Here is a 72,089-nt window from a genome sequence, read left to right on the forward strand (position 1 = left end):
ATGACCGTCAACTCTGGGTTGAGTGGGAAGGAACAAAAGATAGCCGTCAACTCTGTGTTGAGTGAGAAAGGACAAAAGATAACCGTCAACTCTAGGTTGAGTGGGAAAAGACAAAGAATCAACTCTGGGTTGAATAAAACATGACCGTCAACTCTGAGTTGAGTGGGGAAGAGAAATAATCAATTCTGGATTGAGAGAAGATAATTCAACTCTGGGTTGAAAGAGGAAAGATGACAATTAGGAATGATCGTCAACTCTGGGTTGAGTGGGAAAGGGAAGGATCAATTCTGGGTTGAATAAAGGAGAGTCGTCAACTCTGGGTTGAGTGGGAAAGGACAAAAGATAACCGTCGACTCTGGGTTGAGTGGGAAAAGAAATCAATAAGAAATATCCGTCGACACTGGGTGAGAGGGAAAAGATAATTAACTCAGGGTTAAAAGATGAAAGGAAAATCAACTCTGGGTTGAACACAAAAACATTAACTTTGGGTTGAAGAAAGATGAACATGATTGACTTTGGAAGATGACACCACAATGGTAACTCTGAGTGATCTAGTGGAATATCAATTGAATGCTTTGTAGGGACCTCATCTGATGAATAACTTGGCTTATGCTTCGCATGCAATGTTTGATTTATTTTATGCACTTCTGGAGATGCAATGCAATGGATTCTATATGCAATAGATGGAGTTCTGAAGCTCTGCTTGATTTATGATAGGGTGGATGCCCCTGCTTTATTGATGATTGGATTATTGGGAGAGATGCCAATGATAATGCAATGATATGCATGATGCATGTGCGATTATGAATGGATGATTGTTTCCAAGATACAAGGAGTTAATGGAGGATGCCCTTGCGGGAAGGTTGTTTCTTGAAGGATAGAACTTGTGAAGGTGTTGGGCTTGACTCCTCGACACCTATCTCAATATCTGACACTTGATTGAAGATGAAGAAATGAATTGTTGCTAGCTTGCCCCAGCCTTTAGGATATCTCGAGATGGAATTCTGATGTGCTTAAATCATGGTCTTCCCCAGTGTTGATCATGGGATGAATGCCCTAGATTGAAATGAACTATTCCACCAGATGGATGCTTCAGGTATTTGCTTTGTGGATGACCAACCTTTGCCTTTGTAATAATACTCGATGGAATTTCAGTTGAACTTTCCTTGGTATCAAGTACTTACTTTCTGATTAGAGACAATTCTATTTTGAAAAAGATAATGAGAATGCGATGCACATGTTAATCTCAAAAGAAAAGTTTTTATTTGTCAAAATGTTGTACTGATACTAACACAAGTGACAAGCAACATTAGGTGTAACACCCCAAATCTACCCCGCAATATATTATCGGAAATCAGAGTGCATTTAAAAATATTCATCAAAGATGGGATGTCACAATTCGACTTAAACAAACAAACATGCTCATGTTGTAATCATCAAAGATACATAGCATTCGGAAACAAAACTTTATCCAATAACATCCAATTTCAACTTATAGACATCTTTCAATTCAACTCAACACAAATATCATCATAGAATACAACAATCAAGTAATAACTGCTAATCCCCTCCCGAGTGCTACGTATCAGAGCAATGGACACCAACTCGACTTGCCATAAAGCAACATAATGACTTCACATCAATAACCTCGAACATCCACGACTAATCTTGAGTACCTGCCCATTTCCCATGGTAGGGGAAATATCAGCAAAGGGGTGAGATATCTTACAATATAAAGGAATGCATGATAACTAATATAGGAGATATAGATCGTACATAATTTCACCACTTCGCATCACATAACATCTTACAACAAGTTTCACCGCAAAACTACTTATCAGTATAATACAACTTTCAAAACGACAACGAGGTCATTAACCACATATTCAAATATACAAGTATGATATCAAATACGTCATAACAAACATATCATTATCACGTCACAACAAACACCTCGTCATCTCAACAATCCAAACACAATCCAAACACAATTCAAATGCAAATCAAATGCGACTCAAATGTGACTCAAACTGATGCATATGCATGTGGTACCATTGGAGTAAAACTCCCGTCTCAAACAGTTTGCCATTGGGCCGTCTCAAACAATGCAATGGATGCGACTCAAATGATGCACATCCACAAACACAACTCAAACCACTTAATCAACTTAAACGACATAATCAACTTGAACAACATAATCAACTTAAACAACATCAACTCAATGCCAAGGTTCTATGGCAATAACCGTATCATAGTAATTTACCACATCTCAATCATATCATCACATCATATTGACATCAAACCTCTATTCAACTTCATTCTTATCAACATAATACAACTTATCAATAGTGACCATAGGGTCTACAACAAACAACGACAAATTCATCATGTTATAGCAACAATAACAATTCAACATATTGCACAACAACGACAAACATCAACATGTTACAACAACAACAACAATTCATCATGTTAACGACAAACATCAACAATTCATCACATTACCAATAACATCAACACATTCATCATATTCCTTAATTCAAGTAATCATCATAATACGTTATATTCAACTTCATATATATTGTTAATTCATCACATGGCATCATCTTCCACTCATACATATCAATATGCACAATTAATCGCATATAGCATATAACATCTTTATCAATTATGCATATCATCACATACATCATTATATCATCATGAGGAAGGTACATATCATCATCTCAATAACATTGCATCATCATAAGAAAACATACATCAAGTTATACAACAACACAGTTATGTCAATTCATCACAAAGAGCATACTTAATATGTTAACACAACATAGTTCATCACTTAATCCCAATAAAAATAATAGGAAACTATATCATATGAATCATTTTATTGCATCATGGTATAGTTCATTGCGTTAGCTTTCCAACGCTTCAAACGGCGCCTAAAACGGAGTTACGGATCAAAAGTTACGGTCCTTACAAAATCTGTCAAAAATGGACATCAGCAGGTCGACGCAAAGGAATCTTCAGGTCGACGCATAAATGTTTCTGTCCCCCTCGGGTATGCGCATGCTGACCCAATAGGTCGACGCATTCGTCAAAAACCCAGATTTTTGCCTTTTTAGGCTGCACAGGTCGACGCAAACCTCTGTGTAGGTCGACCTATGCTGCGTAAAACTCAGAAAATCACCATTTTCTTCCCCATTCCCCTCATACAACACCCATCAACCCAAACCAAATCCAGACATCATTTGAAAGCAAATTTAGCACACTTATAAGGTTCCTAAACATGTTTCTAATCATGGGTTCATACACAAACATCAACAACATTATTAATGGCACAATTTCATGGATTCAATCATAAACCCTAACAATTTCAAACCCACACATCCATAGAGAATAACATACAATCTAACCCACCATAAACATCATCATGCCAACCCTTAGAGAGTAAGAACCCCACCCTTACCTTAGCAAAAGCTTCACCTTCTTCAATGGAGTCCTTCCTCTCTTCATGCCATAGCTTTCTTCTCTCCCTCTCTTCTTTCTCTTCTTTCTCCACAAAATGAGTTATGAGGTTTAATCTCTAAAACCCTAACTCTTACTATCTTTTCTCACTAATGGGCTTAACCCATAACCCATCCATTGTGTTATATTCTTTCCACTTAGGCCCATTTCATAACATCTCTTTAATTACTCAATTAAGCCAAATAACACACATAAATAATTAACCACACAACATACCCAAACATTATTTCCAATAATATTACGCATCTACCATCGATCCATAACTTAAATATACCGACTCGCAAATTCATAATCCTCCGACTAATCCGACTAATAATTCCGACCACAACTTAACTGCTCAAATTAACATATTAATCCAAATTACACCTTTAGAATAATACCGATAAATCCCAACTTCAACTAATTCCAACGAATAAATCCTCGATCAATTTAATTAAATAATTAATTAAATTCGGGGCGTTACATTAGGAGTCAGTTTTAACATGATTTTACAGTTTGTAGAACAAACTCTGCTTCAATTAGGACTTTTCGGGGTTGTAACGTAGCTGGGTTCACGGTTTGAGAAACGAAGGATAAAGGCTCAAGTTCTACTTAACCCACCCCTTCTTCGTGATGTTCTCCAGTCCTACATTCAGCTATTTTGACACGAGTGTTCACCTTTCAGGAAGGACTATGATGGATGAGAATCCTTTATGGCTTTGATGGAGGTGGCAGTCACCCTTTGGTGCTTTTGCCGATGGTCACAACAACTTGTCCCTTAGAGGATTTTTCTTTTGCTTTTCTTTCCCTAATTTTTGCCTGGACAAAAAGTTTCTTTTGACCTTGGTTTTCGTTGTCCAGCGGGATATGCCTTAACTTTTTCCTAAGTCATTTGCTTCAAAGCTTTTCTTCTTCTTTTTTTTTGACTTAGCGGGCTATTGTTTCTTTCTTCTTTTTTTATCATGATTCATAACTTTCTTTTCATTCTTTTTGTCTCGTTCGGGGACAAGTCGTATGACTTTTGTGATTGACTTGATGAAAAGGTTGTGACTGCCTTCTTCTTAGTGAATGAGAAACATCCATTGTGGATTGTGCTCTCCTTCTTTTGTTGCGAGAGATGGAATATGATTGATCCTCTGATGGAATACCTGAAAGTTGAGCGCTCGGTCGCACTAACTGAATTCTACCCTGCCCCTGGTTAAGATTAAGGGTTTTGTATTTTTTGAAAAGGAACTACTACTCCTTAGGCTCAAAGGGGTTGACGAAGGTTTCACTCCCTTATAACTCCAGTGTTTAGGAATTGAAACAATGCATGTACATCGTCAGCAGGATCTTTGTTCCAAAAGCATACAATTAGTGGTTCATGTGTTTTTGATTTTCATCATTCTCCTCTTTTAGTTGCTTAAGACAAATGAGTTGAATATCAATGAACATAATGACAAAGATGAAATGATTTGAGAAAAACATGTATATTGCATTATTTTTATTTATTCAAACAGAATGAGTTTCTTACAATGAGAAGTACTTGATAACAACAAAAGTAATACAATTGAAAATACTAAAGAAATCTATACAATGGCAAGCTTGGCCTTATTCTAATGCAAATGAAATGTTCTCTGACAAACATAAAGTCTTCATGGTCCACTGGTGGAAGTTCCATTGTGAGGTGGCATGGAATTGTTGATCACATTGGGAGCCACAGGTGCAAACACAATCTCTTTTGCGTCAAGCAGATCCCGAACTTTTTCTTTTAGAACTCTGCACTCTTCAGTAGTGTGACCAGATCCTCCTGAGTGGAATTCACATTTAGCATTAATCTTGTAATTTGGAGGGAGGGGATCAGGAGGAGGCCTAGCTTCCGCTAATTGAACCAGTTTGAGGTCGAGCAATGTAGCGAGAAGTTGGCTATAAGACATTGGTATAAGATCATGCACCCTCTTTGGCTTATTCTGTCTCTGTTGACCTTGTCTTTGTTGATAACCTTGTTGTTGTTGTTGAACATATTGTTGATAAGGGACCCAAGGTTGTTGACCAACAGGTGCCACATGAGCTTGAGGAGCGGTGGAGGTCACTTGATAGCAAGGACCTTGATCTTGAGCAGAAACAGCACTAGTCTCGCCTTCTTTCTTCTTGATGAAATTACCCTGAGGCTTCTTGTACCCATATTGATTAGCAGCAGCAGCATTGGCGGGATTCTGGATCTTACCAATTTTCAAGCCATTCTCAATTCTTTCACCAATCCTGACTAGATCGGAGATTCCAGAAGAAACACTACCCACCATCCTTTCATAATAGTGCCCCTGAAGAGTGTTCATGAACATGTCAACCAATTCGGATTCAGAAAGTGGTGGATTAACTTGAGCAGCCATTTCTCTCCACCTTTGGGCATATTCTTTGAATGTCTCATTGGTTCTTTGCACTTGATTCTGTAGTTGCAACCTAGTCGGTGCCATGTCAATGTTGTATTGATATTGCTTGAGAAAGGCATCAGACAAATCCTTCCAAGATCGGATCCTATTACGCTCCAGGTTCATATACCAGTTCAAAGATGCCCCAGACAAGCTATCTTGAAAGAAATGGATGAGCAATGAGTCATTGTGGATGTGAGAAGCCATCTTACGACAGTACATGATGATATGGCTTTTTGGACAACTTAAACCCTTGTACTTCTGAAAGTTGGGAGTCTTGAACTTGGGCGGAACAACCAGATTAGGAACTAGGCACATCTCTTCGGCATCCATTCCATAGGCACTAAAACCTTCAATAGCTCGAATCCTCTCCTCAAGAATTTGGTACCTCTCAACAGATCTCTCAATAGGTTGAGCTCTTTCAACAGTTGGAATTGGATGCATTTCTGGATTAGCAAACTAAGGACCACAGAAAGCAGGATAAGGAATCTCTGTATGAGGAGGTGGAGTAGGAAACGGGCAAGCAGGCCGAGTTATAGTTGGTACTCCAGAAATTACGGGCATAGGTCCTCCTTGGTTTGAAGCTCCAAGAGTATCAACAGTCATGAAGCTAAATGGCATCCCAAGAGTAGCATTAGTCCTTGGTTGGAACTCAGGTGGATTAGTAGAAGGTGGAATGACAACCTGTTGAATGCCTTCAGGTTGACTAGCAGCAAGTTGATTAGCAACAACAGGAATCTCTTGCACAACAGGAACCCTTTCATTTCTCAAAGCTTGGAGGGCTTCCAAAATAGCATCAACCTTGCCTTTCATTTGATCCATCTCTTCTCTAATGGCAGCTTGATCTTGCTCATAGTTCTCCATGATTCTTCTTCTGTGAAGTAAAATACTACCATTTTTTATATTGATTTTTATGGGAGAAATTGAATTACAAATCGAGCAAAAGAATTAAAATGAAAGCCTAAACTAATATTTTTTTATGTACATTTTTTATATGACAAAATATGTATTAAAGTCTAAAAATGATAGTAGAAAAGTCAGTATTTTTATTACTAAAAGAAATGACAAAAGGAACTAATAAAATCTAAAACAAAGATGTAAACAGGGGGTAAGAATTGAATACAGGATTGTGAATAGCAGGGCGCTGGGCCCAGAGGCATTTTTGTTTACAGATTTTCTCTAGCCAAAAATGGCAGTGACGGGCCACAGGGGGTGCAAAGCACGATAGGCCCACAGATGAATTTTTTTGTTCAGATTCTTGTATGCAAAAGTATAGTGACGGGCCAATGAGGGGTGTAGAGCGAAATCAGGCCCAAGATTTTGTTATAGATCCAATTGATTAACTATCATGGTTTTAATAAAAAGATTGAAAATAAAAAAGAAATAATAATAACAAAATAAAAAGAAGGATAAGAGATTAAATTAGGGTTCGTGTGACATTCAAATCCCCCTTCTCTTTCTACACACCAACGGCGGCGATGGAGAATTTCACCGTCTCCGATCGAAATATCTCAGCCTCTCAATCACAAGACCTCCATCGACCTCCCTCCGCAGTGAATTACAACGAAGCAAAACTATCATCTTCCGTCTCTCATCTCCGAATCGAACAAAATCACAAAAGCCAAACACAAAACGCGAGATTGAATGTGTCAAGAAGCTTACCTGGATTTGCAGAAAGCGATTGAAGATTAAGAAGCCAGAGAGGAGATTTCGAAAGCTCCTGCTGCAAAGTAAACGCAAAGAGTAGAGTAGTTCGATCGATTGGAGAAATAAACACAGGTACGAATCGGTATTAACTCTTTCCTTGCATGTTACTTTTGCTCTTCGCTTTTCCTTCTTCTGTTTTTATTTTCTGTGAAGTGTTGTTGTTTTGAGGGGATGCCGAGGTAGATGATGGAAATTAGGCTTAGCACGCCTTCATTCAGAGTTCAAAGATGGAACTCTGATGAAGGTTGGTGGTTGTGCTTTGGTGAGAGTGGAGAAGATGTGGTTGCAGAGAGTGAGCAGAGAGAAGGTGAAGATGATTGGAGATGAAAGTGAGCAAAAATGTGAAGGATAGAAAAACACTTAGAAAGGGGGGGGTTTGAATAAGTGTAGCTTTAAAAACTTGACCGATAAAAATAAATTGCACAGTTATTTTTATTCTGGTTCGTTGTTAACTAAACTACTCCAGTCCACCCCCGCAGAGATGATTTACCTTAACTGAGGATTTAATCCACTAATCGCACGGATTACAATGGTTCTCCACTTAGTCAGCAACTAAGTCTTCCAGAGTCTTCTGATTACACACTGATCACTCCAGGAACAACTGCTTAGATACCCTCTAAGACTTTCTAGAGTATTCTGATCCACACGACCACTCTAGTTACAACCTGCTTAGATAACCTCTAAGACTTCCTAGAGTATTCTGATCCACACGATCACTCTAGTTCCTTACAACTTAATGTAATCAATTCTAAGAGTATTACAATTGCTTCTTAAAAGCTATAATCACAAACTGTGATATTTCTCTTAACGTTTAAGCTTAATCTCACTAATATATTACAACAGCAATGTAGTGAGCTTTGATGAAGATGAAGATTCTGAGCTTTGAATAGAACAGTGTTTCAGCAAGTTAATATTCACAGAAATTGTGTTAGTCCGTTTGTTTTTTTTTGTTAACCTTGCTTCTCATCAGAACTTCATATTTATAGGCGTTGGAGAAGATGACCGTTGAGTGCATTTAATGCTTTGCGTGTTCCGTACAGCATCGCATTTACTGTTATACGCTTTTGTCAACTACCTCGAGCCTTGTTCACGCTGTGTCTACTGACGTTGCCTTTAATAGCTTCTAACGTTCCTTTTGTCAGTCAGCGTAGCCTGCCACTTGTACTTCCTTCTGATCTGATGTTTGTGAATACAACGTTTGAATATCATCAGAGTCAAACAGCTTGGTGCAAAGCATCTTCTGATCTTCTGACCTTGAAGTGCTTCTGAGCGTGATACCATCAGAACTTCAGTGCTTCTGATCTCATGTTCTTCTGATGCTTCCATAGACCCATGTTCTGATTCTGCTTCGACCATCTTCTGATGTCTTGCCAGACCATGTTCTGATGTTGCATGCTGAACCCTTTGAGACAAAGCTTTTGAGCGCTGAATTATGCATACTCTTTATATATTTCCTGACAAGGAAATTGCATTGGATTAGAGTACCATATTATCTTAAGCAAAATTCATATTATTGTTATCATCAAAACTAAGATAATTGATCAGAACAAATCTTGTTCTAACAATCTCCCCCTTTTTGATGATGACAAAAACATATATAAATGATATGAATTTGCGATCAGAAAGAGCAGACGGCAAAAGACAAATTACACAGCTATAGCATAAGCATGTGAATATGTCTCCCCCTGAGATTAACAATCTCCCCCTGAGATAAATACTCGAAGAACTTTAATAAAAGACTTCCCTGATTATTTCGGTAGAGACGATCACATAAGCTTCTGTCTTCAGAGAATTCATAGCTTCTGACTTCTGCTTCCATTGGACAGCTTCAGAACTTGAATTTCTTTAGATCCCTTGAACACTCATAGCTTCTGATTCCTGCTTCCATTTAGGACAGCTTCAGAACTTGAATTTCTTTGATCATCAGAACATTCACAACTTCTGATTCCTGCTTCCATCTAGGACAGCTTCAGAACTTGAATTTCTTTGATCTTCAGAACATTCACAGCTTCTGATTTCTGCTTCCATTTAGGACAGCTTCAGAACTTGAGTTTTCTGGATCTTTAGTGCATTCACAGCTTCTGATTTCTGCTTCCCTCGGATAGCTTCAGAGCTTTGAATTTCTACCAACATCACTTCATGCTAGATTTGTATCAGAACATTGTTGAATGTACCAGAGCATCATCAGAGCATCTCTACATCCTGAAATGTTACAGAACAAAACTAAACGACAAAAGTCAGCATGAACGAGTCAGAACATAAAATGTATATTAGAACACATGATATGTATCAGAGCCATATAGGCTAAAATAATGTATCAGAGCAAATAGAATTTTGTCAGAGCAAATAGACAAATATGGATCGAATTCTATTATCAGTGCTTCTGATTCTGAAGCTTGACAGCACTCAGCTTGCTTCAGTTTCCATGAGCTTATTCTTTTTACAGAATAACGCTTCTTATGGTTTTGCTTCTTGTGTTTGCTTTGAAGATTCTCTTCACTTCTTTATACCTGCAAAACACTTAAACCATATAGAACTTGCAGTTCTTGTTAGTGAAAGCAACTGATTAAATCAAATCATTTATCACATATTTCTCCCCCTTTTTGTCATATCATCAAAAAACAGAAAAGATTCAGAGACAACAAAAAGAAACACACGGAGGAAGAAGATGATTTCATTGAAGTTCAAACATCAGGTACAGAAGTACATGAAGATAAGTAAGATCAGATGCACAAAAACAGATGCAGCAAAAAGAAAGAAACAACACAGACTCAATCTAAGATGGCCCTAGCCATGACAGGATCTTGGCCAGCATCTCTTGAACCTCATTGTTGTGTCCAACTTGCCTCACCATGAAAGCTCTAAACTCAGCATTGAGTGAGCTTTGCTCATCCTGTCTCTTCTGAATTTCTTCCAGAGTCCTTGCAAGATGAGAAGATTCATCAGAAGAAGCTTCACCGCTTTCAACCACAGGAATAGCAACTTGATCTGTAGCTTCCATGGATAGATCATTTGCAGGGATTTCCTCAACAGGATCTGATTCAGCAACATGATCTTCAACATCTGCTTCTTGCATAGAAGCATCTCCATATTCTGCAGCAGAGATTTCCGAGTCTCCATTCTCAAGTGCCTGAAGAATGGCAGCTAGATTCCTGGGAGCAGAAGGACCTTCAACTTCTGGTGGGTCAACAACTTCTGGAATGACCAAGCTTGGGTCTTTCTCAGAAGGGTTTTCCCTCAGATAGTTAAAGAGAGTCTTGAAGTCTCCGAGCAGAACAGGATAATCAGGAATAAAGATAACAATATCCCTGCATGGATTTGCTTCCATTTCAGCAGCCAGTCTTAATTGTTCCATCTCATCCAAGAAGGGCTTCTCTTCCAACAGATGTCTTCCTTTGAGACTAGCAAACCAGAAGTCTTCATAATTCCTCAGAATTCCACGAGGCCGTGGGGCAGCAGCCACTAGTCTTTTCTGTACTCCCATTGCTTCTTCTTGAAACACCTTGCGAAATCTTTTCCAGATATTTCTTGTAGAAACATCATTCAGACCATTTAGGAAGGCTTCCTTCAGAAGGTCTAAGCCAATGATTACCTCATATCTGAAAAGTTCCAGGTAGGTAGAGAGTTCAGGTTCAGGCGGATTGAGGGTGAATTTGTAGTCCGGGTAGAGAGGACAAAAGGGTTTTGATTTTCTGGTAGGTAAGGGATGGGATACAGAAGGTGGAGGTGCGGTGGATGAGGAGGAGGGAATAACTGAGAGAATGATTGATGAGGATGGATTATTTGTAAAGGGAATTGGTGAGAAAGTCTTATCAGAAGGAGTTGGGGGAAGAATATTTAGAGGAGTGGGATTTAGAATGGGAGAGGAGGAGGTTGATGGAGAAGGATTTGGTAAGGTGAAGTTTATTTTTGGTTCAGATGGAGGTGATTGGAAGGATGGTTTAGGGACAGAGGGAGGTGGAGTAAAAACCTGCCTGGAGATTTGTACAGAAGAAGAAGATCTGGTTCTGCGAAAGGAATCTCTAATCCTTTTCTCCCTTCGTTCTTCAGAGTCCACCTTGTCAGGATCAAAGGTGACTCTCAACTTCTTGGCTTCCTTAGCCTCATCTTCTCGGGATTTTCTTTTAAACCTAGCCTTTTGTTCCTTCTGATCCTTCTTCAAAAGGTCAGCCTTGGACGGAAGTACTCTGCCACGGATCCAAGCAGGATCAATATCTGATTGCTTCCTAACACAATCTTCCAGGTAAGACTTGACAACCTGATGCAGTTCTTCTTGAAACAAGGAGGCAAAACCTTCAACAGCAACTCTTCTTGAGAGAATGTCAGGAAAGCTTGAGCACACAGAAGGTACATTTTGAATGAGTTCTAATCTGAACAAATCCACACCATTGAAAATGGGACCTTGAACTACTCCAAGCAAATGGGATGCATTGAGTTTTCTGATGGAGTCCAGCACTTTGCTTTCAATAAGAATGTCTGAAATCATTCTTCCAAACGGAATAGTCATTCTTGAAAGATGAGGGTACTTCGCCCTTTCCTCTTCTCTTGACTCAAAGATTGAAGTCTTCAGATTCTCAAACAGAATATGAGAAATGTTGATCTCAGTCTTTTTGCCAATGCAGAAAAGAGTGTGCTTGTGATCTGGACTGATGTAAGAAGAGGAGAGCATCCTTTTTCTGTGGTGAAGAGAACCCAGAATAATCTCAGCCCATACTCTATAAAATGGCCTCAAGGTGCCTGTGTTATTCGAGTCAATCCCAGAAGACTGAGAGATTTGTTTTTCAACTATCGACCAATCAACAGATGCATGTCGAAAACCAGACCAACCTTCTTCATCATTCAGATTGTATAGCTTCCTGATCAGTTTTTCAGAGATAACCACTTCATGCCCTAGCACGAATGAAATGATGGCCGTTGGGGTAACCGTTGCATGTACCCAGAAATCCTTCACAAGATCAGGATAAATTGGACCAACCAATCTATTAAGGTACTTGGACCATCCTTGCTCAAGGATTCTTGCATCACACTTAAAGCCATTCGCTTTAAGATTGTTTAAGTCCACAGCAGTTTCACATAAAACCTCCAAGTCCTTCGTGGGTATCAAGCAAGTTTTCAAAGGAGCATATTCATAATTTCGTAGAAGGATTTGTGAAGAAGTAAGTCTTTCTTTTGAGGAAGATGAACAAGAGGAAGAGTTCATGATGATTATGCCGTAAGATCAGAACAAAGACTAGGGTTTGAAAAAAAAACAGATGCAGCGAAAAGAAGATGTAGAACAAAATAGAGAGAAGGAGAAAAGAATGAAGTTGAAGCGGGCTATTTAAAAGATTTGAAAATAATTAAATCATTTTGCATTAAATGAGAAATGACATTAGGAGAGATAGCATGGTAAATGAAATGATTTAATACAGTTACCTAGGTCGGCGTCTTTTCAACTGCACGCTTCGTACTGACCGTAGAGACACGTGTTCATCATCAGATAATGGATGACAGGTGTGAAATATTCAATAGGCTTTACGCCTTCTGATTCCGATCACTGCTTCTGAATTGATCAAGTTTCTCTTCTGGAAACACTCCTTCTGAAGTGTGCTGATGTAAATCTGAATGATCTTCTGATCCATTATTTCTGATATACACAGCTTCTGGAGATTCACTTCTTTGTTCTGCAGCTTCTGATAAGACAAAACTGTATCTGCAGAAATTCTTAAGCTGCTTTGTTTCATCGGAACCAAGTTTATCATCAAACCAGATATTGATTGATTCTTCTACAATCAATGTTTCAATATTGTATATTCTGTAGCATTTAGAGCATTCAGAATAATCAAGAACGAAACACCATTGCTTTAGAAACAAACAAAACAGATGGTTCCAAGACTAATAAACTTTCTTTTCTGATCTCCTACGAACATAGTTTCTTCAACAGATTTAAGTACCAGAACTTGGAAGACAGTCCTTCTTCCCTTCAAGTGTTAAGACCAACTTGAGTCCAGGTGACATGACATGTTGACTTTTATCTTCTTTGTCGCCAAGAGAATCTGCAAAAGAAATAGTCTTTTTCTTTGGTACCCACATCTTCTTGGGTCCTTTCTTGTTAGTTCTCCTCAAGTTCTGATTGAACTTGGGTTTAACATTGTAAGCAGAAGGAGGAACAGCATGATAATTCTTAATATGAGTTTCATGATATTTCCTAGGTTGTGTCACATGCTTTTTGGTGTGTGTTATGTGAAAACTTTGAGCATGTGAAGTGTGCCTAATATCATGGGAGTGGCCATACTTGAACTGATCATACAATGGCTTGTATGTGATTTTCATTTCATCAACAGGTTCAAGTTTGTATGGGGTTTCACCCTCAAAACCAATGCCGACTCTTTTGTTTCCAGACACAGCATATATCATAGAAGCTAGCTGACTTCTGCCAATACTTCTAGATAAGAACTTCCTGAAACTTAAATCATATTCTTTCAGAATATGGTTTAGACTAGGAGTGGATTTTTCTGAATCAGAAGGAGATCCAACATTATTGGATAATTTTAAAAGTTTTTCTTTTAATTCAGAATTCTCCAACTCAAGCTTCTTTGTTTCAAATTCAAATAGCTTTTTCAGCTTTTTGTATTTGAGACTAATCTGAGACTTGAATTCCAGAAGTTCTGTTAGACTGGAAACTAACTCATCTCTAGTAAGTTCAGAAAATACCTCTTCAGAATCTGATTCTGATGTAGATTCTGATCCGTCATCTTCTGTCGCCATCAGCGCACAGTTTGCCTGCTCATCTTCAGAGTCTGAATCATCTTCTGACTCATCCCAGGTTGCCGTAAGACCTTTCTTCTTATGAAACTTCTTCTTGGGATTTTCTTTCAGAAGTTTTGGACATTCATTCTTGAAGTGTCCAGGCTCATTGCATTCATAGCACATGACCTTCTTCTTGTCAAATCTTCTGTCATCAGAAGATTCTCCACGTTCAAATTTCTTTGAACTTCTGACGCCTCTGAACTTTCTTTGCTTGTTCTTCCAGAGTTGATTTAGCCTTCTGGAGATCAAGGACAGTTCATCTTCTTCTTCGGATTCTGATTCTTCAGGATCTTCTTCTCTAGCCTGAAAAGCGTTAGTGCATTTCTTGATATTGGATTTTAATGCAATAGACTTACCTTTCTTTTGAGGCTCGTTTGCATCCAGTTCAATTTCATGACTCCTCAGGGCACTGATCAGCTCTTCCAAAGAGACTTCATTTAGATTCTTCGCAATCTTAAATGCAGTCACCATAGGACCCCATCTTCTGGGTAAGCTTCTGATGATCTTCTTTACGTGATCAGCCTTGGTGTATCCCTTTTCAAGAACTCTCAATCCAGCAGTAAGAGTTTGAAATCTTGAAAACATCTTTTCAATGTCTTCATCATCCTCCATCTTGAAGGCTTCATATTTCTGGATTAGAGCAAGAGCTTTAGTCTCCTTGACTTGAGCATTTCCTTCATGAGTCATTTTCAAGGACTCATATATGTCATAGGCCGTTTCCCTGTTAGATATCTTCTCATACTCAGCATGAGAGATAGCATTCAGCAAAACAGTTCTGCATTTATGATGATTCCTGAAAAGCTTCTTCTGATCATCACTCATTTCTTGCCTTGTCAGCTTTACGCCACTGGCATTTACCGGATGTTTGTAACCATCCATCAGAAGATCCCATAGATCACCATCTAGACCAAGAAAGTAACTTTCCAGTTTATCTTTCCAGTATTCAAAGTTTTCACCATCAAATACCGGCGGTCTAGTATAACCATTGTTACCGTTGTGTTGCTCAGCAGAGCCAGATGTAGATGTAGACTTTGCAGTTTCATCAGCCATCTTTTACTGAAGCGTTTTTCTCCTCCTGAATCTTTTCTAAACACGGTTAAGTGCTTGCACCTTAGAACCGGCGCTCTGATGCCAATTGAAGGATAGAAAAACACTTAGAAAGGGGGGGTTTGAATAAGTGTAGCTTTAAAAACTTGACCGATAAAAATAAATTGCACAGTTATTTTTATCCTGGTTCGTTGTTAACTAAACTACTCCAGTCCACCCCCGCAGAGATGATTTACCTCAACTGAGGATTTAATCCACTAATCGCACGGATTACAATGGTTCTCCACTTAGTCAGCAACTAAGTCTTCCAGAGTCTTCTGATCACACACTGATCACTCCAGGAACAACTGCTTAGATGCCCTCTAAGACTTTCTAGAGTATTCTGATCCACACGATCACTCTAGTTACAACCTGCTTAGATAACCTCTAAGACTTCCTAGAGTATTCTGATCCACACGATCACTCTAGTTCCTTACAACTTAATGTAATCAATTCTAAGAGTATTACAATTGCTTCTTAAAAGCTATAATCACAAACTGTGATATTTCTCTTAACGTTTAAGCTTAATCTCACTAATATATTACAACAGCAATGTAGTGAGCTTTGATGAAGATGAAGATTCTGAGCTTTGAATAGAACAGTGTTTCAGCAAGTTAATATTCACAGAAATTGTGTTAGTCCGTTTGTTTTTTTTTGTTAACCTTGCTTCTCATCAGAACTTCATATTTATAGGCGTTGGAGAAGATGACCGTTGAGTGCATTTAATGCTTTGCGTGTTCCGTACAGCATCGCATTTAATGTTATACGCTTTTGTCAACTACCTCGAGCCTTGTTCACGCTGTGTCTACTGACGTTGCCTTTAATAGCTTCTAACGTTCCTTTTGTCAGTCAGCGTAGCCTGCCACTTGTACTTCCTTCTGATCTGATGTTTGTGAATACAACGTTTGAATATCATCAGAGTCAAACAGCTTGGTGCAAAGCATCTTCTGATCTTCTGACCTTGAAGTGCTTCTGAGCGTGATACCATCAGAACTTCAGTGCTTCTGATCTCATGTTCTTCTGATGCTTCCATAGACCCATGTTCTGATTCTGCTTCGACCATCTTCTGATGTCTTGCCAGACCATGTTCTGATGTTGCATGCTGAACCCTTTGAGACAAAGCTTCTGAGCGCTGAATTATGCATACTCTTTATATATTTCCTGACAAGGAAATTGCATTGGATTAGAGTACCATATTATCTTAAGCAAAATTCATATTATTGTTATCATCAAAACTAAGATAATTGATCAGAACAAATCTTGTTCTAACAAAATGGTGGAGGAGGTGATGAAGTGAAGAAGATAAAGGTGAATTGTGGAGGTGATGGAAGTGAAAGGAGAGTGAAAGTGAAGAGAGGAAAAATGGTGGAGGAGGTGATGATGAATGGGCGTGGAGAGTGGTTCAGAGATGAAGATAATGAGAAATGAAGAGGGAATTGAGAGAGGTTGTGGAGATTGAGAGAAGGTGATTGAAGAATGGAGTGTGTAACCCTGAGATTGGAGGTGATGTTCTGTTTATATAGGTGAGCTGGTTGATAAATTCAGTTAGAGGGAAGAGATTCTGAGCCTTAGGATCTGAAGTCAGTTAGGAGAATTGGAGGGTGAGGATTGAGTTGGTTAGTTGTAACTGTCAAATTGGTTGAAATCTGTTTTTTCTGAGTTTTTTATTCTGTTAGAAGTTAGGAGGTAGTTAGAGATTGGTTTCAGTTTGTTATGACAGTTAGACACATGGTTAGAAATCAGTTAGGAAATGGTTCTGAAAATTAGTTGGAGGGTTGTTATTCTGTTTTGGAGGTTAGGATTCTGTTATTCTGGTTGTTACGAATGATTTGGGTTAGTTAGAGGTTGTACTAGGTTGTTAGAGGTGGTTAAATCAGTTAGAGAAATTAGGAAGAGGTTAGCAATTGGTTAGGACAGTTAGGTGTTTGTTATAATTCAGTTATGAGAAATTGAGGTTAAATGGCAGTTGGTAGACCTTGTGAACTTGTATGGCTTGTGGATTTTTATTTGGTTTTCTTCTTGAATGGAAGCAGGTCCAAGAATTACCAGCTAGATGTGGTTTTGCATTGGCTTTGAATTTGTTTTTATCTGATGCATTCTTGTCTATTTTTTTGTCTTGATGTAGGCTGGATGTGGAGAAGTTTGGCTTGACAGTAGCATATGGTACAAATGGAATTCACCTACTCTTGGCACACATATAGGATCATGGTGATGTTGAAGACTAAGTCCAAAGTAGTATTAGGAATTGATGCTGTAGAGAAATACGAAGTGGAGAGTGACTAGGCAATTGGAATGAAATTGAAAACTGAAGGGATAAGTCTAGGAAAAGATTCTTTGTGCAGCTTCTTTATATTTGAGAATGAATTAGAGATGGATTTGTAATAGGATCTGAATTTTGTTTTGATGGACACTTGTAAAGTGAGATACTTCCTTTGACTTAATGGAATCTTCTTTCCTTTTAATATGCATCTATTTAAATTCTCCAATATCTCTCCATATTGCAATATTGAGAACTCTAAACAACTTTGATTACTTGTTATCTCGGATCCACTTCGAACTTCAAATGAATAATTTCCGAATTATTTTGCCTCTTCAAAGAAACTCTTAGCTCAAATCAATTTACCGATTCACCCAAACTTGCCTTAATTACAAAGGATCCACAAATTATGATAGATAATCTTGATACATAAACAATTCCCCTTAAGAAATTTCCATAGTGATGAAACTTGAAGACATGAGACCTTAATTTCATCTTTAATCGATTAAACTCAATAAGCTTAAGCAATGAACAATTCGAACCCTAATATTTCAAGATCCTTGATCCCCAGCCAGATTTATTAATTAATGATGCATGTTATGTTAAATGCGTTACATGGTCTAGTGGATATATGCAAATGAATATGAAACTTAAGCAAATTATAAATAAAATTAGATAGGCAAATTTTGGGGTGCAACAAATGGGAGATGTTTTCAACTGGAAAGTAGGCTACTGAGAGCCTAAATGACAATCCAACCTTCAATACTGATGTTGAAGAGTCCTTCGAAGCAGAGATCACTGAAGATTTGAAGGAGAAAACTAGCGAGGCCACTGAAGACCTCAGGGTGAAACTTCAACAGATACAGATCTCTGAAGATTCCCCAGCTGGCGTCAACATGGTGAATATTAGACAACCTCTATGTGAGATTGAGGAATTGGAGAAGTGTCTGCTGAGGGAAAAGGGAAACTATGGAAGTACACAGACAGGTGGAAGTTTGAAAAGTGTCATGAGAAAAATGCGGGACGGATGCTAATGTGTCCTAGGTGCTCGATTATGCTGAATCGAAGGGTCCAAGCTAATAATGAAAGGGCCCAACGAAACAGGATGCAGCGACCTTGGAGAGATGGAAACCAATTGCTGAAGGTTTATCCAAGGCCAGAGGAAAGCTTAGTGAGTTTCTTGGTTAGATGTCACAAGGAAAATATAGAGATCGTTATGTGTCCCAGGTGTGGGGCAGTCTATGACAACCTCATGGCACAATCATTCGAAAGGATACTATATACCACTGGTTGGGAGACTCAAGGACTCCGTCCGAACATGTATGTGTTCGACAATCGAACACCATCAAAAAGGCCTGATAGTCCTCATCCTAAAGCTCGAAGAGTGACATTCAAACTTCCTGCAGACATACCCATGGATAGATGGACACAAGCTGGTGCAAGAAATAACAAATGGCGAAGTTGGGACGAAGATGGGCGAACTGCAATGGCTTATAGAAAGCAGTTCCAGGCATCAAATCAAGAGACATACAGGCAGGAGAATTATAAAGGAAGAAACCCAATGTCCAGATCTCAATGAAGAAGACACCAAAGAATGAAGAAAGCCCAGAAAGAATACAAGGCGAAGGAAGCTGGAGAGTCTAGTAGCACTAAAGTCCCAATGCAGGGGGCAAGGTCAAGCAAACCTCCGGTAGAATGCAAGCTATTCAATTCTAAAAACGAGAAAGAAGAAGAAAGGATGCAGTCTAGTCCTTGGAAAGAAGATGATAGGTTGACTAATGATTTCGACTCAGATGGAGTGTCATCCATGAACTTTAACTACAATGTGGTGTCTGTACTTCCTCGTGAATTTTACCAAGAAATGGAGGTTGAAGACTGTGAGGAAGATGATGCAGAAGAAATGGCGAAACACAGACCTGTGTGTTATTACGTGTTGCATAATGGGGCTGTCGAAGAGCAGAATGCATTTTTCAAAAGACCCGACCAAGGTATGAGGAATCATTTGAAACCCCTTTTTATAAGAGCTAAAATTGAAAACGTGGGCATTAATAAAGTCCTAGTTGATGGAGGGGCAGCAGTGAATCTAATGCCCCAATATATGCTGAAAAGGATTGGTATGTTCGATACCGACATAAGGCCTCATAATATGGTTTTGTCCAATTACGAAGGGAAGGTAGGACATACCTTGGGAGTAATTCAAGATAACTTAACGGTGGGTTCAGTCACAAGACCTACGATGTTCATGGTTATACCAGCAAAAGCAAACTATAATCTTTTGTTGGGAAGGGAATGGATCCATGGGGTTGTTGCAGTGCCCTCGACAATGCATCAAGGGCTTACTATCTGGAGAGAAGATGGTATAGTGGAAAATATTGAAGGTGATCAGAGTTACTATATGGCTGAAGTTAACCAAGTTAACAAGTCTAGCTTCGACAGAAACTTAGCCAACATAGGGCCATGCAATGCAGCAGGAGATATATACGCTCCAAATAAAAATGCTATGTATTATCTATCCTTACACCCAAACGGATTCCAGTGGAACAGAGAAATAATGGACGGTCCAGATGACACAGACCATTTACAACATGGTTGACAAAACCATTTACAAAGAGTCAGAAGTACCAGGCTCGGGGATACACTTTATCCCACAACCACCTGACGATGAAATACATGACGAACATGTTTCAGGCAAATAGGAAAATCAAAGATTAGACGCAATCTATGATGAAGAACCTTTGGGGTTTGAAAAAGATCCAATGGCGCCAAATATAAAAATGTTAGCTCAAGACCCACTCGAAGAAGTAAATCTTGGAGATGAATGTCGGAAAAGAGTGACATACATCAGTGCAAAGTTAGAACCAGCCCTAAAGTCAAAAGTTATTGCGTTGCTAAAGGAAAATAAAGATTGTTTCGCCTGGGACTATGATGAGATTCCTGGTTTAGGGAGAAATTTGGTCGAACTAAAGCTACCTATAAAAGAAGGGAAGAAGCCCATCAAGCAGACTCCTAGAAGGTTCGCACCAGAAATCCTCTCGACGATTAAAGCGGTAGTCGAAAGACTTCTTCGGTGCAAATTCATTAGGAATACGAGGTACGTCGAATGGATTGCTAATATTGTACCTGTAATTAAAAAGAATGGTTCTTTAAGAGTATGTATAGATTTTCGTGATCTAAATGCAGCCACCCCTAAAGATGAATATCCTATGCCTGTGGCAGAAATGTTAGTAGACTCAGCCGCAAGCTTCGAATATCTAAGTATGCTAGATGGATATTCAGGATATAATCAAATTTTCATTGCAGAAGAAGATGTGTCCAAAACAGCATTTCGTTGCCCTGGGGCAATAGGTACCTATGAATGGGTCGTTATGCCTTTTGGTTTGAAAAATGCTGGGGCAACCTATCAAAGAGCAATGAATTCTATATTTCATGATTTTATAGAAACATTCATGCAGGTGTACATAGATGATATTGTCGTAAAGTCCATTTCAGATGATAGTCATCTTGATCATCTCAGTCAATCATTCGAAAGAATGAGAAAACATGGCTTAAAGATGAATCCCCTTAAGTGTGCTTTCTTTGTGCAGGCCAGAGATTTCCTGGGCTTCGTAGTCCACAAAAAAGGGAATAGAAATTAATCAGAATAAAACGAGGGCTATTATGGAAACAAAGCCTCCATCCACGAAGAAAGAATTGCAATCTCTATTGGGAAAGATAAATTTCTTAAGAGGATTTATCTCTAATCTGAGTGGGCGTATGCAAGCTTTTCCCCCCTTACTTCGACTTAAGCAAGGAAGGTTCGAATGGCATGCTGAACATCAAGAAGCTTTTGAGAAAATAAAGCAATATTTGATGCATCCACCAATGTTGTCCCCCACAAATGGGACGAAGCACATGCGCCTGTATATCTCAGCTTCAGATAATACAATAGGCAGCATGTTAGCACAAGAAGATGAAAATGGTATTGAACGAGCCATTTATTACTTAAGTAGAGTACTCAATGATGCAGAGACTAGGTAAAGCCCCATAGAAAAACTCTACCTTTGTTTATATTTGTCTTGTATCAAACTCAAGTATTATATAAAGCCAGTTGATGTTTATGTTTCATCTCATTTTGATGTTATTAAACACATGCTATCCAAACCAATATTGCATAGTCGAATTGGCAAATGGGCTTTGGCCCTTACTGAGTACTCTCTAATCTTTCAACCTCTTAAGGAAATGAAAGGACAAATCGTGTCAGATTTCATTGTGGATCATGCAGTGGTTGAAAATCCTCAACAATATGTAGATTTGAAACCTTGGAAATTGTACTTTGATGGTTCAACACATAAACAGGGAAGTGGCGTTGGTATCCTCATAATTTCTCCTGATGGAATTCCAACAAAGCTCAAGTATAAAATTGAAGGCCCTCTATGTTCCAATAATGAAGCTGAGTACGAAGCACTAATTGCTGGACTTGAAGCCTTGTTGGATTTGGGGGCAACCAGAGTCGAAATTAAAGGAGACTCAGAGTTAGTGATAAAGCAACTGACGAAAGAATACAAATGTATCAAAGAGAATTTGATCATGTATTTTGCCATAGCAAATAGGTTGCTTAAAAAATTTGAATATGTGGATTTAAAACACATCTCAAGGGTAAACAATCAAGAAGCAAATGATTTGGCACAGTTAGCCTCAGGATACAAAGTATCAAAAGAAAAATTAGAAGAATTGGTCCAGGTAAGAGGCAAAGCAATGGCCACAAAATTATCCCCACGTGATCTGGAGAACTCACAGTTAGGCTTCGCCAACGAAGAGGAATTTGAAATCTTAAATATAGATTCCTTAGCAGATACAGATTGGAGGAGTCCAATTGTAAACTACTTGAGAGATCCTTCGACAGATACAGACAGAAAGGTTAAATATAGAGCCTTATCATACTTCTTGATGGGAAACGAATTGTTTAAGAAAACCCCTGAGGGAGTCTTACTAAAGTGTCTGGGCGAAGCTGAAGCATACTTGGCACTCTCGAATGTGCACAGTGGGGCATGTGGTGCTCATCAAGCGGGGCACAAAATGAAATGGCTTTTGTTTCGTTATGGGATGTATTGGCCCACAATATTAAAAGATTGCATAGAGTTTGCCAAAGGTTGTCAGGAGTGTCAAGAACACACAAGTATTCCGCATGCGCCTGCAATTGAATTGAGTTCAATTATCAAACCATGGCCTTTCAGAGGTTGGGCATTAGACTTAATTGGAGAAATCCGTCCCACATCATCCAAAGGCAAAAGATATATATTAGTGGGAATAGACTATTTCACAAAGTGGGTTGAAGCAATACCACTAGCCAATGTAGACCAAGAGGCTGTGATTGAGTTTATCCAAAAACACATATTATATAGATTTGGAATCCCAGAAAGCATAACCACAGACCAGGGATCAGTGTTTACTGGTCAAAAGATGCAAGAATTTGCGAAAGAAATGGGGTTCAAGTTATTTACTTCTACACCTTATTATGCTCAAGCAAACAGACAAGTCGAAGCAGCCAATAAAGTGATAGTTGGTCTGATAAAGAAACATGTAGGGAAGAAACCTAAGAATTGGCACAAAACCTTGGACCAGGCACTTTGGGCTTGTCGAACATCACCAAAAGAAGCCACCAATACTACACCTTTCTAGTTGACATTCGGACACGATGTAGTACTCCCAGTCGAAATATACTTGCAATCAGTCAGGATTTAGAGACAAGTGGAAATTCCTCCAAATATATATTGGGAAATGATGATGAATGAGTTAGTTGATCTGGACGAAGACAGGCTTCGAGCATTAGAAATGATAAAAAGACAGAAAGAAAGGGTGTCAAGAGCATACAACAAAAAGGTGAAAGGTAAAACATTTATTAACAATGACTTAGTTTGGAAAGTTATTTTGCCTATAGATCGAAAGAATCAAGCTTTAGGCAAATGGTCTCCTCACTGGGAAGGCCCTTTTCGAATCTTAAAAGTATTTTCAAATAATGCTTATGAGATAGAGGAGTTGGCAGAAAATCGTAGGATCTTAAGAGTGAACGGGAAATATCTGAAAAGATACAAGCCAGTCATGCATGAAGTGAAGATTGCAAAAACGTAAATATTAGACATAGATGTCGTAAGCCAAAATGGTAAAACATTCGCCAAAATGGCTTTATCTTTATGCAAGACAAATTAAGAAGACAAATGAGGTCAAAATACGTTCCATTACTTTAAGGTTTTAAAGGTACATCTAATTAAAATGATTGCATGATAGGCAAACCCAAGTTACAAAAACTACTACTAAAGTAAGTGTCCAAAATTATGGAGAGAAAGGATAAAAACAAAGATCCACAACGCCTCCAACAACGCCTCCAACAATGCCTCCAACAATGCACCCTTCAGTTAATCCTGTTTTGCAAACCCTCTAAGTTCAGAAGGGGCAAGCTTTCTGCTTCAAAAGGATCAAGGGATCCTCCCTTACGCAACTGTTTTACTATCCCTAGTTTTACAAACATGTGGATAGTAACCTTCCGTAGGGAAGACAAGAAGGTTTGCCTTGACGAGAGGCAGCAATAGCGACGGCTTCAGCAAGATGCTTGAAAATCATCAATGGTATGTTGATTTTCTTTCCCCGCAGAGCACAGAGCATGAACTCCAGGTCTTCCACCATGATGCTTTCCTGGTCTTCATTTCGCGGGCGAAAGTTGCCCACTAGAAGTTGATGCCAAATCCTACCGATGAGGGTGCTGAAGGGATTGTTATTCATGATGGCCCTCAAAAGGGAAGAAGTGCTCAGGGTGAAGGAGTTGTCAACGAAAACTTCTCCAGAGTTCTCACATCTCAGCACTTCAGAGATGAATGATGGAGAGATGGTAATGCGGGATCCACAAACTTGGGAAACAATTGTAGTTTTCCCTTCTGAATCTATTCGGAGAGATGAAAACATCCAGAAATCCGCCAGCATATTCGGATAAACGGATCCTTCTAGGATTCCTTGATAAACTTGTAACTGTTGGGTGGCAAACAATGCGTCAACGTTAATGCCGTTTTGATCGAACTCTTCAGTAGAGAGTTTGAATTCTTTCTTGATAGCAGATTTGATAGTGTTATAAGATAGAGATGTCATTTTTGCAAGGAAGTGTAAGAAAAAGAAAACCTTGATGAAAATATGGAAAGAGGATGAATAAATGATCAAAGTGCCAGGGTTTATATAGAGGACGTTGGTCTTGAGAAGTGGTTACGCTTTAAATTTTGATTGGACCGCGTGTGGTTTCCCCGAGGGAAGATATGGAGTCCGCCGTTTCTAGCCTTAGAAGTTGGAATGTAATCATTTTAGAAACTGATACACGCACGTCTTAATTAGACGTTTTGAAAAAGTTGTGTCATTATTTAATGACTATTACGGATAGTGGAGTAGAAACGTCAAATCAAAACTAAGTGGTTGCGAAGGGTAATCATGTCACGTATATACGCTATCGAGGTCATTATGATAGTTGAAAAATAGATGTTTTTGACAATTTAAGAATTGTTAAAATTTTTATGTGTAACATTGCATATTTGCATGATAAAATATATGGATAATTGAAAGACAAATCATACATATATTCATTAACTAGTCTGATTACAAAAGGTAGGACAAATGCAAAGCGAAAAGGCGTTACAAAGGTGATTACAATTAATTGAAGTCTTCAGGAAGATTATTCTTCATTTTGGAATATTGGGATGCCCATAGTGACAGACGGCGTTCGATTAGTGCTTGCTGTTTTTTCAGCTCTTCGATTTCTGGTACTAATTTCTATGCCGTTTCAAGATGTTGAATCCCAGTTTGCACCACTTCATCCAGCTCGTTCTGCTTGGATTGTTTGATTTTCTCTTGACGAGACTTGGAAATTTTAATCTTCGCTTCGAGACGTTCAATTTCCTGTTCCCAGGATTTGATGTCCGCTCCACAAGTTTCATACTCCTTATGGCGCTTTGCATGCTCAAGCTCGAAGGCACCAGTTCTGGTTGTTGCTTCATTAGCAGCATTCCACAAAGAACTATGAGAAGTTACTTTCGTGTTGAGTTTTTGTCAACATCTCGCTTTCGAAGGTTATCATCAGCTTGAAGTTGATCAAGCAGAGAAGTTAGTGAAACAATCACTTGGGAGACTTCTTCAGAAACCTGGAGTAGATCCACCTTCATTCAAAGATTGTTTAGTCCAAAACAACTGGTGGAATCTTTGCTCAGAACTTCGATAAGGTTGGTTTCAAAGAATTTATTCTTTATCTGATGAAGGAGGTTTGGAGTATCATTTCCCTTACCACTTTCCGCCAAAATGTTCGAAGAAGGTTCAACTATGATAGGCGAAACATTTTTGGTTTTCATCATAGCCTTGAGGAAGCTCACAGGGTCAGTATTCTTAAGTCGCTCCAATTCAGCAAGAGTGAGCGCAGCAGGAATTTAATTTGAAGTAGTCGCAGGGGCAACTATAGTCCCAAAGGCCGAAGTTTCATTGTTGCCTGGTGGAGGCAAACTAGAAGCTTCATCCATATTCTCATGTTCAGAGATAGTATCCTCACTCCCAGTTGGCTGCTCAACTACATTGCCGCTATTAGAATGTTGAGGGTTTTCTTCCATGTCTTCGTCTTGATGGGTAGGTGGAGAAGCGTCATTTGAATGACTTTCCTCAGCATGTATAGGTGAAACGATAGTCGCAATAGGTTGAATATCTTCGAGAACTAGAGAATGGACAGGAGACTTGCGTTGAGGAATACCTGTTGCATAAATTAAAATTTGTTAAGACAGGAAGTTGCAAAAAAACTTGTTTGTCGATTGAAGGACAAATGTATACCATGAAGGTTGTCAAGATCAATGTTGAGATTTGAAGTTTTGAGGTCAGAAGTAGCTGTGCCTACATCATCCTACATATACAAGGTAAAACGTAAACTTAGCAATTAAAGTTAAGTGTGAAGAATTGTTATATTTCAAAATCCAATACCTTGGTTGGGACATTATCTGAGCTCAAGTTATGACTTTCGACAACTGGGACATTACCAGCAATCTTTAAAGGTGATGCATCAGAAGATACCTTATCACTCGATGAAGTGAGATTTGAAGTCCCAGATCGCTTTTATTTGGTTAAAGAAATAGTAGCCTTTTGTCTTTTCTTCGTAGCTTGTCTGGTACGAGGAGGAGATTTATCCTCATCATCTGAAGCACTGGTGTTGGAAATTTTCCATTTCGGAGGTGTCGGAGGCTTCGAAATCTGAGAATATGCACGTTGAACAAAGTGAATAATATTCAGAATAAATGCACAAGTTAAAGTACAAAATATATACGTACCGTTGGTTTCTTGCCAGTAGTGGCAGAATCACTCCCACTTGCTTTGTTGCTTTTCGAAGCTTCAGCGCCCTTTTATGCAGCTGCCTCCTTAATAACTTTCTTTCGACTTACAGCTGTGAACAAAATAGAAGTCAGTATATAAGTAAGGAAAGAAAGTTAATCGAAGGATAGTCCAAACCCCAACCTTCAGGTATAGGAGTCAAAACACAAACGTGCTCAAGACTTATATGAAGATGTCCCTTGAAATTATCCAAGGTATGCTTAGTCGGAACCACTCGTTCAGCGCGTTTTTTAGATTGTTCGCAAAGGATTTTGGGGACATTCCCACACACAAACCAGTCTGGAAAAGGAGGACTTAGAGCCACACCAAAATCAACACTAGGTAGTGGAGGGAATTTTGGAGGATTGAGTTTGAAAGCCACTTCATAACGTTGTTCAGGTCGAACATACATGGGCAATTTCAACTTATCCAGTTTAGTAGAAAAATTTTCACGCAAAGTGACTGCAGCTTCACGAACGGTCCGACTAAGGTCATCAGGCCTGTAGATAGTTTCAAAGAATTTTTGAAAGGCTTGGATTTCTTTAATATGAGTCGAAGTACCTTTTTTGAAGTTCGCCTGCACATCAACAAAAGCTTCAGTTAGTTCTTGAGAAAGGCTTTCAGCATCGAAGATTTGCGTAGTATAATACTCTGTCCACCATTGATGGAAATCTATGGTAGAATAGAAGGCAGGCTCAAAGGAGATGGGAGAGAGGGTCGTGATGCCAACATACTTGGAGGTTTTGGACTCATATTCCTCTTCGGATGCATAGTGTGCAAACACATGTGATTCCTCTTGTCATACATGCATTTTGGTTTAAGCTGAACCAATCCAAATTGCCTTGATACAAGATTTGGTTGGTAGCAAAGGAGACAGCAATGACTCTTGGGGGATCGTAATCGATGGTACAACAGCTTAGGTGTTAGAAAAGCCTCCCAGATAACCATGGACTCAGCTTGCTGATCTGGAGAAGTTGCTGGAAATTCTCGAGTGAACCATTCAGGACCTACTTCTATTATTACAAATGGAGCCATAGAAGGACTAAACTGATAACGTTTAGCGAACATCATCATGTACGCTCGAAAAGTCTCACGAAGCTTTCCTGGTTCTTCTTTGGGAGTTAAGTGAGCTAGTCAAGTTCCTTCGACTGTTCGATTTTTGATTGCCATATCTTCTTCATCCATGATACCTCTGCGTGGGAGATAAGCTTCGAAAGTAGCATTGAGCCATAGCTGCAATAACCAGAAAGGGCCAGCGAAGAGGAGAGATCCTGTTTTATAATCTTTGACGAGATCTGTTGCTTCGCCAAGATTTTCGTAAAGGAACCTTAAAATTAACTGGCTTAAGTTTAACCTTTTTCCAGCATTTATTTGGTTAGCCATGCAAAGATACCTCTTTTCTACTTGGAGGGACCTAGAACAAAAAACGCATCTCAAAAGCCGGAGTGCTAGAAATGCGATATGCTCTTCATCTGTGACTTCAGTAGTCGTTTGGACATGGTATCTCTTGATGATAGCAGTGTAGGTGGCTTTAACTTCGTAAACTGAATGGTATCAATATCCATGAAGTTGGGATCGAAGACTTCTCCAGTTGGTCGAAGCCCTGTGATAGCGGCCATGTCAAAGAGAGTGGGGGTAATCATTCCACAAGGAAGGTGAAAGGTATTGTGAGAAGCATCCCAAAATTATACTGATGCTACTAACATAGTTCGATTATATTCTAAACCTGTTTTGGATAATTGAATTAGATCATAAATCCCTGGTTCTTTCCAAAACGAAGCCTTTTGGTTTTCTACCTTCGTCAACCAAGCATAATACAGGTCAGAATCTTTTGCTAAGGGGATTGATCTAAATACTTTTAGGAAATTGGTCGCATAATTCAACCTAATTTTCTCTAAGGCTACGGTGGCCTCAGTCGAAGCGTCATCTACATTGGCAGTTTCAGCTAAGATTAAGTTACCGTCTTCGTCTATTTTGTTATTGCTAACTAAGGGCCTAGTCTTATAATAAGCAGGAAAGAATTTAACCAGGGGAGAACTACTTACTCCAGGTAAAGGACCCATAAAAGCATGAATTTTTCCAGAAAGATCAAAGGGAATGATTACCTGAGAAGTGTAGATAGCACGATTTTCTGCTACGTTTGGGTCTGGAATGTATTGTTGGTTACCTATCTGTGTGGGGCGTTGAAACCGTTGAACGGGTTGGAGAGCATTTGAAGCTTCCAATGTGGAAGTTTGAATGGTAGAAGACGCCATAGATAGGTTTACTTCAAGAATTAGGTTAAAAAACTAAAAAGGGTTTTCTATGTTTAGTTGCAGAAGAATGAAAGATGAAGTTGTGTGAAGGCTAAATGTTTAAGTATTTAAAGGTTTAGTAAGAACCCTTTCAAATCTTTTGAATAAAGGTCAAAAGGACACGCGGCAAGAGATAATTTAATCTAACGGCGGTCGAACAGTTGTTAGCCTTACTCCTAGTATCTAGGAGCAATGATCACAAGTGATGACAAAACACGGGAATGCACGTTTTGAAGATACGTTTTTTGAAAATGACAAGACGTTTTGAAAGATGAGTCATAAATGATTATGACGTTAGTCAGGTGTCTTGGAACTCTAAAAAATGAGTAAAACGAAATCTCATCAAGACAAGAAATGCCTATTTCTCTTGTTTTTCGAAACAGACATTTATTGGGGGCAATTTGTTAGCTAGAGATTTCGATTGAAGAAAATGTTCTTTGAAGAAATTAGAGTTCGAAGAAAAATGGCTTCTTATGGCCATTTCCAAGAATAAATGGCTCCTGATGGCCATGTTCGAGGATGTTATTTAAGTTGAAGTAAAGATGATGGAAATCGAAGCTGAATCGAGATAAATTGTCTTTGGGACTTAAGCGTTTTCTCGAAATACAAAGAGTACTGAAGCTTGGCGTGTTTCGTGGCATCCTCGTCAAAGATCACATTGCCACGTATCGAAAGAGAATTCAGGCGGGAGGATTTGAATTTCAAAACATTCTGTGTAACCGAAAAGGGACAGATGGCGCCCCAGGGATTCGAAGCGTATGCACGTGAGCAACGTGGCATTTCGTTAGTGTAGGACCGTTAGGGTCGAAATTAGTATAAATAAGGGTCTTAATATCAGGATCCGGTGTGTTCATTTTGTACAAATCACTCACAAAAGTACTCAAGTATCAAGTGTTAAGAGAAAGAGTTCGCTGAGAAATGTACTTATGACACCAACACCATTTTAAATATGTTTGTATTCATCTTTATTCTAGTATCTTTCCAGTATTTTTATCTTTCATTCAGTTTTATTTCGAAGTCTTCTTCATTTACCGCTATTTTACATTCCTGTACTTTACATTCTTGTACTTTACATTTCTGCACTTTATATTTCTTTCACATTTCGTTAAAGTTATATTTACGTGTATAACAAGTTTATTTCGCAAGATTATTCACACAATCACACCATAAACAAGATTCGAAGCAAAAACCAACAAATATGAACCAAATTATATCGAAAGACAACTATTTTACTATGTCCTAGGATCAATCTAGTCGATCCTGCGAGTAACCAAAGTATAAACTATAGTTTGGAAGACTAGCGGTTGTTTACCGGAAATCACCGTAAACAATCGATTAAGTTGTTTTTTTTACTACTGCTTTAATAATATAAATATTCAATGGCTAAGACTAATTACCAGCAATCTGCTGCTAACTTTTTGTTTTTGCTTATTTATTTTTATTCAATCTCCAAAAAATGTATTATTCATGTTCTTCAAAATTTCATCTTCCTTATACTTGTCAATGTTATCATCATCTTTCACTTTTTTTTTTTAAATTCATCTATCTAAAATAAAATATATTCATTTTAATAAGATAATTCATCTATCTAAAAAAAATTTCATTTTATCTTCGATGGTTTGTCCAGTCTGTATGGATCTTTTCGCTAGTTAAAGTAAGATTTTTTATTTTCAATTGACCAATAACTAGTAAGAGACCTGTGCTCCCGCACGGGTAATTTAATTATGATATTGTATAAATAATTAAAAAAATATAATAATTTAGAATCTTCAAATAATAATCATGAAATAAAAAAAATAAGAACAAAATATTTGTTAATGTGATAACACATGAATGAGTATAAATGTCATAACACTTAGATAGTATCAAATACAAATGTAAAATTTTATATAAATGCATAAATTTGAAATGATTTCCTTTTTTAAAATAAATAGTATTCATATAGATTTAATTATATCAAATAATCATACACAAAGAAGAAAAAATATAATTATGAGATGGAGAAAAAATTAATATTTAAAAACAAAGATTTGTCTCTTAATCTTAAATTAAAATAATAGTTGATTAAATTAAAATAAATATTGTTTTGTTAGTGACCCGTGCAATAAATACATTTTTAATATTATTAAAATTAAAAAATACATTATACTATCGTGCAATTGATATGGTATAAAATTATTTAAATACAAATAAATTTGAAATGAATTACTTAATTATTAAATAATTAAACAAAGAAAAAAATTGACAGACGGAAAGAGAATAAAAAAGAATTTTAACATTTAAAAAATATGTATTATGTTAATAGTGACCCGTAAAATTTTAACATTTTAACAAATCAATGGAATCAAGACCAGAAATTACAATCGCTTTTGTGTTAACTCTAACCGCCCCAAGTGCTAAGTAGTGTTTGTTTGTCTTGTTAATCAAAGTCTGCACGAGTCCATTAATATTAATTGGTATATAATTTATTTATATGTATTTGTAAATATGAATGATAAATTTAATTATATCATGCATAATATGTGTTTTTCTAATGAAACAATAATCTTTTAACTCTAACCACTACTTTTTAGTCTGCTGCTTAGCATTCATCTCTGCTAACAATTTTTTAATAACTATTGTTAAAATCTTAAATTTTAAGATAATATTTTAGAGATATGTCTAAAAAATTATAAATAATAACTTAATTAAATTATAAATATTCAACTCACAAGGAAGAAGTTTCTGAATTCTATGTCAACAATCTTACTAATTTAAATTATTTTACCTAGTCTGAATATGGCCACAATCTAAGTCTTCAGTGATAAATATTTAATTTGGTATTCCACTAAAATTGTAAATAAATGGTTAGAAAAGGAAAGTATTTGCTTTGATGCAAAAATGAGATAGGAAGAAGTGAAGGATAAAGGCTATTCGTGTATGCTTTTGCCAACTGTTAATAAGTAGTTTCACGTAAGGACAAGAGTTATTTCTCTAACCAAATATCATTATGTAGTGCTTTACACTTGAAACAAAGCTGAAAACGTGAGAACATCGTCAAACATCCCACTATGGGAACTTCCTACTTCCCCTTAAAACATCAAACCAGTAGAAGAGATGTTCTCTACACCCAATGACTTGTCTTCAATCACCTCTAACTGGCCATTGCAAAGATAATCCAATGTTTTAGCAGAAAATTCAGCAAAAACATTCAAAAAATCAGTAGCCAAAAATCATCTGATGGTGATTCTCTTATACACAACGTCCATCATATTTGGTGATGCTCTATTCCCAGTACCAATATATTCAGAGACCGCACCACAAATAAACACTCTACAGAGAGGCCGTAAAGCGGTAGAATAGTCCTCTTAAATTAAGCTTGTTCAAATTCATATTCAAGACAGAGAGATATTTTTAATATACTAAATTTTATAGTACTATAATTTTATTTGAATGACAGAGAATCTCACACAATTGTGATATTTTGAGCAAGCTTATTAGGAGGAATTGATTCATTCAATTGATTGGAGCTAAGGTCACTGAAAATTTGATAATAATTAGTGGATGATAAGTGCAATTAGAGTTCACATTAGACTTTATTTCAAAAATATACAAAAAAAATTTACCTTGTCACAAACAATCACTTCTCTTAATGTATAACTTACGTATAAAGAAGAAGGTTCGGTATCAAGCTTAAATCAGGAATTGGTCCTTGCAAATTATAATTCCTAAGGCTCCTGATAGTACAAAGAAACAAACAACATTGACTCCAAAACTTTCTCATAATCACATAGACATTAGTATCTCAATTTGATACTTCACAAAAATTAAGATAAAGGGTCTAGAATAGAACTTCAAATTCATTCCTTGAACTGGAAAAATTGACTTACAATTTGACCAGTTTTGATATTTATACTGCCACAAACCATCCAACACAGTTATGACAAAATTCCATGGTTGACTTACAATTTGACACAGTGACTGTTTTTGCCTACACTTTGCATTGTTATTCATGAGTACAATTGTTACAGTATTAGCAGCACTGGATAATTATGATGACAATGTGAATGGCCGAACAATAATAATGTGTCATTTTTGGATCTTATTTGTAATTAATGAAATTGTGTATTTAGATAAATTAAAGTCTATAGTGAAGCTACCAAGGTCCTTAGTTTAATAAAATGTCTTGTATTGTATTTAAATTGTTGGCTATGTTATTGTTCTCTGTTGGTAATTAGACGCTAAATTTTGAGAGACTGGCTTTTTTTTTCAATTAGAGAAATTGAAGGGATTTCATTGGAGAATAAGAGAGGAAGAAATATTGAATTCACAATAGACATTAGTGTTGTATAGTTAAATTAAAATGGTTTTAAAGGTCTTTTTCCCAACGTTCATATATAAAAACTGCAAAAGTTGAAAGCAAACAAAAAATGAAAATTTTGGATATGCAAAATGGTGTGTAAGGAGTAACTGATATCAGTGATAAAGCATTGAAGGAGCTTACAATGCTCAACCCAGTAAATGAGCTAATGGTTGACATTTGGGGACTTTGCTGGCCTCCAACTCCTAGCTGTTGTTCCTGCTCTTGCTCCAGCTCCCTCATAACTACAATTTAATCATATGTGCTGAGTCCCCGAGTCAATCGCAAAAACATAACATTGATGTTAAATGGGAATTATCATGTAATCTTATACTTTTCAACATGAAGGCATGCTATCTTACCTTTTTAATGAGGAGGATATGAAAGAAGAAAAGCAGAACAACAGGTAAAGTAACAATCATAGCCAGTTGTTGAGCCACTGCAAAAGCTCAAAATACACCAGTCATTCAGAAAATATGCCAAAGAATGAGTAAAGAAATGGTAAATCAGAAAATCATACTCGGCAATGAAGACCAAAGTGATTTACATACTTGTCGCAAACTCTCCAATGCTTGATGTATTTGAAGACCTGAAACAATATTATTCAATGATATAAACTTTTATCATCTAGTCATTTCAGAGAAAGTACGAATATGACATTGAAAGTTTGATTGTAAAATCATCTTTTCCATTTTTACAGCCAATAGAGGGAAAATAGGTTCCTAGGCCTTATGCCAATTAGCTTTACCAACATCTATTATTTTCTTTTTCCCTCAAAATAATTTAGTAACATTATTTGAAAGTTTGAAGAGATTCACTACAATAGATGCATCTGACTGCACAAAATTGCAAACCCAAAAAAGTTTAGTCACTTTTCTGGTCCATGGCCTGATTACTTCCATATTCACCTTTGTCATCTCTACCTACAAATTATTTTTCAAACAGGGCACATATTGAAACAAAAAAAGTAGGGAAGTAAAGAAATTTAGACATCTTATCGTGACTATGTACCTGCTCATCAACAACTTGAGCTGATAATGACTCTCTGGATTGATCAATATGTTGGAGAAGGCTGACCCGGGCTGTAGCGGCAACAAACACACTCATAACAACTTCTAAATCGCATAACCATGCTTGCAACAACATTGATCAGAACAAATACTGATCGGTCAAAACAATAATGCTAAGAACCAATAACCGTCTCAACTTCTAGGGTATACTTCAAGGCAAAAGTGGATCTGGGGAATTTGGTGAGAGGGAAAGTGATTTTGAATTTATGAGACCAACGAACAGATCTGAGAAGAGGAGTACGAAAATGGTTTAGATTTTTCATTGGAGGTGGTGGCCGTAGATAAGGTGGAGAAAGGAGACAACAGCGACGGCGGCGGTGTTAGGGTTTGAAGAGAAGAGAGAGCAAATTAAAAACAGGAAAGAGAAGAGGGAAGGAGAGAAAGAGAGAAACGTGAGAAAATGGTGAAAAACGTTTCTTTTCTCTCTCTCTCTGTAAGTACAACAATTCAAAAACTGACCAATGAGAACACAACGTTTGGCATGTAGTATTGTTTAATTTGTTAATTACGTGAATAACCTTTTGTAAGGGTAAAAAATTTATCTTAGAAGGATAAAATAGTCAGTTTGGTCAATACTTTATTAATGGGTAGATAGTAGATAATAGATTTTGATTTTCGATTCATCAAGATTTTTTTTTTATTTTCGGTTTAACAAGTTCTGGTTGCATTTTTCAGTTCAATTCCAATTCATCTGCGCGTTTCTCATTTGGATTTCACACTATTTTTAGATTTTGAATCTCTGAATTTATAAGGTTTAGTTTTGATTTTCGTTTCGGTTCAGCAGCAAGTTCCAGTTTACGTTTCTTTCTGGTTTCGCTAGCTATTTCGATTCAGCAAGTTCAAACTAATAAACTCGAGCATCATTGAGAGGAAAATACATGTCAAACTAATAACTCATTCATCCATTTATGTTATTCTTCACTTTTTAAATCTATAATTTAATTTATTGTTTTTTTTCATTTTCCTAAACAATCAACAATTTCAATTTCACAATTGATTTGTAGATTTGTTTTTTTAATCAATATTGAATATATTACCAAATATTTACATGACCAATTCAATTCAAATAAGTTAATTGAATCATATAATTAAAAGAGTAATTGATGACAAAATTTAAACTAGGGTGGAGAGAATATTTCACAACAAATTTTCAATAGTCTTATAGCTAAACCTGGATATTTTTCTCTTAGTAGGTTCATCACTTAATCAGATTTTCATGAAAGTTGGAGAGATAAAAAGAGAAACAATTCATGAATGGTGGTGGAGAGAGAGAGAAACAATTCAGATTTTTAAGTTAAATATAATTTATATATTATATAATATCAAAATGATATGATTTACCTACTATTATAGATAAAATTTATAACTTTTTTATGGTGAACAAAAAATCATTTGCCCAGATTAAACGCGACTGTAATAATCCCCTTTTCATTCACTTACATGTGCGTACAAAAGAAATTTCAACCAATGGAAACACGTTCTTTTCTTATCTAAAGGACAAGAGCTAGAATTAATACTTTGCAAAAGAATATTAAATTCACACAGTCAATTTCCTTCCATACAACAATTACTAATACACATACATTGAATATAAAGCAGCTATATGACATAACTAAAGGTAGGGGATATCCTAAACATAGAAAAAAAATAACTAAATGTAAAATAGAGCACAGGAGAAAGCACTACACATTCTATTGTTCCTCTTGGTATCATAATAATTACTGCTACAATTGATAGAAAAAAGGAAGTCATATTAAAAACTAAGAACACAGAGAATTTTGGTCCTGGCAAGACTGAATGCCCAGAATTGGTAGAAATATTAGTAGAATTCCACCAAGAGGAAGTCATGTTATTGTTCACATCATTGTCATCAAAAGCACTAACCTGATAAATTCCACCAGGGGGACTCAGAGCTGATTGATACATGGCTGTTGCAACAAGAGTCGCAGCTATCAACCAACTGTTACGTTCCTCCTCTGATATATTATTTCTAACGCGAAATATAAAAGTTACCACTTTATGTCTAATGGTGGTATTTGATCTGAGTTTATGTGCAAGTGTGGGAGCATCGGTGATTTGTGAGTTCGATTTGGCTCCAGCAGACAACAATATATTCCTTATATCTACATTGGCTACCATGTCCAATGCAGTTTTGTTCTCCAAGTTCTTTACCTTTAAATTTATCCTTGTCTTTAACAACAATCCAAGTGCCTTTACTACCTAGTCATTAATGAACAAAACAATTGTAAGGACATATACTATGAGAATGTCATTTTCATGTGAGAACATGAGAATGAATCTCAACCATTAGATTTTAAAATAAATGATGAAGATTATGTGTCATTCTTTTTTCTCTCTCCTCCATTACCTCCAACTCTAAAAGCACAAACATCTTCTCTGCAACTCACCACCACGCTTAACACGGTTTCTCCCAATCAAATATCTACACCTAATCCTTCTTTAGCCAACCCTCCACTATCTCTTCCATTGACCTCCTGAGCACAATACACCATCTTTAAGCCTCATCAACTCTTAATTTCCACACATATTCCTGAAGCCAAATTTCTCCTCTCCTTTGTCTATCGATCCTATTAATGAACTACGAGATCATAACTAGAAAATGAAAGACGTATATCACACTTTTATTGAAAATAAAATGTGGGATTTAGTTTCATGTTCTTCTAATTTTGATACTATTTGAAGTTCGTTGATTTTCAGGCATAAGAAGGAAGATGACGATTCATTTAAAACGTACAAGGCTTGGTTAGTATGTAATGGTTCCAATCAATATAATGATGTCGATTGTGGCGAAATTCTCAGTCCACTAGTTAAAGCATCAACTATAAAGACACTTCTAAGTATTGTTCTTTCAAAATCATAATGTATTCGTCAGTTATATGTCAAAAATGCATTCTTAAATGGAAATATTAATGAACTCATGTACATGTACCATCCTCCCCGCATTTTCTAAATTCAACACCCTGGTCATGTGGTTTTCTAAAGATGTCTCTTTATGGTCTCAAACAGGCGCCCCGTGCTTAGTACCAATGTTTTACTAAAATTGTTTCTATTTTGAGTTTCTCTCATAGTGTATGTGATCACTTCTTATTCATCTACCATGTTGGAAATGACAAAACCTATACTCTTCTTTATGCGCACGTTATCATTTTCAATGCATCATCCAAAATTCTTTTCCAATCTATTATGTCTAAACTAAGTTCTGAATTTTCTATGAAAGATTTGGGTGTTGTAACCCAAAATTTGTCCTCTTGATTTTAATTTTAATTGACTTATTACTTCACAATCATTTGCATCATATCATTAGGACATTCAGATAATTTGCATTCATTCATTTTTCACATCTTTTTAATTCATAATATTTTTTGATCATTTTTACTAACATTTTTAATTTATAATTTTAATTTTAATTCAATTTTAATTTTTAAGTTGAATCTCTATTAAGATTGTAAATCGTTTATGTTTCTATTATATTTTTGTCTTTAGTTTATTATTTCTTTTTTGTAGGTGTAAATAAGAAAATTATACCCTGTACCCCAACAATTATCCCTATATCCCAACAATTTTAAAAATATTCCAATTTTGTCCTTTTCTATTTTTTTTACTTTTAATTTTTAATTTTTTTAATTTTTACTGTTTTTCGGTAATTGGCGAAAGTTTGGAAGTAATACGTAAGCCAACCGGATAACTCAGTATGCAGAGTTCTGGTCAGTAACATAATAAACCGGATAACACAACTTCATAAGTTCCGGTTTTAGCTTTACCAACCGGATAACCCAGAGTGTGTGATTTTCGGGTTTTATCATTAGTCATTACCAACCGGATAACCCTTTGTGGTGATTTCCGGTTTTTAACACTACCAACCGGATAACCCCTCTATGGGTATTCCGGTTCACTTTTTTTTACAAATTATTTATTAAGTTTATTTAATTTTAATTGCCAGGTGTGGATCCTCCTTTGATGAAATGCGACGTAAATCAGACATGCGTGGATACAACAAATGCTTTTGTAACTGGTCAAAAAATTTCTACAAGAGAAGAGGCGATAAGTTGGATTAGGGAGGTTGGAATCAGGAATAAAGTGACAGTTATGATAACTCGTTTAGATACCAAAACAGTCAAGAGAGGAAGAAGTGACAAATTAATATTTGGTTGTGATAAAGGTGCAAAATACAAAAAAAAAACAGATAGTGAAACCCAAAGTGCTAGTAAGAGATGTGGTTGTCCTTTCAAAATCAGGTCAACACCGTCGAAAGATGGTTTTGGATGGAAGATCGATGTAAAATGCGGAGTACGCAACCACAACTTACCTGATAGATTTAAAGGTCATGCTTTCGTAAGTCGACTAAATACATATGATAAGCAACATATTGTTGATTAGAGAAAACGCCATGTTCCACCAAGACACATATTATTGTCATTGCAAGAGCGTGACCCGGAGAATGTCACTCGAATCACGCAAATATACAAACATAAGAGTAAGATACAAAAAGACATGAGGGGTCCCAGAACAGAAATGCAACAATTGCTCAAGTTGGTTGAAGAATCAGGTTATGTTTACTGGAGTAGGAAAAAGGATGAGTCAGAAGTTGTGAGAGATATTTTCTGGGCTCATCCAGAATCAGTGAAGATGTTGAATATGTTTCCTATTGTATTGATTATGGACTGCACATACAAGACAAACAAGTACAGCAAACCGTTGTTTGAAATAGTTGGTATGACATCAACTAAATTAACATTTGCTGTTGCATTTGCCTATATGGAATCTGAGCAAACAGAGACTTTTTGTTGGGTATTGGATAAGTTGAAACAGTTATTTATTAAGCAGGATTTTTGTCCTCAAGTAATATTGACTAATAGAGATCTTGCTTTAATGAAAGCCATTGAAACAGTATTTCCAAAGACAACTAATTTGCTTTGTCGATTTCACATCAACAAAAATGTGAAATCAAAGTGTAAGGAGTATGTTGTGGATAATATGCGAGAAACTGTGGAGAAAATGTGGTATGAACTTATAAGGGCTAGTGATGAGATGGAGTACCACCAAAGATCGAAACAACTTGAGGATGCATGTGTTGACTCCAAAGATTTTATTGATTATGTGATTGACACATGGTTGACACCGCATAGACATCGATTTGACGAAGAATGGATCAATCAAGTGTTACATTTGGGCAACACCACAACTAATAGTTATGTTTATGTGATTTTATCGACATTGTTTCTTTATCTTAATATTACATATAATTAGTTGTTTTGTTTTATTTAAAGGGTGGAGTCTGCGCATTGGAAACTTAAGCAAATGTTAGAGAATAGCTTAGGTGATTTATGCAAATGTTGGGAGGCTATGAATGACAATATCAAGATACAAGTGGGCAACATCAGAGCTTCATTTCAGAAGAGTTTTTATGAAGTTGAGCATGCACACACTAGTCCTTTTTATTCAAATTTGTGTGGTTCAGTATCAAGATCTGCATTGAGGCAGATTGCTGAAGAGTGGTTGAGGATTGACATGGTAGGTACAGATACGCAAAAGTGCGGATGTACCCATAGAAAATTATATGGGTTACCATGTGCTTGTGAGTTAGGGAGATATACATTGAGTGGTGAAGCGATGCCAATTGAGGCTATTCATATTCATTGGAGAAAACTAAGTATGGAAGATAATCAATATGTAGATGCAGATGATGGATCAGAAATAGACATGACAAATGCAATCGATGAAATTTGGAAAAGGTGGAGGTCACTAGATGTTGTCGAAAAAAGAGCATTAAAAAGCAGAGTGTGTGAGATTGCTTATCCGACTACAACAAAGATGTGTCCACTGCCTGAAAAAATTAAAACCAAAGGAGGGGTTAAGAAGAAAGAGAGGAGACTTGTGGAACATGATGTTTATCGTGATCCTTTGGGATATGAGTATGTTGATCAAGCACATTCGAGTTCTCAAAAATCTTCAAAGAGGTTATGTTCACAACTATCCCAAACCTCAAAAAATAAAGAATTTGATAAATACATTGTACAATTTCCAGATTACATCAGACCATTTATTGATGACATTGTTGATGTAAGAGATGATGGAAATTGTGGGTTTAGAGCCATTGCGTCTTTGCATGGTTATGGCACAAATGGATGGTCAATGGTTCGTCGGGATTTGGAGAAAGAAATTATAGTTCCTAGAAGCAAGTTGTATGAGGATTTATTTGGTAAACGCCTTCCAACTGTGAGATCATCGTTGGTGATCGAAACTTTAGGACAACAACCACCAAATGAATGGATGACGTTACCTGATATGGGCTATGTAATAGCTAATCGGTATAACGTTGTTCTCGTCTCATTAGGTTACCCTAGTTTGAGTTACTTTCCCATGACGAGTGCACATTCACCTAATGCATCTATTTAATGCATTGGGTTTGTAAATGGAAACAATTGGGTTCAGGTAATTAGTAACACAACTTTGTATATAGGTAATTAATAACACAACTTTGGAAACCATTGATTTTCTTATGATATTTATTTTATATGCAGGTAAACATGAATGAATGAGGATGTGACACCGTATAATACCTCGCCAAATAATCATCGTCTACCTCATATGGTATGGTGGAAAACACGGCTTGGGTAGCATCGTGGGCTCGAATCACCCGCAACACACTCTGCACATATGTAGCCCAATCAACATCCACATCAAGTGTGTCTATATTAGGAGGAGCAATGGGTATGTACTGTCTGTATCCAAACTGATGCATGCATCTGTCAGGTAAATATTGAACTACAGTACCATACCACTTCAAACCACCACTGTACAAACAAATATCATCAAACAAACGGTGTTGCCTATGATCCTCAAATACTTGCTTCAACCAATCTAACTTATAATATGGACCCCTTACGGAAGAAGCCTCCTCAGATGCTTCACTCAAAGAGACACCAAACAACTCAACAACAAGATGGATAGCATCATAATCAGTGACAATATTATCGGGGTCAACCAACTCACCCCGAATAGGTAAATGAAGAAGACAAGAAACATCATCTAACGTAATGGTCATCTCGCCGAACGGCATATGAAATGACGATGTTTCAGGATGCCATTGTTAGAACAAGATTTGTTCTGATCAATATTCTTAGTTTTGATGATAACAAGGATATGAATTTTGTGTGAGATAATGTGGTACTCTAATACATTGCAATTTCTCTTTCAGGAAATATATAAAGAGTATGCACAAATCAGCGCTCAGAAGCTTTGTCTCAGAAGGTTCAGCATGAAACATCAGAACATGGTCTAGCAAGACATCAGAAGATGGTCAAGGCAGAATCAAAACATGGGTCTATGGAAGCATCAGAAGAACTTGAGAGCAGAAGCAGAAGCACTGAAGTTCTCTTGGTATCACGCTCAGAAGCACTTCAAGGTCAGAAGACAAGAAGGTGCTATGCACCAAGCTGTTTGACTCTGATGATATTCAAACGTTGTATACATAAACATCAGATCAGAAGAAAGTACAGGTGGCAGGCTACGCTGACTGAAAAAAGGAACGTTGGAAGCTATTAAAGGCAACGTCAGTAGACACAGCGTGAACAAGGCTCGAGGTAGTTGACAAAAGCGTGAAACATTAAATGCAATGCTGTACGGAATACGCAAAGCATTAAATGCTCCCAACGGTCATCTTCTCAAGTGCCTATAAATATGAAGTTCTGATGAGAAGCAAGGTTACCAACTCTTGACGATTTCTGTGAATATTAACTTGCTGAAACGCTGTTCAAATTAAAGCTCAGAAACTTCATCTTCATCAAAGCTCACTACATTGCTGTTGAAATATATTAGTGAGATTAAGCTTAAACGTTAAGAGAAATATCACTGTTGTGATTATAGCTTTTCAGAAGCATTTGTAATACTCTTAGAATTGATTACATTAATTTGTAAGTAAGTAGAGTGATCAAGTGTTGATCAGGATACTCTAGGAAGTCTTAGCTTGTGTCTAAGCAGTTGTAATTAGAGTGATCACGTGGTGGTCAGGATACTCTAAGAAAGTCTTAGCTTGTGTCTAAGCATTTGTTCCTAGAGTGATCAGGTTGTGATCAGGATACTCTAGAAGACTTAGTCGTGGGCTAAGTGGAAAACCATTGTAATCTGTTGCGATTAGTGGATTAAATCCTCAAGTGAGGTAAATCACTCCGTGGGGGTGAACTGGAGTAGTTTAGTTAACAACGAACCAGGATAAAAATAACTGTGCAAATTGTTTTTATCGTTCAAGTTTTTAGACTACACTTATTCAAACCCCCCCTTTCTAAGTGTTTTTCTATCCTTCAGCCATCTCTCAACAAAAGCAGATATAAGATGCGTATCTACTCTTGCCAAACTAGTATACGGTAGAGATGAAAGGCCAGAGGCAACAAACCAATCATTCATCGCCCTTGGGAGATGATGCGGAATCCATCCTATTAATTTACTGACATGTGCAGCAACCTTTAAGGTTTTATTTGGTCTTCTCTCCTGAAAATAATTTGTAATATATGTTAACACATAAGTATATATAATTTAAAATTATTCAACATAAATTTTTAAATTCTTCAACCTAAAACGAGATATTAACGTACCTCTCCGAACCATAAATGGCGGGCAACATGATCCTGATACCTAGTCAAAAGCGAAGTATCGCTCGGTCCTCCAGGAAATCCCGGGTGCTGCGGACCAGCCTCCGGTGTAGCTGCCTGATGTCCCTCGCCTTCAGCCTCTCGACGTTGTCTTTCTCCTCGGCGCATTCCCCGATCAAACTTCATCTTCTACGAACCACTAAAAACTAAATAAAAGACAATTAATATATAAATAAAATATATATTAAAAAAATAAAATGTGCCAAAACTGGAATACCCAGAATTGGGTTATCCGGTTGCTGCTTGCCTAAACCGGAACTCAAAGCTCTGGAATATCCAGTTGTTTTGTTTCAAAACCGGAACACCCAGCCTTGAGATATCCGGTTGGTTATTTCAAAAATTTCCAAAACCGGAACACCCAGCCTTGGGATGTCCAGTTCGTAAATACAGCAAACTTACTTCTGCGTTATCCGGTTGTGCAATGCTCCTCAGTACAATTTTGTGCAAAATGAGTGAAAAGTGAAAATTTTTAATTTTTTAACTATTTATACAGGGGTAAATTCGTCCAATTAAATATTTTGTTGGGGTATGGGGATAATTGTTGGGGTACACGGTATAATTTTCTGTAAATAATTAAAGAAGAGTTTATTTGGTCCAAATTTCATTCAAGATAGTGAAGGCCCATTACTATTGTTCTTGAGCCAATTGAGAAGTGGGACCACATCACCCAAAACCATTCACGTTTTTCTTTCTCAGCAAGAAGTATGTTCAACAATTTTTTATAATGACATCACCAAGTTCATGTTACATCATCTTCTTCTAGAAAACCCATACAAGACAAAATAACAAATTTTTTCCTCTCCACTCACATGATTTCCTCCTCCCTCCAATCTCCACAAAATCTGCAAATACACCTTCCACTACTAACAACATTTTTGATTCCTTCTTATCCAATTCTTACCTCAAATCTCTATTCTACCCTCTCATTCACTCTCCTATATAAAAATCTCATTACCATAGAGAAGAATGGAGGAAGAAAAGCACCATTACTCTGCTAAACTTTTACCATAAGCTTCCTCCAATATCATAAATCTCATAATTTTGAAAAGAATTTCCATCAGCTTCCTCCTTCCATCATTCACCAAAACCTCCATTCACACACAAATCCTTAACATACCTTCATGCAATAAAACTCACAAAGAAATTCACGATCCACTTTCATAGTCACCTTCACTGATTTCCTTCATCAAATCGTAACCGCTTCACATCTTTCATCCTGTAAACCAACTTACACTATAAATCTTCGGATCACGACATCTTCAACATCATATTCGAACAATCTAACCATCATCAATGTTTCACAAACTCATAACCGATTCACATGCAAGCATTTCACAACAACTATTCAGCATCAAGCTGTTGGGGCACAAGAGTTAAAGATGATAACAAAGATAATAAACAAAAGGAATAACAACGCAAAAGAATGAGAGAATAATTTTTTGTGTTCTCTATATTAATGATAGCTACTACAATGTTATTTATACAAAAGAAATTTTCCACATAAGCCCTAATAGAATAAACTTAGTGAACAAGTTTAAGGTACAAACAGTACAATACTAAGAAATACTAAAGTACCATTACTAACTAAATAACTAAGCCAACAGGACCTAGAAGGTAGAACTTCTGGTCAACACTATCTTCTGAATAACCATCAGAAGATCAGCCCACATCAGAACTTCTGATGCTCATCTTCAGAATATGAATTACTCTTAAATACTATCCCTTAATTCATATTCTTCAATCAAAGCTGACAACGCCAATTCCATTCCTTAAAAGCAGAAATTGACCCGTCTTGATTGCTTTCGTCAGAACATTTGCCATTTGCTTCTGGTTGCTACAGTGTACAACTTCTAATGTTCCATTTTGGACTTGGCTTCTCAAGAAATGATACTTAGTCTCAATATGCTTGCTTCTTCCGTGTAAAACAAGATTTCTAGCAAGATTGATTGCAGACTTGTTATCAATCATCAGCTTCAGAGGCTTCTTCACTTTAATCTTTAGATCTTCTAATAAGTTCATAAGCCACACAACTTGACATGCAGCTACAACGCTTGCAATGTACTCAGCTTCACATGTTGATAGAGCAACAACAACTTGCTTCTTGGAACTCCAAGAAATAGGACCTCCTAGAAACATAAAAAAAATATCCAGAGGTACTCCTTCTATCAACTCTGTCTCCACACCAATCAGAGTCAAAGTAACTCAATAACTTTGATTCTTCCTTTCCCCCAAAAGAAAACAATATGCCAAACTTCAGCGTTCCCTTGATATATATCAAGATTCTGACAGCAGCTTGATAATAGGACCACTTAGGTTTACTCATAAACCTACTAACCAATCCAACTGCATAACATATATCAGGCCTGGTATTACATAAATACCTCAGAGAACCCACCAGCTGTTTGAAGATCGTAGCATCAACATTTTCACCTTCAGAGTCAGAGTCCAATTTCTGATTCGTTTATGACGGTGTAACAACAGCTTTACAGTTCTCTAGCTTGAACTTCTTCAGAAGTTCTAACTCATACTTCAGCTGATGCAGAACGATAATCATCTCGTGAGTACATAATCTCCATCCCTAGAAAATATGACATTTTTCCAAGGGTTGTAATCTCAAACTCATTCATCAGCACCTTCTTGAACTTCATCAGATCTTCTGGGCAACTCCCTGTAAGCAATATGTCATCAACATAAAAACACAACAGAATCATATTTCTTCCAGAATGTTGCACGTAAACTCCATATTCCATCCCACACTTCTGAAACCCTTACTTCTTGAAAAATGAATCAATTTTCAAATTCCAAGCTCTAGGTGCTTACTTTAATCCATATAGAGCTTTGTGTAATTTGTACACCTCCCTTCCTGATTCTTTTTCACAAAGCCATGGGGTTGTGACACGTATACCTCCTCTTGTAATGGACCGTTCAGAAGTGCAGACTTTACATCCAGATGCATCAAGGACTAACCTCTATTAGCTGCTAAAGCAATCACCAGTCTGATTGTTTCATGTCTAGCTACAGGTGCAAATACCTCAAAGTAATCTAGTCCAGGTTTCTGAAGAAAACCTCTGGCCATTAGCCTTTCTTTTTGCTTACCAAATGATCCATCTGGCTTCAACTTTACCTTGAAAACCCATCTGACACTGATGGCTTTTTTTTTCTTTGGAAGTTCTGTCAGCTTCCAAGTCTTGTTTCTTTTTATAGCCTCAAGTTCTTCTTTCATGGCATTCAGCCAGACTTTCTTCTTGAGCGCTTCTTCAATACCCACTGGTTCAGAGTCTACTAACATGGCACACTGAATGACATCGCCTTCTGTGTCTTGCAACATGTCAAAATCTGCAAACCTTCTAGGTATAGTTCTAACTCTTTGTGGCCTTTGAGCTACTTCAGAGTCAGCTACTTCAGAGTCACCACATCCAGAGTCACCACCTTCATGATCATCTCCAAAAGTTTAGCCTCTAGACTCTAAATCTTCAGAGTTTTCCCTTCCAGAATCATGACTACCACCAGACTCTGGATCATCATCAGAATCTGGATCAGAATCAGATTCACAATCTGACTCATCTTCAGAAGATTCTTCATCTTCTGATTCTAACTCTTCTTCAAAAGTTATGTCTACATCAGAAATTGGTTGAGACTCTCTCCAATCCCAAACTTCTGATTCTTTCACAATGACGTCTCTACTGACTTCAACTTTGTTAGTCTCTGGACAATATAGCTTGTATGCACCTGTACTGTGGTACCCCACCAATAACATCACTCTGCTCCTATCATCTAGCTTCTTCCATCTAGCTTCTGGAACGTGTTTATAACACACAGAACCAAAAACCTTTAGATGACTAACACTCTGCTTCTCTTTTGTCCACTTCTCTAAAGGAACAATTTCCTTCAGCCTCTTCGTTGGACACCTGTTGAGCACATATGCTGCAGTAGAAACAACTTCTCCCCAGAGATTGTGAGGAAGCTTCTTTTATTTTAGCATACTTCTCATCATATCAAGCAAAGTACGGTTTCTTCATTCTGCCAGACCATTGTGTTGAGGAGTATAAGGAGCAGTAACCTCAGGCTCAATTCCATTATCATCACAGAACTTCTGGAATTCTGTAGAGTTATACTCACCTCCACCATCCATTCTAAGAATCTTTATTTTCTGACCATTTTGATTCTCAGCCATCACCTTGAACTTCTGGAATTCTATAAACACCTCATTCTTAAACTTAATGAGAGTTACCCACGTCATCTTTGTGAACTCGTCCACAAAAGACACAAAATATCTATTCTCTCCAAGTGAAGGTTCTGGAAATGGTCCACACACATCAGAGTGCACTACTCCCAGAGCATGCTTTGCTCTTGGAGCAACTTCTGATACAAATGGCAATCTAAGTTGTTTACCTTTCATGCATACCTCACATGACTTCTCAGGCTTCACAATCTTAGGAATTCCATGTACAAGCTTCTTATAAATTATATGCCTTAGGCTTCTATAGTTCAGATGCCCCAACCTCTTATGCCACAACTTACTATCACCTTCAGAGCCTTCCGCACTCAGACACTCTGTTTTAGCTGTTTCTACATTTACCTTGAATGTTCTGTTGCTTCCCTAATCAGATTGCATAATAAACTTCTGATTGGAATCATACAACTTCAAGAGGTTGTTCTTCATAACAACTGAGAAACCTTTTTCAATGAGCTGACCCACACTCATCAGATTGCTTTTGATTCCAGGAACATACCAAACATCTTTGATCAGAACATTCTTCTCATTCTTCACTCTGACTTTGACATTTCCCATTCCTTTTGCATAAAGGTACTTGTCATCAACACATATGATCTTTGTCCTCCTTTTAGAGTCAAAGTCTATCAGCCATTGTTTGTTTCCAGTCAAGTAATTTGAACACCCAGTGTCCATATACCACCACTCTGACAAACATCTTCCATCAGATTCTGAAGCCATCATTAGCAGAGGTTCATCATCTGAATCACCTCTAGCTATATTTGCTTCTTTTGATTTCCTTCCTTTGTTTTCCAAACAGTCTCTAGCAAAATGGCCAAACTGTTTGCAACAGTTTATCTCATTAGATAGGGTTTCTCCACAAGCCTTTATCTCATTAGTGATCAAAATCACTCTAGAGATATACTCTGAAACTTTCTCATTGTTCTTCATGTTGAGATTCTCATATTGCTTTCTCAGGGATTGAAGCTTCACCTTTTTCACTAATACGTCACCATCGTAACACCTGACCAGTATATCCAACGCCTCCTTTGACGTTATAGAATCAACAATCTTCTCAAACACATTCACATCAACACACTGATGGATGAAGAACAACGCCTTTTGACCCTTCTTCCTCGTTTCTCTCCACGCTTCTCTTTGTTCTTCTGTTGCATCCGGTGCAACCAGAATATATCCTTCAGTAACAAGATCTAGAACATCTTGAGCACCAAATAATACACACATTTGAATCATCCATCTATTCCAGTTTTTACCATTAAGAACTAGAAGTTCGTGTAGCAACCTGCCTAAAATTTAACTTAGAGAGTCGCCACCTATCCTGAAGGGCGAATAGGAAACCCTACGCAGATAAGAGATTGAGGGTAAGTTATTATAATCAGGTTGAGGGAAGGTGTTAGGCACCCTCAGCCCTTTCCTAAAGGCTAACAGTCAAAGATTAGGGTTGCTTGGCAGGAATTAGGGAGAAATGTGGCAAACAGAATTTTAAGACATGATTGAGATTTTGAAGAGGGGGACTCGCCTTGTTGCCAAGTGCCTACGTACCTCCTTAGGGAGGATCAGAGTCTACGTAGTTCGGGAAGGGTTGTACGCCATTTAGAGTTGGAATTTGATTAGATATAGTTTTTAGAGGCTTTTTGGTCGGCCTATCGCAGTTTGGGTTTGTAATTGTAGTTTGAATGGAATTTAGAATTATTAGGATTTAGGGCGTACAACCCTGATTTGGCACGATTAACCTCAATAATCAATAAGTTTGATTACCATGGTTAAAAGATTTGAAATTTGCATCACTACCAATTTTAATCGATTGATTCAATTATCACCAATAATGAATTAAGGTATATTTTAATAATTTTTACAAAATTTTTAGATGCATTGTTACCCCTCGTAATCGATTGATTCGATTAAAAAGAATAACAAATTAAATTGAAGGGAAGACGGTTAATCATCACAACTAATAAAATAGTTGCAACCATTTAACCAAATAATAGAAATCATATCTTATTTAATTGAATAACATTTGAATTAAAAACATTGTTAGCCACAGCGATTAATCGAGTTAATCGGAGCGAATAACAAATTGAGAATTTTAATATAATCATCACATAATAATTTATTTATAAAAAATAAAATATTATTATTAATAAACATATTAAAAGAATTTAATTAAAACAATTATGTTAATTAAAATTAAATTAGTTTATTAGGGTTTTGATTCAGTGTGGTTGTTATTAGGGCCTATGCTATAGAAGGTCAGATCTGGAGCGCTGGATCTAAGTTAATAGTAAATCAAAGGCCCAGATCTGTGGACGTATGGCGCGCTGCTCAGTCATGCATGTATTGGATTAGAAAAGTTCTTCAGTAAAAAAATAATGTTGGAGCTGGGTATCGAACCCACGCTCCCTAGGTCAAAACCCACCCTTTACCAACTGGGCTGGGACGCACATGCGTTTAATGAACACTTTCGTAATAATATATACAATAACCAACGACATAATGAAAAACACGCGCGCAAATTCAAACGGGCTAATAGGATGAGGACACCTCATCATCTTCCTCAAACAGACCTGCAACCTTGGGTAAAATTAGCTACGGTTTTGCCATGAACGTATTCGTAGCTATTAAACATGGAAAATAGCGATTAGCTCAATTTAGAACATAAATATGGCGCGATCATCTCGTTCACTCCGTCTCAGCCTCACGATTTCGATTATGCTCTTAATTCATCCTAATTTTACCCCTGCAAAAAACCCCTAATTCAAAAAACCTAGAGCTCGCGACACCCTCTAATGGTGATTCATATAAACACGCCCAGAAACAAAGATTAATGCATCAAGAACGTTCACAACAATCATACAAACCATTATATGCAATTAAAACATCATGAGAACGCATGAATTACTCTAATCGAACCAATTTTCCGAATTACTTACTTTGACAAATCGGAGAGTATTCTGGGGGTGTTGGGGTCGAGCAAGGATCCAGACACGTTCTGAAGCCTTTGAGGATCCTTTTGCAAGCTTCAGAAACTCTTGAAAGTCTCTAATTCTTCAAATCCGAATCTTGGTTTTGAGTGACTTTTTTGTGTTATTGCAATTGCGTTTTTCCCTCAGAATTCCGTCCCCTAGTCTGGTGCTTTATGTTCTCTACTTATAGGGAATAGAATTAGGTTAAAATCTTGTCCAAAACCTCACTTGAATCAAATCTTACTACTTTGAGAATTTGGATTTTATTTCTTGAATTCTAAGCTACCATATTTGGCCCAATTTGTATTAATTTCCTTCTCCAATCCCTATGCACGAAATTACATTATATTTGCTCATTAATTCTGATTGGAAATCAAACAAAATATAATTTTAACAAAATATTTGATTTTTAGTCTTTATTAAATCATAAAAATGAAATAAAAAATACATTAATTCAAATATAATGTTAGTTTTCGTGGCAAGTGGTTTTTGGGCATGCTAATAGCTTATGGACCAAGTTCAAATCATAAAAGTATGGGTCTATTTGTAAAAAATCCAATTTGAACCTCCTTTTTTCACATTTGGTCCTCCAAAATCACCCAATTTTGATCAAGCATATCTCACTCAATTTTTAAGCTATGAGGGAGTTCTAATACTTTTTAGAAACCTCAAGAGGTCCTCTATAAGCCACTTTGGAACATATTTCTCATTTGAAGCTTTTATCTTGACCATATCCTCTTCGGGAAAAAACTACTTTTGAAGGATGCCTGAAAATGACCTGTAATCTTTTGCTTTGTATCTCTTAAATGAAGCATTTTTAGCCCTGGCTTGTGAGACACAAAGTTGTAGAGAATTCAATTTCCTTCAAAATAGGCTTTGAGTGGGGAATTTCTGATGTTCCATGTGAAAGTTATGCCCAGTCAAAGTTGGGTTGACTTTCTCCTAAGAAACCCTAATTTGAACCTTTTCATGTTTGTTCATTTCTGAGCTTCTATTAATGGAATCATGATCAATTCTTGATCAAATGATGGTTATGCACCCCATACTTGATGTTTGCCCAATGATTAAGGTTTGGATCATGCCTTGATTGTAATTGACCTTTCAATTTGGATCAGTTGACTGTGAATTATCTGGGTTATGTGAATGAGCCATGCTTTGAGATTTGAGCCTTGCTTTTGTTATGAGAAAAGTGTGGGAGGTAAATTTTGGGGTATGACAGCTGCCCCTATTTAATTACCTTTGATTGAATGGAGTGAGAATACGCAGTTCTCACGTCTTTTGATCGAAGAGTTATTAAATAATGGAAGACCCCTTGAATTTGCCTTGTACCCGGTAGTGGAGAAGGATGCCTTGTTAAAGTAGTTACCTTGCTTATGGCGCTAGCAGGGGTTTGCAGCTTATGGGTAACTCACTTACTATAGTTCTAGTAAGTCGTCGCGGTTGGTATACCCATTCACTATCGTAGTTGGAATAAGTCTGTCGCAGATGGTATGACTCACTTACTATAGCTCTAGTAAGTCGTCGCAGTTAGCCATACCTGCTTACTATCGTAGTTGGAATAAGTCTGTCGCAGATGGTATGACTCACTTACTATAGCTCTAGTAAGTCGTCGCAGTTAGCCATACCTGCTTACTATCGTAGTTGGAGTGAGTTTATCGTAGATGGTAAAGTCCACTTACTTTTCAGTAAGTCGTCGCAGTTGACCGTACCTACTCACTATCGTAGTTGGAGTAAGCTTATCGTAGATGGTAGGGCCCACTTACTGTCAGTCTAGTAAGTCGTCGCAGTTAGCCGTACCTGCTTACTATCGTAGTTGGAGTAAGCTTATCGTAGATGGTAAGGTCCACTTACTTTTCAGTAAGTCGTCGCAGTTGACCGTACCTACTTACTATCGTAGTTAGAGTAAGCTTATCGTAGATGGTAGGGCCCACTTACTGTCAGTCTAGTAAGTCGTCGCAGTTAGCCGTACCTGCTTACTATCGTAGTTGGAGTAAGCTTATCGTAGATGGTAAGGTCCACTTACTTTCAGTCTAGTAAGTCGTCGCAGTTGACCGTACCTGCTTACTATCGTAGTTGGAGTAAGCTTATCGTAGATGGTAAGGTCCACTTACTTTTCAGTAAGTCGTCGCAGTTGACCGTACCTGCTTACTATCGTAGTTGGATTAACCCCAAAAGGGTTACTTGTCTTGATGCGGGCGAGTTACGTGTATAAAAGGTTATCTTGCAGATGTGTATGCTCATGATTTTGTTATTTGTATGATGAATGTTTGTGTGCGAATGCAGGTCATGTGAATGTTTTGTATGTAAATGCGATGTGTATGAGTGTTTATGTAAGTATGATGACTTTGGGGTACTATCTTTTGTCACCCATTGGAATTTGTTTAAGATCTTTCGAGCAACTTTACGGGTCTTGACTCAGATCGCCCGGGGCTAGTATGTTGGAATATGGCGGTGTTTTTTTTTAGGGTTATCAGATCATCAGGCGTATATTGGCTGCCGGAGGTATCGTGGTTTTATCCCTTTTATTTCAGTCTAATGATTTGTAAGTTTCCTGTTTTAAATTCGAAGTTTAAAGTTTATGAGAAATAAATTATTCTTTGCACTTGGTATTGAAATGATGAAAAGATAAGTATGAAAGGGAAAAGACTTTTATTGATTGTTGCCTTGAATTGGCGAATGTACAAAAAGGTATGAAAGAAAGAAAATGACAAATAGAAATGATATTAATACTGCTATTTGCTCTTTTGCTATCGAGGTCCCCAGTAATCCTTTGACTTCGGAAGTTGATGATTGCTCGATTTCCTATCCTTTACGAATTGTCTTGGGCTCGTAGCTTGAAGCCTTGCCCCTGCTAGGCATAGTACCTCTTGACTGCATCTGAATTGATTGGATGCGGTAGTTCATCCCCATCCATTGTAGTGAGGACTAATGCCCCTCCTGAGAACACTGTTTTTACGATGTATGGACCTTCGTAGTTAGGTGTCCATTTTCCTCGGGCATCGAGTCGAGGTAACAGTATCTTCTTGAGGACAATGTCACCTTCTTTGTAGGTTCGAGGTCGGACCTTCTTATCGAACGCTTTTTTTATCCTTTTCTGATAGAGTTGTCCATGACACAAAGCTGTCAGTCGCTTTTCTTCAATGAGATTAAGCTGATCAAAACGAGTTTTTATCCATTCCGATTCTTCTAACTTTGTGTCAGTTATGACTCTTAGTGACGGGATCTCCACCTCGATTGGGAGGACAGCTTCCATACCGTAGACTAGGGAGAAGGGGGTTGCCCCTGTAGATGTACGCACCGAGGTTCTGTAACCGTGTAGGGCGAAGGGCAGCATTTCGTGCCAATCCTTGTATGTTTTCACCATCTTTTGTATTATTTTTTTGATATTTTTGTTTGCAGCTTCGACAGCGCCGTTCATTTTAGGCCTGTATGGTGAAGAATTGTGGTGTTCAATCTTGAACTCCTCGCACAGCTCCCTCATCATGTTATTGTTCAGATTTGACCCATTATCGGTGATAATCCTGCTTGGAACCCCATACCGACATATGATATTATGCTTGATGAACCGAGTGACTACTTGTCTTGTTACGTTGGTGTAAGAGGCAGCTTCGACCCATTTAGTGAAGTAGTCTATGGCGACTAATATAAATCGGTGTCCGTTCGAAGCTTTAGGTTCTATCATCCCTATCATGTCGATTCCCCACATTGCAAATGGCCATGGTGAACTCAGAACGTTCAACGGGTTTGGTGGTACGTGCACCTTGTCAGCGTAGATTTGGCACTTGTGACAGGTCCTTGCATATTGGAAACAGTCGGCCTCCATCGTTAACCAGTAATACCCTGCCCGCAGTATCTTTCTAGCCATTGAATGTCCGTTTGCATGAGTTCCGAAGGTTCCTTCATGTACCTCCCTGATAATTTCCTTGGCCTCGTTTTTATCTACACACCTCAATAACACTGAATCATAGTTCCTTTTGTATAGGATGCTTCCGCTTAAGAAGAACTTGGATGCAAGTCTCCTCAGTGTCTTTTTATCAATTGTTGAGGCATTCTCCGGGTATTCTTGTTTTTCCAGGTACTCTTTAATGTCGTGGTACCATGGTTTGTTGTCAGACTGTTCCTCGATCGTGAGACAATAGGCAGGTTCGTCGAAGTGCCTAACGGTTATTCGTGGTTCATGGTTTGGCCAGGTCACTTTGAACATAGAGGAAAGCGTTGCTAGTGCATCGGCTATTTGATTTTCTTCCCTCGGGATATGAGTAAAGGTGATAGTATCAAATTCAGCTGTCAACTCCAGTATAAGGTCTCGGTATGGGATTAGCTTTGCATCTCGAGTGTCCCACTCTTTGTTGACCTGATGGATTACCAATGCTGAGTCTCCGTATACATCAAGGAGTTTGATTCTTAGGTCGATTGCAGCTTCTAACCCCAATATGCATGCTTCGTATTCTGCAATGTTGTTGGTACAGTCGAAACATAGTCTTGCAGTGAAGGGTAAGTGCCGGTCGTCGGGAGATGTCAATACTGCCCCTATGCCATGTCCTAGTGCATTTGAGGCACCGTCGAACATGAGTTTCCATACTAAACCCGGTTCGGGTCCCTCGTCGGGTCCTGGTATTTCATAGTCTCTTACTAGCATAACATCCTCATCGGGGAAGTCGAACTTCATAGATTGGTATTCCTCGAGGGGTTGGTGAGCAAGATGTTTTGCCAGGACACTCCCTTTTATTGCTTTTTGAGTTACATACTGTATGTCGTATTCGGACAACAACATTTGCCATCTTGCAATTCTACCCGTGAGAGCCTGTTTTTCGAACACGTATTTCAAAGGATCCATTCTCGATATCAGCCATGTGGAGTGGTTCAGCATATATTGCCTTAGACGTTTGGAGGCCCATGCTAGGGCGCAACATGTCTTTTCCAATGGTGAATACCGAGACTCGCAATCCGTGAATTTCTTACTGAGGTAGTAAATAGCGTGTTCTTTCCTGCCTGTTTCATCTTGTTGCCCCAGTACACACCCCATAGACCTTTCGAGTACTGTGAGGTACATGATTAGTGGCCTTCCGGGTACAGGAGGTAAGAGTATAGGTGGTTCTTGCAAGTAGTTCTTTATGGTTTCGAAGGCTACTTGACAATCATCATTCCACTTGATAGGTTGATCTTTCCTGAGTAGTTTGAATATAGGCTCGCATGTAGCTGTTAGATGTGAAATGAACCTTGAGATGTAATTCAATCGACCCAGGAAACCTCGTACCTCTTTTTCTGTTTTTGGAACGGGCATCGCTTGTATGGCTTTTACTTTATCGGGATCAACCTCTATACCTCGTTGGCTTACAATGAATCCCAACAGCTTTCCCGATCTTACACCAAACGTACACTTGTTCGGGTTTAACCTTAGCTTGTACTTCTTTAGACGTTCAAACAGCTTATGTAGATTTGTAATATGTTCTTCTTCAGTGCGAGACTTGGCAATCATATCATCTACATATACTTCGACCTCTTTATGGATCATATCATGGAATAATGTGACCATGGCTCTTTGATATGTTGCCCCTGCATTTCTCAACCCGAATGGCATTACTTTGTAGCAAAAAGTGCCCCAAGAGGTCATGAAGGTAGTCTTTTCCATATCCTCGGGAGCCATCTTAATCTGATTATACCCGGAGAAACCATCCATAAAAGAGAACACTGAAGCTTGTGCTGTATTATCCACCAAGATATCTATATGTGGAAGTGGGAAATCATCTTTTGGACTTGCTTTATTTAGATCCCTGTAATCTACACACATGCGCACTTTCCCGTCTTTTTTAGGAACCGGCACTATGTTTGCAATCCAAGGTGGGTAGTCAACCACAGCAAGGAACCCGGCATCGAACTGTTTGAGCACCTCTTCCCTAATCTTACTATCCATATCTGGTCGAACCCTTCTGCGCTTTTGCCTGACCGGCGCACATCCTTCTTTGAGAGGTAACCTGTGTACCACGATGTCTGTATCCAACCCCGGCATGTCACGGTATGACCAAGCAAAAATCTCTGCATACTCGTGGAGGAGCTTGATTAATGTTGCTTTTACGTCCTTACCTAGCGTTGCCCCAATCTTAATGTTTTTGGGTTCTTCATCTGTTCCCAAGTTTATGGTTTCAATGACCTCTTGTGGAGGGAGCATGCTCTTGGATTCCTTATCCACTAACCTTGACAACTCTTCCGGAAGTTCATCGTCTTCCTCATCCCCTTCTTCAGCCTGATTAGCGAGAGCCTCGAGTTTGTATAGAGTCTCAGCAGTATTATTATCGGTGGTGTCAGAAAGTGATCTGCACATGTTTTATGTTTGTTTTCTTTTAGTATGCAGATGTGAACGTGCTTTGTTTGTGCAAGAAATTTATTTGTCATTTTCAGAAATGGGAAAGGAATAAATGCGAGAAAAGACAATATTTTCAATACCAAAATGCAAAGACAATTTTATTAATAAACTTCGAACTTGAAAGTAAATGGGGCCCTTACAAACTAGCTCTATGCTTCGGGCGAGGCATGAGCGTTATTGTTTTTCTTTATTAAAAAGGGGAAATAAAACACACAAAAGCAAATTACTTTGAAATGAAAACTATCTCCGGTATCTCCAGGCTTGTCCAATTCTGAAGCTGTTCTCCTGGCCTGATCTCTCGAATGAAATTGGACGTCCCTTCTTGAGAGTCCTGATTGGACACCATAGCCACATGCTCATAACCGCCAGTCACAAAAGTTTGCATTATTGGGGGAAATGGTCGTTCTTCTTTCTTAATGCTTGTGACCTTGGTGGGTTGGTATCCTAACCCCAGGCGATCCTTCTTCTCCAAAACTTCTGGCAGCTTGCCCCAGCCTTTAGTATCTGCGTCTTGTAGGTCTTTCCATGAGGTTACCGCCCTTCTTATCTTCTCCACTGGTAGTGTGATAGCAGTTGCAATTTCTAGAGCTTGAAATGCGGTACCCAATGCTTCGTCTCCAGCCTCAATATATCTGTATGAGTTTAGATTGCTGACAAATATATCCTCTTCTCCATTGATAGTTACTATGGAGTTCCCATTCACAAACTTTAGTTTCTGATGGAGGGTGGAGGTGACTGCCCCAGCTGCATGGATCCAAGGACGCCCTAGTAGGCAGGTATAAGCTGGCTCGATTTCCATCACTTGGAAGTTGATGCAGAAGGTGTGGGGACCAATTATGACAGGAAGGTCTACTTCTCCAAATACCGGACTCTGTGATCCATCGAAAGCTTTAACCACCAGACGACTAGGTCTAACCACGAGTCCCTCTAAGGCTATCTTATCAAGTGTGGCTTTTGGCATCACGTTTAAGGATGACCCTGTGTCGATCAAAACTCTAGCCAGATGAGCCTTCCCACATTGCATGGAGATATGCAAGGCTTTGTTGTGTGACTTTCCTTGTAGGGGTAACTCATTGTCACTGAAACCCAGGCATGCCCCAGCAGTTAGATTGGCCACCATCCCATCAAATTGATTGACTGTGATGTCCTTAGTTACATGGGCAGCGTTTAGGATCTTCATCAAGGCATCTCGATGCTTCTCGGAGTGTATCAATAATGATAAGAGCGATATTTTAGACGGTGTCTGTTGCAACTGATCTACCACTCTATAATCACTCTTCTTAATCAGAGCGAGAAACTCCTCAGCATCTTTATTAGAAGTTTCTTTATCCTTAGGTTCAGCCTCGTCAATTGGTCTCGTGACAACTTGTTCTCCAGATTGTGTCAAGTTTCCACTAGACATTGGTTGTACTTGCGCAGTTTTGAATATGCGCCCACTACGGGTCATACCTCCAGGTCCAACGATGCTTGATACTGCAGTATTAGTATCGGTCTCATATTCCCATGGTACCGCTTTCATCTTGTCCAAAGGATATGGTCCTCTGATTGGGATGATCTTGGTACGTTCTTGCGCAGGTATCATCACTGGCGGTCTAGAGCATGGGATAATCAATGGTTTCCTTGCCCCTTGTGCAGGTATCATTAAAGGCTCGTTTCTTTCCACCATCGCCACATATTCCTCTTCAGGGTGTTCCTCCAATTGGATCAATCCTTGATCCATGAGTCTTTGCAAAGTGTCTTCGAAAGCTTCGTTATGTTCTAGGATAAACCCCTTTATAAGAAGATACCTCTTAAGTGCATCTGTGGGGGAGTTCCGTTGTTGAACCAACTCTTGCTCATTGACAACTTCTATTGCATTGACTGCGCCTTCATGGCGGGGCATAGGGTTTGTCTTCACATTAGGTTTGTCAAAAGCAATTGCTCCTGACTCTATCAAGTCCTGAACCTTGTGCCTAAAGGCCCAACATTTTTCCAACGTATGTCCAGGAGAATTGTCGTGAAATTCACACCTCTCATTCGGGTTGAATCTGGGTGGAATCTTTCCTGGAATTAGAGGTGGCATAGGTCTAAGCTCTACCAATGATTCACTCAGCAAATATTTTAGTATTTCACTCTTGGAAGTGGGTAGAGGATCGAATTTCCTCGGAGGACCTTGGAACCTGCTTTGTTGAGGTGGGTAGGACACAGGAGGTCTAGGCTCTTGATGCACTACTGCGTTGGTCTCCCCTTCCTTCTTTTTAGTGAAGGTTGAGGTGGGCCTTTTTGAGTGATAAGAGTTAGATGATGCTCCTTGTATTTTCCCGCTCTTAATTCCGTCTTCTATCCTTTCACCAATAACCACTAAATCTGAAAACCCTGAGGACACACTCCCTACCATTTTATCGTAGTATGGCCCTTGTAATGTAGCCATAAACATTTTTACGAGTTCTTTTTCCAACAGGGGAGGTTGGACTCGGGAGGCCATTTCCCTCCATCTTTGTGCATACTCCTTGAATGATTCCTCTTTCTTTTGTGACAAATTTTGGAGTTGCATCCGATCGGGTGCCATGTCCAAATTGTATTTATATTGTTTCAGGAACGTATTAGCAAGGTCGGTCCAGCTTCGGATGTGAGACTTCTCTAATTGCATATACCAGTCAACCGATGCTCCACTCAAGCTATCTTGGAAAAAATGCATCATCAGCTTTTGGTCATGAGCATAAGCATCCATTTTTCGCACATACATGCGCAAGTGATTCCTCGGACAAGAGAGTCCCTTGTACTTTTCGAAGTCGGGTATCTTGAATTTGTGAGGAATAGTCAAATCCGGCACTAAGCTCATTTCATAGGTATCCACATCGAAGACATCATATCCTTCCATTGCTTTCATCCTTTCTTCCAGCGCCTTGATTTGTCCATTCTCCTTGGAATTCTCCCCAGAATCAACAGAGGTCATGTAACGCCCGGAAAATAAGTATATGCTTGATTTGGACGTTTGTGACGTTTATTGGAATTGTACCGTTTTTGGAGTTGTTTCAGTCGGTATTAGTTCGGGATGGCGGACTAATATTTAATTGAAGGTTTTCATATTTTTGGTACTAGAAATATCATTAAGGTAATATTCCTCGTTTTGGGGCGTTTGAACGATATTTGAGCGTAGGGGCATTCTGGTCATTTCCGCGAGGAAGATATTTTCTTTATAAAGGAAAATGATAGAAAGAAAAAGAAAGGAAAGAAAAAGGAAAGAAAGAAGAGAAAGGAAGAGAAGAGAGAAAGAAGAAGAGGAAAAGAGGAAAAAGTGTAGATTGGTGGATTCTCGACCGATTCGAGTCTCGATCGTTGCTATAGCAAGGTAAGGGGGTGAATCTAATTTATCTTGGATGTATGATTCTTATAGTCTTGTTCTTGTTCTTGTCCTTGTTCTTTTCTATGTTTGGACAAAAATGGTGGATTGTGAGTTTTGTGAGTTTAGAAGTTATAAACATGATTTTGTGGTGTGTATGTGTAGTGTGATGATAGATACCTTCATTGATCATGTTTGTTTTCCATTACCATGGCTTGTTTGAGTTTGGAGATAAAGTTAGGTTTTGAGTTAGAGTGATGAATTAACCATGAAAAGTGTGATAATAGGTTGTTTCTATGGTTTGTATGTCTTGTATTGGTGTTGTAATGATGTTTTGGAGTGGTTTTGGTGGGTATAAGGGGGCTGGAATGGTTCTGGTGCGTTCTGGTTTTTTCTGGGTTTACGCAGGTCCGCTGAGCGGAGGTGGGTCCGCTGAGCGGAGGTTCTGTTGCAGAAAATTCTCTGCGAAGGTCCGCTGAGCGGAGCTGAAGCGGATGACAGCTTTTTCTGTTTTTCCAAAACTTTGAAACTTCATAACTCTTGAACCGTAACTCCGATTTTGTCGCCGTTCGAAGCGTTGGAAATCTAACGCAATAATCTATATTATTATCTAATTAAACGATTCATAGGATGTAGTATCCCATTATTTTTATTAGGATCAAGTGATGAGTTGTGTAGTATGTTCAATTAACCAAACCTTGAAACCTTGTAACTTTTGATCCGTAGCTCCGTTTCGTACGCCGTTCGAAGTGTTAGGAAGCTAGTTGGATGTTCTATATGATAGTATAGGCTTGGTTAGCTTGTTGTTAATTGGTTATGAGGTGTTGTTGATGAAAACACATAATTGTTTATATGCGCGATATGATTGGTAAATAATCGTAGTGGTTGGTTGATTTGCATAAATGGTTTTGTGAACTAGTGCATGATAAATCATGATGATGTGTTGTGTGAATGTTATCGTATGGGTACGAGGTATGTGTTAATTATTAATGAATGTCCATTCTTGATATGTGACGATGTTTGGTTGTTTGTTATTAACATGGTGTGTGGCCTTATGGCAAGTCATTGTTGTTATGAGAATGATGTATTATCATTGTTGAATTGTTGTTATTACAACTTGTTGATGATGTATTGATGAAGTTGTGGGCCGATGGCCAATATTAATTTGATGTGTATAAGTGTGTTATACGTTCATCTATGCCGATGTGGCCAGTATGTTTGAACGGTGAATGTGTGCTGTGTGCTTATTAATGCCTGTGTGGTAATGATGGTGTGATGTAATTGATAACGATGTTATTAATTGGTGATGTATCCTTTTGGATAGAATATAAACGGTGTAACGTGGGTATGTGACCGTGTTATATTGTTGATGATGTTGTTGTCGTGTAATAGAGTCATATATTTGCACAGCATAACATTTCATTACGTTAATGGCGGAATGCTATTAGCAGGTGGCCTGTATTGGCAATTATTACCAGTGGGGGCTTAATGCTCGGTAAAAAGGTGTATTTGCCCTAGTGGCAAGAGGTCATCAGTGGGGGCTAAATGCTCGATGACGTTTAGTCGTAGCTTAATGCTCGGCAAAGGTGTATTTGTCATAATGACAAGGGAGTTTTACTCCGGATTTGGTACCACATGCATATGCATAGTTGAGTCTCATTCATCATTGTCTGTCTTTATAATTATGTTATCATTCATGTGTCACATTACTTATATATTGATTGTGGTTGAATGAGTGGATTACTTTGTTGTATGATTATTGATGATACTTGTTGGCATTACTATAATTGTCATGCTTTCATTATGAATTATATTCTCACCCTTCTGCTGATTTGATGCTTGAGTGGCATCCTGCAGATTAGCCGCTTTGGGAGTCTTTTGGACGAGGTAGTTCTCCAGTTGGTCTTGTCAGTTGCTCTGATACGTAACACCGGGGAGTCGGGAGTCTGTTGTTATTTATTTATATATGACTCTTTGAACATGTATATGTGATAATGTGTTGATGTGTATTGTAAACACTTTATTTTGGAAAACTCCTCTTTGAGAGTGAGAGATATATGTATATATATATGTTCATATCTTCCGTGTGTTATGTATCATTTTATTGGCAGGTGTGTATGCGTTTGGCATCGTTGATGTCCGTTTATTTTCCAGGTGTTTGTTTGGTTACTTAGTGTAACATCCTAATTGTGTTGTATGAAATTTTAAATACTCTGATATTTTCTTGCCTAAATGCTTTGGGTAGAATTGGGGTGTTACATTAGTGGTATCAGAGCAGGTCGGTCTGTCCGGCCAGTGTTGTCTAATGTTGTTTAATTCCTCAGTATGTGATAAGTGTGTGGAGCACTGTCAGTACTTGTTGTGCCTCTAGTCGGTTGTATGCAGGAATGGTTTGAAGCTAAGTGGGGGAGAAGATATGCTTCTCGGATATGTTTCAGTTGCAAGATGTTAGTATGCTACTGAGGGCAGCAGTACTAGTGTTGTTGGAATTTGTTGTTTTCTGAAGTGAAGGCGACTTGGACTTAAGACTTCGGTTGTTAATCGAGTTGGAGTGTCTCGGAGTAGATTTTGGTTATTTCTAAGGAATGGAATTTAGAGAGTTGTGATGCTCTAACGCTACTGATGGACTATGAAGTTGTTGTATGAGTAGCCTTGTGTGAAGTGTCGTTGTTGGATCAATGATTAAGGAAAGTATCGTGGTAGACCTTGTTGTAGGAGTTATTGACGTTGTTGGAAACGTTTTGGAACTCGAGTGAGAAGTAGGAGTATGAAGAGTTGAGTAGGATCTCAGGTATTTTGTTTTGAGATATTGTTAGAAGTGTTTTGGTACGTAGCTACCGGACGCCGGTGTTAGCTGGTTCAGATGATCTTGAGAGATTTGTGAATTATGGAATCATAGTGCTTCTGTGCTATGAGCAAAAGTTGGAAAAGAATATTATTAATGTTGGTACTGATAGTTTATACTCTATTATGATTATCGGCTACCTATTGACAAATTGAGGACTTGATCACCCTTAATCTCTTGTTGATAGTAGACGGAATCGTATTGGATGTGATCGGCTTATCTGGCTAGTTTGATAATATTGGAAGTGAATGAGTCGGTGCAAGGTGGTACGACGTTGTTTATGTTGTCGACGATTTTGGATGTTCTTGAGAAAGAGAAGTTGTTGGGATTGCGGATAGTTGCGCATTTGTATAAGTGTTTCTTGAAGGTTTCATTGATTCATCGTCGAAAAGAGGAATTTTGTCTTGGAGTTCTATTTTGACAGATTTAGTTCCTAGAACTATTGTTGTGTTGAGGGTTCCGTATCGGATGCCATCTTTTGAGTTGAAAGAGTTGAGGAGTCAACTTAAGGATTTTCTTGAGAAGAGGTTTGTTCGTTCGAGTGTGTCGCCGTAAGGTGCATGTGTTTTGTTGGTTAAGAAGGAAGGTTCTATCAGGCTTCGTGTCGATTTTAGACAATTGAGAAAAGTGACAATTAAGGAAAAGTAACCACTTTCGAGGATTGCTATTTTGATGGATCAAGTTGGTTGGAGCTTGTTTGTTTTGCAAGTTTGATTTGAGGTATGGGTATCATCATTGGGAAGATGATCATGCTAAGTAATTGAGAATTGTTTTGTCCGTGTTGGGAAGAAGAAGTTGTTTGCAAAGTTTCCTTATGTGAGTTTTTGGTTGAGTGAAGTGAATGTTCAAGGGGTAAGTGGAGGTTTATGCTTTTATGCAAGTTAAGATTTTTGAAAGGATTTATCTGTCACAAGATTTAGAGTTGGCTGTTGTTATTTCTGTTTGGGAAATTTGAAGGCACTAATTATTCGGATCGAGATTTGTGTGTGTAAGTGACTACAAGAGTTTGAAGTATTCATTTGATCAGGACGAGTTGAATATGAGAAACCATTGCATACGTCTATGTCGATGACTCGAGTATTGTGATTGTTGAAACAGTTGTGAGGGTTGAGTTTGGTTCGTAAAGCGACTTCTTCAAGTGTTGAGCTTTATATGTGAAAGCTTACTTATGGTATTCTTGATGAGATTAGAAAAGGTCAGGAATCGGATTTGAATGGGTTGATAAGATGACATTTATTAGTCAAAGGTAAAGATGGTGATCTTCGGATTGATAAGAACAATGTCATGGGATGTCATGATCAAGTTTGTATTCCTAATGTTTGGATTTGAAAAGAGGACTTTGGATGAGGTGCGTCGTAGTGATTTGAGTATTCATCCTGACGTACTAAGATATATCAAGATTTGAGAAGGTCATTTTTAGTGGCAAGGTAATGAAGAAGGATATGAAGGGATTTGTTTATTTGTGTTTGACTTGTCAGGAGTCGTCTGGTTTCATGTAACTGTTATCCATTCCTGAGTGGAAGTGGAATAGTATTTCTATGGATTTTGTTTCTGGTTTGCCGAGGATGTCGAATAATTGTGAGGCGATTTGGGTTATTGTGGATATATTGACGGAGTCTGCTCACGTTATTTCGATAAGAATGGATTAACCGATGGGAGTACTTGCAAGTTGTATACTGGTCAGACTGAGAGGACGGTTTGGTCACTTAAGGATCTATGAGGGCTTGTGTTGTGAAACAAGGATGTGTTTGGATTAGCTTTTTGCCTTTGATTGGATAATACAAAGACTTTTGTCTGGTGTGCAAGCTGACACAGCAGATTAAGAGGTTGAGTATGTTAAGAGAGAACGATGAGTTTCTGGTGAATACTAGAAGGAGCTGGAAGATGGTTATGGAATTGGTAAATCTGTTTGTTTTGGGAAATCAGAGTGCGCATCGGAAGCGTGAAATGACACGGTTCGTATGTGTATGAATTGTTAGAGTTCAAATTATGGACAGTGGATGTGGTAGGAATGATAAGACCACCATATGTTTTGGTTACATGTTTGACTGCTATGTCTTGGCATGGTTATTTGGATGTTGTGCGACCGGGTTGTTGTCTGTGTCTTGGTTATTTCTTGTGTTTTGGTGTTAGTCGATGAGTGCATTGTATGGGCATTGCATCTCGTTGCCATTGTTGTGTTTTGGTTGTTTTGCTTTTAGCTAGAGTAATTCGTTGTTTGGCGCTGATTGAGTCGTTGCTTTCGTGGCTTGATAGTTGGTTAGTTGGAGGCAAGGGCGTATCCAAGTTGTTTGTGTTTGGGATATTTCCGAGGACGGAAATCTTCTAAGTGGGGGAGAGTTGTAACGCCCGGAAAATAAGTATATGCTTGATTTGGACGTTTGTGACGTTTATTGGAATTGTACCGTTTTTGGAGTTGTTTCAGTCGGTATTAGTTCGGGATGGCGGACTAATATTTAATTGAAGGTTTTCATATTTTTGGTACTAGAAATATCATTAAGGTAATATTCCTCGTTTTGGGGCGTTTGAACGATATTTGAGCGTAGGGGCATTCTGGTCATTTCCGCGAGGAAGATATTTTCTTTATAAAGGAAAATGATAGAAAGAAAAAGAAAGGAAAGAAAAAGGAAAGAAAGAAGAGAAAGGAAGAGAAGAGAGAAAGAAGAAGAGGAAAAGAGGAAAAAGTGTAGATTGGTGGATTCTCGACCGATTCGAGTCTCGATCGTTGCTATAGCAAGGTAAGGGGGTGAATCTAATTTATCTTGGATGTATGATTCTTATAGTCTTGTTCTTGTTCTTGTCCTTGTTCTTTTCTATGTTTGGACAAAAATGGTGGATTGTGAGTTTTGTGAGTTTAGAAGTTATAAACATGATTTTGTGGTGTGTATGTGTAGTGTGATGATAGATACCTTCATTGATCATGTTTGTTTTCCATTACCATGGCTTGTTTGAGTTTGGAGATAAAGTTAGGTTTTGAGTTAGAGTGATGAATTAACCATGAAAAGTGTGATAATAGGTTGTTTCTATGGTTTGTATGTCTTGTATTGGTGTTGTAATGATGTTTTGGAGTGGTTTTGGTGGGTATAAGGGGGCTGGAATGGTTCTGGTGCGTTCTGGTTTTTTCTGGGTTTACGCAGGTCCGCTGAGCGGAGGTGGGTCCGCTGAGCGGAGGTTCTGTTGCAGAAAATTCTCTGCGAAGGTCCGCTGAGCGGAGCTGAAGCGGATGACAGCTTTTTCTGTTTTTCCAAAACTTTGAAACTTCATAACTCTTGAACCGTAACTCCGATTTTGTCGCCGTTCGAAGCGTTGGAAATCTAACGCAATAATCTATATTATTATCTAATTAAACGATTCATAGGATGTAGTATCCCATTATTTTTATTAGGATCAAGTGATGAGTTGTGTAGTATGTTCAATTAACCAAACCTTGAAACCTTGTAACTTTTGATCCGTAGCTCCGTTTCGTACGCCGTTCGAAGTGTTAGGAAGCTAGTTGGATGTTCTATATGATAGTATAGGCTTGGTTAGCTTGTTGTTAATTGGTTATGAGGTGTTGTTGATGAAAACACATAATTGTTTATATGCGCGATATGATTGGTAAATAATCGTAGTGGTTGGTTGATTTGCATAAATGGTTTTGTGAACTAGTGCATGATAAATCATGATGATGTGTTGTGTGAATGTTATCGTATGGGTACGAGGTATGTGTTAATTATTAATGAATGTCCATTCTTGATATGTGACGATGTTTGGTTGTTTGTTATTAACATGGTGTGTGGCCTTATGGCAAGTCATTGTTGTTATGAGAATGATGTATTATCATTGTTGAATTGTTGTTATTACAACTTGTTGATGATGTATTGATGAAGTTGTGGGCCGATGGCCAATATTAATTTGATGTGTATAAGTGTGTTATACGTTCATCTATGCCGATGTGGCCAGTATGTTTGAACGGTGAATGTGTGCTGTGTGCTTATTAATGCCTGTGTGGTAATGATGGTGTGATGTAATTGATAACGATGTTATTAATTGGTGATGTATCCTTTTGGATAGAATATAAACGGTGTAACGTGGGTATGTGACCGTGTTATATTGTTGATGATGTTGTTGTCGTGTAATAGAGTCATATATTTGCACAGCATAACATTTCATTACGTTAATGGCGGAATGCTATTAGCAGGTGGCCTGTATTGGCAATTATTACCAGTGGGGGCTTAATGCTCGGTAAAAAGGTGTATTTGCCCTAGTGGCAAGAGGTCATCAGTGGGGGCTAAATGCTCGATGACGTTTAGTCGTAGCTTAATGCTCGGCAAAGGTGTATTTGTCATAATGACAAGGGAGTTTTACTCCGGATTTGGTACCACATGCATATGCATAGTTGAGTCTCATTCATCATTGTCTGTCTTTATAATTATGTTATCATTCATGTGTCACATTACTTATATATTGATTGTGGTTGAATGAGTGGATTACTTTGTTGTATGATTATTGATGATACTTGTTGGCATTACTATAATTGTCATGCTTTCATTATGAATTATATTCTCACCCTTCTGCTGATTTGATGCTTGAGTGGCATCCTGCAGATTAGCCGCTTTGGGAGTCTTTTGGACGAGGTAGTTCTCCAGTTGGTCTTGTCAGTTGCTCTGATACGTAACACCGGGGAGTCGGGAGTCTGTTGTTATTTATTTATATATGACTCTTTGAACATGTATATGTGATAATGTGTTGATGTGTATTGTAAACACTTTATTTTGGAAAACTCCTCTTTGAGAGTGAGAGATATATGTATATATATATGTTCATATCTTCCGTGTGTTATGTATCATTTTATTGGCAGGTGTGTATGCGTTTGGCATCGTTGATGTCCGTTTATTTTCCAGGTGTTTGTTTGGTTACTTAGTGTAACATCCTAATTGTGTTGTATGAAATTTTAAATACTCTGATATTTTCTTGCCTAAATGCTTTGGGTAGAATTGGGGTGTTACAGGTCAGCTTTGGTTGAGGGACTTGATCTGTGTCATTAGTGTCCCCATACTGTAAATCCAAGTAGTCCTCATCCCTAAGCGGATTGTTGACTGGAATGCGAACGGTGCGAGACGCCCCTTCTTTCTGAATAGTAGGGATAAATCCTTCTTGAGAAGCCTCTCCCTCTTCATGAGTTGTGATAGTCCTTTTTGAGGAGTGGGCTTTTGCCTTGTGAGGGTCATGACCCTTAACATATCCTAGCAATGGGTTGCCATCTTTAGGTATCTCTTCATACTGATCATGAACTTCCTTAGCTTTGTCTTGCTTATCTTTGAGTTCTTTCATGAAGCTCAGCACTTGGGCCATTCCTCCCTGGAGGTCTTCAACAGTACCCTTTAGTTGGGTCATTTCCTCACGAAGGGCGGCCTGGTTCTGTTCCAATTGTTCCATTGCCCTTTTCTTTTGAGATCTTGTCTGAATTAGCGGTTGAGTTGCAATGGTGTGACTGGAGATGAAGATAGTTTTTCTTTAATGCTTGGTAATTAAATATGACATGCATGATATGAATGTTATGCTTATGCTATGTTCATGTCTTATCCACATTATTATAGTAAATATACATTCTTTCTTTTTAATTTTTTTTCTTCCTTTTTCTTTTTTTTTTTTGCATATATTTATTTGGTGAATATTATAGGAACAACAAGTAAATGCGAAAATAAACACACTTTATTAATTGAAAGGAAACACCACTTCATTGTTGGTTTACAAAAAAGAAAGGAAACTGAAAATTAAAAATACTTAAAATAACTTGAATCAAAAGTACTTGGAATAAAAGCAACAAGGAAATAACATAAAACTAAGAGCGCCTTTGGATGTCTTCTTTGAACTTGTCCACCATGCTCCTACAAAGCTCCATAAACTCTTTGACGACTTCAGGAAGGATGATGGGAGAAGATTCTGCTCTTTCCAAACTTTTTGGAATATCCAGGATTAGATCATTACACAAGAAGACTAGCTTAGCATGATCCTCACGACATTTTTCATATTCTTCGAGCATCTTGGGAACCATGCTCACATGCTCATTCGCCGCAGAAATAATTGAATAAAGTCTTTTCCAATAATCTTTTTCTTCCAAGGCTGCCTCAAATTCCTCTTTTTGTCTTGTGAATACTTCCCTAAGTGACACCATAGCTTGAAATGCCCTTTCATACTCACCAGTGCGCTGTAAAAGTTCTTCCTCCGTGGTTAATCTTCTTGCATGCTCTTGTTGTCCAGCATTGAGGGCTTCTTGAAGATCATATTTGAGACCTCTTATTTCATCCTCTTGATCTTTAGTCCTATCAGTTAATTCAAAGATCACAGCTTCTAGATTCTTCTCAGATTCTGTTTTGTCATGGGAAGCCTTTTCGTAACGTCTTCTCCACCTTGCAATTTCCCTATCTGCTTGTTCCAACCTCTCATTATGTGCTTCCAAATTAAAATTAGCACTTAGAACTCCTTCGGTTGCACGTTTCCTCTTACCCCTTTGTCTATCATTCTCCTCCTTCATTGCTTGAAGTTCTTGATTTTTCTCTTTGAGGTCAAAGCGTAGTTGACTTTTTTCGTTGGTAAGTTGATGCAAATCAAGTTCTAGTTTCTCTTTTTCCTTTTGGGATGCCTCTAGGGCAGCCTTGATCCCTTCTATCTCTTCGATGGATAGAGGAACAGGATCGGGAGAATCAGGCTTGTATGCGGGATCCACAACAAAAGGTAGCAAAATCTTTCCAACTCTTTCTTGAACCCATGTGGTGTAAGGTGCTTTTGCAATTGCATTCTTTGGCCCAAAATATTTTCTTTGAACCTGACTCCAAGCTTGAATTACTCTTTTCAATGTTCTTGGTGCACCCTTCCCATTATCATGCAAGATCAATTCTTCTATTTGTTGCTCCGAAGGTTCACTATCCATAGAATGTCCTAATTGACGCAATGCTAACACGGGGTTATAATTAATACAACCAAGAGTCCCCATTAATGGCACATTGTCAAAATCTCCACATTTGTAAATGATCCTATCAGATTTTAATTTCTTTGCATACCATAGGATAGAATCTGCTTTAAGAGCCCTTAGCTTTTGAGACCACTCATTCCTAGCAAGCTCTTTGATAAAGCAACTAGATTTGTAGAGATGAGAAGTCAACCAAGAATATAGCCAGTGGACACAACAAAATAGCATTCCTCTCTTCTTTTCATACTTTGTATGGATAGCATAGTAAATATTAGCGAGGATAGTCGGAGTAGGATCTTTTCCATAAACCTTAAAGGAAGTGAAAGCATGAATGGCAGCGGGATCAACATAATCAACATTTTTTGGCAATAAGACAACTCCAAAAATCAAAAGAGCTAATAAATGTCCACAAATGTCCCATTGTTTCTTTTGAGCATACATTAAAGCTTGATTTTCTAAGTAAGATCTTTTGATCCCATGCACATCCCCATCAGTTTTATAATTAGTCTTCAATTCCGTAGTAGATAACCCCAAAGCTTTTGCCAAATCTGAAAAGTCAACTTCTTTACCCGCACCAGTATAGAATTCTTTTTTAATTTTTGAGAACCCCAAAGTAGCATCTATCTCTTCCAAAGTTGGAGCCAACTGAAAGTCTTGAAAAGTGAAGCACCTAAGCGGAGGGTCATAAAATTGAACCAAAGCAGTAATTGCTTCTTCTTGTACTCTCACCCTTAGCAAGTCCAAAATATTCCCATAGCGGATTACAAACCTATCCAAGGCACTTGATGGTAATTTCTCCTTGATTATTTTCAGCTTCTTGATATCCGGAGTGGAAACGGAAAGGTGAACAATGGTCTTCTTGGTGCTCATCCTTCCTACACATTCACCAAATAGAATATATTTTTTTTTATATTTATATCATATTTTTTTATTTACTATTTTTTTGTGGATAAAACATGATGAGGATGCAAATGAGAGATGATGCATGCAAACACACAAAAAAAAGAAAAATCATAGTAACAAAACAAATATATATATATATAAAACAAATCAAACATATATAACACAATATTTTAAGAAACCCAAGTTCATAGGTTCGACGTAGGGGGCTCTAGGGAGCCAACCTTTTATGGGGGGTTCTAGAAGGTCTCATGGGGTCATTCGTAGCCTCCGAGACTCTTTGTCTCTTCGGATTTTAAAACGACTCATTTTATCCATGAGGTTCGAATTTTTGGGGTAGGTTCTCGGAGAGATCAGCCAAGTATCCAGTCCAGCCCTCAACAAAGTCAAGCCTCGTTTTGGACCTTTCCGAACACTCAACCCACTCCGAGTGGAGTTATCAGTGAGATTCGTAGGAGATTCGTACTCCCCTATTGATCTCAAAGTTAACTCCCACACTTAGGGTTTAACATAATATAAAGCAGCAATGCATATAATAATTAAACATTTCAAGGCAGAACAAATAAACAAAAAAAACAAAAACAAATAAATAATAAAAACATTAATATTTATTAAAAGATGAACCTCCCCCCAAACCCTAAAAATAGCAAGTTTGCCAAACCCTAAAATGCGCCACAAACCCTAAACCATAAACCACGAGCCATAAACCTAAACCCACTCAAGCCTTAGGAGCATAATAATTCACTAAAAGTGTTTTCCCCAGCAGAGTCGCCAGCTGTAGCAACCTGCCTAAAATTTAACTTAGAGAGTCGCCACCTATCCTGAAGGGCGAATAGGAAACCCTACGCAGATAAGAGATTGAGGGTAAGTTATTATAATCAGGTTGAGGGAAGGTGTTAGGCACCCTCAGCCCTTTCCTAAAGGCTAACAGTCAAAGATTAGGGTTGCTTGGCAGGAATTAGGGAGAAATGTGGCAAACAGAATTTTAAGACATGATTGAGATTTTGAAGAGGGGGACTCGCCTTGTTGCCA

The 72,089-nt window shown here is 38.0% G+C and overlaps 2 protein-coding genes and 1 long non-coding RNA gene across 6 annotated transcripts; 1 reads left to right on the top strand and 2 right to left on the bottom strand.

The window, feature by feature from the left end:
* Positions 1 to 31,487: 31,487 nt before the first annotated feature.
* Positions 31,488 to 35,252, bottom strand: LOC131625542 (uncharacterized). Of its 4 annotated transcripts, none has more exons than XR_009290884.1 (4): positions 34,750 to 35,252; positions 34,259 to 34,327; positions 34,101 to 34,177; positions 31,488 to 34,003 (listed from the first exon to the last, which is right to left on the bottom strand). It is a non-coding gene; the product is annotated as an uncharacterized LOC131625542 (long non-coding RNA). The 4 variants fall into 4 exon arrangements; XR_009290881.1 differs by having other exon boundaries at positions 31,488 to 33,983; positions 34,290 to 34,327; positions 34,750 to 35,251; XR_009290883.1 differs by having other exon boundaries at positions 34,290 to 34,327; positions 34,750 to 35,251.
* Positions 35,253 to 36,420: 1,168 nt separating this feature from the next.
* LOC131625558 (uncharacterized) lies at positions 36,421 to 37,321 on the bottom strand. Its single transcript, XM_058896412.1, has 3 exons — positions 37,256 to 37,321; positions 36,531 to 37,028; positions 36,421 to 36,438 (listed from the first exon to the last, which is right to left on the bottom strand). The coding sequence occupies exons 1-3, from the start codon at positions 37,319 to 37,321 to the stop codon at positions 36,421 to 36,423; spliced, it is 582 nt and encodes a 193-aa protein (XP_058752395.1).
* Positions 37,322 to 38,704: 1,383 nt separating this feature from the next.
* On the top strand, positions 38,705 to 41,225 carry LOC131625559 (uncharacterized). The gene is made up of 4 exons (XM_058896413.1): positions 38,705 to 38,708; positions 38,770 to 39,161; positions 39,207 to 39,988; positions 40,097 to 41,225. Exons 1-4 carry the CDS (start codon positions 38,705 to 38,707, stop codon positions 41,223 to 41,225), a joined length of 2,307 nt encoding a protein of 768 aa, XP_058752396.1.
* Positions 41,226 to 72,089: the final 30,864 nt, after the last annotated feature.

The sequence above is a fragment of the Vicia villosa genome, unplaced genomic scaffold, assembly GCF_029867415.1.
Source record: "Vicia villosa cultivar HV-30 ecotype Madison, WI unplaced genomic scaffold, Vvil1.0 ctg.000219F_1_1, whole genome shotgun sequence".
Lineage (NCBI taxonomy): Eukaryota > Viridiplantae > Streptophyta > Magnoliopsida > Fabales > Fabaceae > Vicia > Vicia villosa.

Excerpts from the sequence above, each read along its gene's own strand:
- LOC131625559 (XM_058896413.1), top strand. Across the intron at positions 39,162-39,206 it reads GATTTAAAGGTCATGCTTTC|AGAAAACGCCATGTTCCACC; the intron begins GTAAGTCGACTA and ends ATTGTTGATTAG. Across the intron at positions 39,989-40,096 it reads GAAGAATGGATCAATCAAGT|GGTGGAGTCTGCGCATTGGA; the intron begins GTTACATTTGGG and ends TTTTATTTAAAG.
- LOC131625558 (XM_058896412.1), bottom strand. The coding sequence starts at position 37,321 with ATGGTGTATTGTGCTCAGGAGGTCAATGGAAGAGATAGTGGAGGGTTG. Across the intron at positions 37,029-37,255 it reads TGGCTAAAGAAGGATTAGGT|GTAGTAAAGGCACTTGGATT; the intron begins GTAGATATTTGA and ends ATTAATGACTAG.